At 33.1% G+C, this 72,089-nt stretch overlaps 2 protein-coding genes and 2 long non-coding RNA genes across 4 annotated transcripts; 1 reads left to right on the top strand and 3 right to left on the bottom strand.

The window, feature by feature from the left end:
- Positions 1 to 18,119: 18,119 nt before the first annotated feature.
- LOC146941069 (coumaroyl-CoA:anthocyanidin 3-O-glucoside-6''-O-coumaroyltransferase 2-like) lies at positions 18,120 to 19,712 on the top strand. The gene has a single exon (XM_085754859.1). The coding sequence runs from the start codon at positions 18,173 to 18,175 to the stop codon at positions 19,586 to 19,588; it is 1,416 nt and encodes a 471-aa protein (XP_085610985.1). The 5' UTR covers positions 18,120 to 18,172; the 3' UTR covers positions 19,589 to 19,712.
- Positions 19,713 to 26,939: 7,227 nt separating this feature from the next.
- LOC146941068 (inositol-3-phosphate synthase) lies at positions 26,940 to 30,717 on the bottom strand. Its single transcript, XM_085754860.1, has 10 exons — positions 30,422 to 30,717; positions 30,259 to 30,327; positions 30,036 to 30,171; positions 29,323 to 29,570; positions 28,997 to 29,223; positions 28,794 to 28,909; positions 28,450 to 28,626; positions 28,175 to 28,363; positions 27,367 to 27,429; positions 26,940 to 27,264 (listed from the first exon to the last, which is right to left on the bottom strand). The coding sequence occupies exons 1-10, from the start codon at positions 30,607 to 30,609 to the stop codon at positions 27,145 to 27,147; spliced, it is 1,533 nt and encodes a 510-aa protein (XP_085610986.1). The 5' UTR covers positions 30,610 to 30,717; the 3' UTR covers positions 26,940 to 27,144.
- An 8,941-nt stretch (positions 30,718 to 39,658) lies between these two features.
- Positions 39,659 to 41,283, bottom strand: LOC146941067 (uncharacterized). The gene is made up of 3 exons (XR_015032244.1): positions 40,552 to 41,283; positions 40,380 to 40,478; positions 39,659 to 40,092 (listed from the first exon to the last, which is right to left on the bottom strand). It is a non-coding gene; the product is annotated as an uncharacterized LOC146941067 (long non-coding RNA).
- Positions 41,284 to 41,396: 113 nt separating this feature from the next.
- LOC146941066 (uncharacterized) lies at positions 41,397 to 43,444 on the bottom strand. The gene is made up of 4 exons (XR_015032245.1): positions 42,953 to 43,444; positions 42,174 to 42,426; positions 41,976 to 42,062; positions 41,397 to 41,868 (listed from the first exon to the last, which is right to left on the bottom strand). It is a non-coding gene; the product is annotated as an uncharacterized LOC146941066 (long non-coding RNA).
- Between the last annotated feature and the right edge of the window lie 28,645 nt (positions 43,445 to 72,089).

Raw genomic sequence — 72,089 nt, 5'->3', positions numbered from 1 at the left:
CATCAAATGGCATAAATCATGAAGTTACTGCACCCTATACACCTCAACACAATGGAATCTCAGAGAGGAAGAATAGAACACTGGTAAACATGATAAGAAGCATGCTGAAGCAAAAGCAGATGCCTCATTATCTGTGGGGAGAAGCATCTGCTACTGCAGCATATCTCATCAACAGAAGCCCCACAAAGAAGTTGAAAGATAAGACACCAGAGGAAGCATGGTGTGGAGTAAAACCAAGTGTTCAACATCTGAGAGTGTTTGGTTCATTGTGTTTCAGACATGTACCTGATCAGCTGAGAAAGAAACTTGATGACAAGTCTCAGGCAATGATCATGGTTGGATATCACTCAACTGGTGCCTACAAACTTTATGATCCAAGCAGTAAGAAATTTGTATTCAGCAAGGATGTTAAGTTTGATGAATCAAAGGGCTGGAACTGGAAAAACAAGGCATCAAATAACTTTGACAGTCAGTATCATTTGTCTGATTCAGAAACAGAAGATGCTGGGACTGAAGAACCAGAAGAGATAGTTGGTGATACAGATGAAGGAGGTGCAGGCGTTGTCAATAGGCTAACAAGGAATACTCAACCACCAGCCAGGTTGAGAGATTATGAGAGGTTTCCAGATCAAGCAATCACAGATGAGGGTGATATGATACAGTCAGCAATGCTTGTTGAATCTGAACCAGTATCATTTGAGGAAGCTCTTAAGCAGAGTCATTGGAAGAAAGCAATGATTGAAGAACTAGAATCCATAGAAAAGAATGAAACTTGGAGATTGGTTCAATTACCTACTGGTAAGAAGTGTATTGATGTTAACTGGGTTTTCAAGACAAAACTGAAGCCAGATGGTCAGATTGCAAAGTACAAGGCCAGGCTAGTTGCAAGAGGATTCCTGCAGAAGTATGGTCAAGACTATTATGAAGTATATGCTCCAATGGCAAGGATGGAAACAATAAGATTGATTGTTGCTATAGCAGTGAAGAACAACTGGTCAATGTACCAGTTGGATGTGAAATCTGCCTTTCTCAATGGTGAGCTTGAAGAAGAAGTATATGTAAGTCAACCACCAGGATTTGAGATAAAAGGAAAGAAGGAGTATGTATATAAGCTTGATAAAGCTCTGTATGATTTGAAGCAAGCTCCAAGAGCTTGGAATAAGAAAATAGACAGTTTTCTTGTTCAGCAAGGCTTCCTGAAATGTGTGACTGAACATGAAATTTACTGCAGGAACACCACTAATAAGCTCATTGTATGCTTATATGTGGATGACATGATTGTTACTGGAAACAATGAAGAGGAAATGAAGGTTTTTAAGAAGAATATGATGAAGGAGTTTCAGATGTCTGATCTGGGCAATCTCACATATTTTCTAGGAATTGAGTTTGAAATGAATTCACAGGGAATTCTGATACATCAAAGAAAATATGCACAAGACATTTTGAAGAGGTTCAATATGCTGAATTGTAAACCAGTTTCAACTCCAGTTGACACAGGAGTGAAACTGTCTCTGGAAAATGATGAGAAAGAGGTGAATCCCACTTTGTTCAAGCAGATTGTGGGCTCATTGAGGTATCTGTGCCACACAAGACCTGATATTGCATATGGTGTAGGTTTGATCAGCAGGTATATGGTGAAACCTACCACTTCACACTTAGTTGCAGCCAAGAGGATTTTGAGATATGTGAAGGGCACTAGCAGCTATGGTATTCAATACTCTAAGAATCAGAATGGTGAACTAGTTGGCTATTCAGACACTGATTGGAGTGGAGACAAAGATGATAGGAAGAGCACAGCTGCATATGTGTTCTTTATTGGAAATGCAGCCTTCTCATGGAGTTCTAAGAAGGAACCAGTGGTTGCACTATCTTCTTGTGAAGCAGAGTACATTGCAGCATCCATGACAGCATGTCAAGCTCAATGGATCAACATGTTATGTGGGTAGACTGATGATCACATCTCACAGATCATGGATAAAGAGTTATCAAGTCTTCACATAGATATAATTATTAGGAGTAATATTTATATTGGATTGACCCGCCGTGAGAATACTACATAGTAAGTTATGCAATTGTCATAAGATATTCTCACAATGATAATAGTGTATATCGCTCTTAGACCTGAAACCACTATGATCCCTAGATGTGGACTCAAGTGCTTTGTTGCCATTCTAACGTTGTCTGTAAAAGGATAACCATAACGTTGGTTGATGGGTACTTGATGAAGCTTGCTGAGGGACATGAGTGTCCTAGATGGAATTTGTCCCTCCTCATAAACAGGAGATATATCTTTAGGCCTCTTGATGAAATATGACTGTAAAATTGCATGGCCATGCCGAACTAAGTCAATATAAGATATTGGACTTATTCGTTATTCAGTATATTTCGGAATCAAGAAATATAAACATTGATCTATACAAAAGTGACAATATCTATGCCTTGGGATCAATAAAGATATCGAGACAAAGGAGTAATTGTACACATGAATATTATCATGGAAAGGTTTCGTCAGATCACTTGACATTCTTGTCACTTGGGTAGTAATGATGTGTTGCTAGATACCGCTCATTGTTTATAATATTAAATATTAGATTTAATATTATTGTCAACGTGACTAGAACCTATAGGGTCACACACAAAGAACAGTCAAAAGAGAAATATATAATGTATGACTTATATAAGGGGTGTGTTTAGTAAATAGCGCTAATTAGTTAGCAAAATTACTAAATTCGTTGTTGGGCTTACTGAAGCCCAATAGTGACTTCTGACTTGCAGAGCACACTAGAAGTTCTATAAATAGAATTCTAGTTCTATAAATAGAATTCTAGTGCTGAAGTTTTGGTTACAGGTTTTTGGAGCAACCCTTTTTCTCTGCACTTCTGATTCCTTGGCTAGCACCGAGTTTTGGAGAAGCACTGTTCGTGTGGACTAACTAGAGGCATCGCTGCTTTGCTTTGCTCGTGATCAGAAACAATTCTACTACAAAGGTTCTGCTCTTCAAGAGGTAAACACATGAATCCTTAAATTGTTTAAGTATGTGTTTGATTTGTGATTAATGATTTAATCAATATCCGTTTCAATGGGATTTCTTCCGCAAAGAGGATTAAAATTTTGAAAACTCCTCTTAAAATCCCTTCAGTGGTATCAGAGCATCTGGTTTTGATTAAATCATATATTCGAATCTGATTTATGCACCATCGATGTGTATATGATGATATATTCTCCGTTGTGTGTTTTGATAACATATGATTCAATCTTTGATTTGTTATCTTCTGCGTTAAGAGCTTGCGTGATATTTTATTATATTTTGCGATGGAATTTTAATTAAATTTAAGAGTTTAACTATGTGTTGTAATTTGGTTGCCATCGTAATTTCAGGAAGGATATGCAAGAGCTACGTTGACAATGAATTTGATTCAAAGGAGTTATTTGCTTTTATTTTATTGAGAATAAAATAAAATCAATTTGATGATTTGAATTAAAATCAGTCACATGTGTTTTGGTATATGAGATACCCATTGCATATCTTTATATAATACAAAAGTTTACTTCTAAGGGCAATAGTACACGTGGCGTCTCATGTTTCTTCTAGCATTTAATGCTTCTCACACATAAATTGTTGCAATGCATTTTACCTTTGATCAAGAAAGTTGTCTTAATTACATTTTGGTTATATTACATTCATTCCATTTATTTAAAATGAAATAACTATATAACTATATGTATTATGTACGTTTAAATCGAACTTTATTGCTTTATCACCGTAAACTGAATTATTATAAAGATTAGAACAAAAAGAAAAAACCACCTTTACATGTGATCAGACCAAACTAAAGTTTTTATTTCTTTTCCACTCTAATTTTGACTCTAAAATTTTACATATTAGTTAGCCGATGTTTTTTATAATTACTCAGAAATAACTTAATTATTGTATTATCTTTGTGAATTTTTTTAATCTCCGAAAATAATATTGTACGTATATAGGAAAAATCGTTTTTAAGTTGTAAACCAAACTGACAAATAAATTAGTTTCTTTTTCTACTAAATTTTCAACCATATTTTAATATCCTACCTATCTTAAAAGAAATAATTTTCTAATTTTTCTTGGAGAAGAAGAGATAAATATCATCTACGGATACACTATTTTGAATCAGAAAAAAATAGCAATTAGTGGTGTCATTTTATATTTTAGCAATTACACTCTTTGGACTCTAATGTTTTTTTTTGTAACCAAAAAATGTTTTTTGTTTTTATCATATTTTTATTTTTATTTCCGTTTTTTGTACACCATCATGGTATTGCGGTAATCAAGTCATAATTAATTTGGTCAACAAATGATCAATATAGTAACTTATTTTTTATTTTATTTCCGTTATTTTGTACACCATCATGGTATTGCCGCACTCAAGGCATAATTAAGTTGGTCAAATGAGTGGAAATAGTAACTTTTTTTTTTGTTTGTAGTATGAGGTTGTAGTACCATTTTTTTTAGAGAGAGGTTTTAGTACCATGTATAAAAGGAATCTGTATTCTTGATTGGAAATAGTTAATTAATATGAGGTTGTAGTAGTAGTACAATGTATAAAAGGAAATAGTTAATTAATAGTTAATTTGCAATCAAATGCTACATTAACGTATTAACGTATACAGGTCCATCCGTTTTTTTATATAATTGACGTATTATTTTGTTGGCCGATCCAATTGTTGTATGACAAGTGTCCATTTTACTTTGGCGGCCAATCGAATTGCAACATACATTTTATTTTTTGTTTATTCTTTTAGTTTCTTCACATAATAATTAATTTATTAGTTACCGCCTATAAAAAGTCCATGTTTCATTTGATCATTTTATATACCATTTTCTTTCTTTTTCACATATTGTTGTTGGTATTAACAAAAGGAAGTGTTGCAATGGCTCTGAGATTGTCTGATAACATCTCTGAGATCAACCCGGTGAAGGAATCATGAACCATAAAAGGCGCTAATCAATTTCATATTATTTAGTGCTTCAATTTGTTAAAAAAAATGTTTAGTGCTTAAAAAAAAGTCACATATTATTCATCGAAAAAAAAAGTTAAAACAATTGTGATAAAAATAAATTTTTTTTTTCCAAAGAAAGTGATAAGAATGAACTTTTTTTGAAGGATATTAAAATGAACTTAATTACTTTTAATTTACTCATATACTTTCTTAAAATGTTGTCATTACTTACACATTTTTATATTTATATTTATTTTGCACAAGAAGTAATAAATTAAAAATTATACTTAATTTTTCAATCTTTACATTAATAGTGGTGATTTGCTTGAATTGTTTTTCTATAAATATCGGTTCCCATTTAACCATACCTCACACCACTTCTTTGACATTCAGTCAAAGAATTCAAAGTTCTTTCAAAATTTTCTATTTTTTTGTGTTTCAACAATTTTCATTTTTTTCTCATTTTTTTCAAAGGCTCCAAAACCAAAAATTGGTTTAATTTACGAGATTAATTCGTTGACAGAATCATAGAGTGTGGTTTGTATTGTTCACCTTTGGGTTGTTCTTGATGTATCAAACTTCAAGCTTCCATTCTCACTAGCTAGACACGATGATGACAAATGCATTTTTATGCATTTGTAATATTTCTTTATTATTATAGTTAATTTTTAATTATAAATAATATATCTATATTTATTTATATCTTTTTGATTGATCAATAAACATAAATTTTCAAACATTGAGTTTGATTTGTGTAATTTGATAGTATCAGTTTGATTTTATCATTTGTTACATTTTATTTTTTAAGATGTGATGGAAATGCTTCACGTGCGACAATATTATAAAAGAAAAAAAAGGTTAATAAAAATCGATTTGAATTAAACTTGATCATGATGGGTGTGTTCATTCTCGAATTGTTTCTCTTAGTGAAATTTCATTCTTTTAATGACGAGCTATGGGTACTCAAGTCCAAACCGAGCTATGGGTACTCAAATTCCACAGATTGTTTCACTAATGACGAGTTATGGGGTACTCAAATCCAAACCAATCTAGAATAAAACCACACATGTGATAAAAAAAACAGAAAACCACACAAAATCTACACAAAACGATCTAAACTGCATGTAATTTTAATTTTAAATCGATGGGTTGTTGCCTCAAAACTAATTTAAAACACACAACAAGCAGCCTATTGACGAGCCACTTTTTTATTTTCTTACATAGAAATGTATGTTGTAAATTTGACTATGTTGGTGGGTTCAATTTTCAATTGAAGTGGAATTTGTGGATCAAGAAGTAGAATTTTCATTTATTTTTACCTTCTTTTTCTCTTGATTATTTTTCCTTTTTGCTTTACACTTGCACAATATATTAAACGAAAATGATTATTGGACACCCAAACCTCAACCAACCACTAAAGAGAGAAAGAAATAAAGAGTGAAGTGATAGATATTGATAAGTTGGTGATTTACAAAAAGACAGATATAAAGATAAAATAAGATGTTAAATAAGTGTAAAAAAGTTTAGCATAATTATTTGCGTTCCTTTAAAAATATATTATTTTATATAATTTTAATAATTTTTCAATTTTTTTGTCAAGTAATAATATCTCAAAATTATAATTTGCTTTAAAATAATTTTGAAATATTAATATTATTTTAAAAAGTGAATATAAAATTAGTTAACATTGTTGAAATTGATTTCTCTCATGTGAAATCAATTTTTTTATATGATTTTGTTTTTTGCTAGCAAAAATTTAGGGTAGGTGGTAGGTGTCCATGTCTAAAGTTTCTATATGATTTAGTAAATTTGTTTGCCAATAATTGTATTGGCTTTTTGTTATTCTATAATTTGAATCTTAAATATTGATAGCTTAAATAATATTACATTAGTGATGTTAAAAAAAAATTCCATTTCGATTGGAAGCTTTCTATTTTGTCAAACAGTTTCGACCGAAAACTATTCATTATTAATGTAACATTAATTTTTTAAAATATAATTATGATTTCATTAGTTACTCAACAACAACAACTAATCATAATTATATTTTCACAACTTCAAAGACTTAACTGTTCATTTTTTGTTTTTGTTTTGACAAAAGTTCCAATTACTTTTTATAATTGAATAAAGTTTTTGTGTTTGGGATTAAATTGGATAGCCCAGTTTTTTTATGGGCTAAAATAGATCTTCACTCTCTTTTATTATGTATTATTATTCTTATTATCAAAAAGATAATAGTAATCGTGATGGTAATCATCACGGGTTGGATTGCTCATTAGCCTACAATGGGTTGGATCGCACATTAGACTAAGAGCAACCACACAAGTGAAATTGACGCCAAATCATCATCCAAAACACTACAACATTCTGTATATTGGTCACTTCACTTACATATTTCTCAACACCTATTCTTGGATCATATGTGGAAATGTAAGCCATAATTGACACATTAACATAGTCATAATTGACACATTAACATATCTCTTTTAAATTTGAGACACTCTGCGTCTGTGATCTGGTGACATAGCCAAATAAGGTGAGACGAAGAAACAATATAGTAAAAATTATGGGTTGATGGTAGTTTCACACATGGCACATTAACATACATCACTCTGTAACTGTGAGACTTTATGTGTCTATGATCTGGTGAGATAGTCAAATAAGGCGAGAGACACAATATTGTAGAAAATATGGGTTAGTAGTGGTTTCATAGAGATACATTTTTGTTCCTTTCTTTCACGAGAAGAGAGACAACAAATTAGAAAAAGAAAGAAGATGAAAAAGGAATTTGAGCATGAGAGAAATGATAAGGGAAAAAAACTAATAAGTGTGTTTTATAAACATGTATTTTATAAAAATGTCACATCAATTAAAAATGTCTAACAAACATGTATTTGATAAACACATCAGAACACATCAAAAAAATTTCATTGTCACATCTAGGGGTGTTCGCGGTGCGGTTTGGTTCGGTTTTGAGGCTAAAAGTCATCCGAACCGCAAGATAAAAATGCATGCTGTTTGGTTTGGTTCGGTTGACTTTTAAAATACAATCCGAACCAAACCAAACCAAACCAAATCAATGCGGTTTGGGTTGGATCGGCTGGTGCGGTTTTTTCGAGACAATTCAATTTTTTTCTGATATTAAAATCAAGTTAAAAAGTTAAAACACAACATATTTTCGTTAATGTTACCAACAATGTTTTAAATTTCATCTAACATTACAATTTTATTTTATTCAACAATGTTCACAACTGCATAAATCAAATTAAAAATGTGGACAAAAGTAATCTTATTTTGAAAGAAATAAAAAAAACGAAGATTTTATCGTTTTTTAAAAGTTCAAATAGGACATAAATACATTTTTGAAATAAAAAGCAAAGAATTAACTTAACAAGAGAAAATATATGTCATTTTATAAATTTGTCCATTGAGTTTATTTGAGTATTGGTTTAGGTAACATATATTTAATTAGTGTTTTTCATATGTTGCGGTTTGATTTGGATTGGTTCGGTTGGTAAGATAAAAACCGCAAACCAAACCAAACCATGCGGTTGAGTAGAAAAATGATCCAAATACATCTGAACCAAATGCGGTTTTTTGCGGTTTCGGTTTGGGTTGGTTCCGTTTGTGGTTTTTCTATTGGATTTGTTCGGTTTTGAACACCCTCACATCCCACCAAATAACAAAAGTGTAGAAATTTTGTCAAAAAAAAAAGTTGGTTAAATTTAAAATAATAAAGGTCGAATAAAAAACTACATGAAAGCGAATGACATTCAAAAATTAAAATTTAAGATAAAAATATAAACAAATAACAAACAAACAAATCATCATAATGTTAGAACTTTCGTGGGAGCCTGCATTGTGATGTACCATCACATTAGACTAAGAACAACCACCCAAGTGAGATTGATATTACATCTCCCACCAAAGCCTTAAGACATTAGGTATATGTGTCATCTCATTTATATGTTTCTTCAACATCTACTATCTATGTACATGATCCACCCCCAAGACCCACTCCCGCTCCCCCACAATGTTGACTCGGGATATGATACCATCATTAGACCTTTTGTAGAAGCCAACACTGATGTGGATCAACACATTAAAGAAAGAGAAACCACACAAGTGATAACCTCGCATTTTCATCCAAAATTTTAAGGCTTGAGCATATGAATTTTTTCACTTATTTGTTGATGGACTTTCACTCTGTTATTCAAGGTTCGTCTTTAATTGACACTTGATACATCACAATATTATTTCTCTCAAATATGGCGAAATTCTAACCCGTGCTTGGCACGGGTGTCCAAACTAGTTGATTCTAAATAAAGATCTTTAATTGTTAAAGGCTATTTAATTCAAAACCTTTGTTTATGCATGATTGTTTCGGTTTGGTACTGTAACACCCACGTCGTGGCTTTCGATATCCCGCTAGGTGGATACGTAAGGTTCCCGACCTAAGGGGAACGGTTTAAGCCGCAAGGGACCCCCACGACAATAGTAGGAACCGAAACACATCGGAATGAGAGGGATCCGGAGGCCGTGTAGGTATGGGACTACATGGTTGAAGGAAGGCTTATAAGAATTGTTAGGTACTACCCATATCAACAAGATGCATCTTCTTTTCGGGAGCTCAATCCATAGGAACTCCACAGTTAAGCGTGCTTGGCTTGGAGTAGTACTAGGATGGGTGACATACCGGGAAGTTTCCCGGTAAGCATGTGAGTGAGGACAAAGCATGCTGAAAAGACTCGTGTTGGTTTGTGGGGTTAGTCGGCAATCTTGTAAGCAGTCTGGGATGTTACACTTGGTATCAGAGCAGACCTCTCCCAGTACGGTGTGGTTCGGAGATGAACCAGGCGGAAGCTGGTGGGCATGTAACACCCACGTCGTGGCTTTCGATATCCCGCTAGGTGGATACGAAAGGTTCCCGACCTAAGGGGAACGGTTTAAGCCGCAAGGGACCCCCACGACAATAGTAGGAACCGAAACACATCGGAATGAGAGGGATCCGGAGGCCGTGTAGGTATGGGACTACATGGTTGAAGGAAGGCTTATAAGAATTGTTAGGTACTACCCATATCAACAAGATGCATCTTCTTTTCGGGAGCTCAATCCATAGGAACTCCACAGTTAAGCGTGCTTGGCTTGGAGTAGTACTAGGATGGGTGACCTACCGGGAAGTTTCCCGGTAAGCATGTGAGTGAGGACAAAGCATGCTGAAAAGACTCGTGTTGGTTTGTGGGGTTAGTCGGCAATCCTGTAAGCAGTCTGGGATGTTACAGTATATCATTGGCGTTACTGTTTAGTACAAACAAGTATGATTCACATTTCCAAAATTCGTGGATATAAACTATTGGACTCATTTGATTTTATATCATTTGAAGGATGTGAGTCCCACCTTTCAAAATATATTAGTATACCGATCACCAACAAAGGTGAAAGAACACATAATCTATTTGAGTTGATATACATATCAGATGTATATGAAGCACTAAACATATTTGTTAGATATTTTGTTTCTCTTACTTCATCTAACATTACTAATTAATAGTAGATGAGCAAAGTGTATTTGACACGATGCAAGAAATCTTTGAAATTGTTCAAAGAGTTTAACAATGAAGTAAAAGGAATAAGTTTAAAAAGTATAAAGACCATATAAGTAAGCGTGATGGTAAATACTTAATTAAGGAGTATAATGGTTATTTATATGTCATCATGTTTGACATGACTCGATCTAAAATAAGATTATAACTCCGTGACTCTTGTAATTTCCTTATTTACAGTTATTCTTTACCCACAACAAGTTCCAATTGAGGTAATCATAAAGACACCATATTTGATATGGAGGTAAAGTACCTAGTTTGACTTTATGATAATTTGGGTTATAAGGTTTATTAGATAAACTAAACTTCAAATTAAATGAATGTATACTTGTGGAGGTTCCATTAGGAAACTAGAGGATACTATATCTACATCTTCTTCCTTTTGACAAAAGTTGTTTGTCGCTAGAACTGGAGTATTCCTTTTCAAGGAGTATAGCTCTGCAAGAACTAGTGGGAGTGATGTAGAACTTGAATTAAGTCAAGTACCACAAAATACATGTTTCTCTAAGAATGGAACATGAACTGAATCAACAAAGGGTTGTTGGTAAATCGGTAGTTCGAGTAGCACATGATCTAGATGAGTCTGATATGTCATAACACTAGGATGAGAAACATGATTTTGTCATGACTCAACAAGGTGATATGATCCTCATGGAAGATGAGCACCTGACTTACTAGAAGGTCGCAAATGACCTGATTTTTGAGAAGTGGCTAGATGCCATGGGATCTTATAAAGAATCCATGTACACAAACCATATATGGATATTGGTTATATCATCCAAATTAGTATGACTCATAAGATGAATGTGAGTTTTCTTATAGAAAACTGACATGGATGGTATTATGAATACCTTTAAGATATGATTGATTGTAGAAGGTTTCATGCAATTCATGACGCATATCATGACGAAACCATTCCATCATCATAATGCTTAAATCTAACGATCCTAATTCCCATTGTTGTATAATACATGTTCTAGAAGATGGATAACGAGGTTGTATTCCTTAATTGGAATAACATATACATGTATTTGATATATGTAGGATTTCGTTAATCCAAAGGATACTACAAAGGTAGATGTATTATAAAATTCATTTATGAATTAGAGAAAACTTCTCAAAGTTGAATTTTTTATTTTATTAATGAAGTTTTATGAAAACTTTTATTAATAAAGAAATCTTGTGCACATAAGGAGATTAGTGAGAGCATTGGTATTAGTTTGGTGGAGTATGTGGATGACATACAAGCCACCAAAATAATTTATCTACACATGTAAGACATGGTTAGAAAATTATTTTCAATATGTACCAAAATTGATTACAGTGTTCGACACTAAAATACCTTCAAGAATATTCTTGGATGTCTTAAAGGACTATGAATTGTTTCTTGAAAATGGATGAAAGAAACTTTGTAAATGAGTTACAATGATGTTGACTTTCATATCAGTGTACAGTATATGCTAGGATATAACCTATGAAATTTGTAAAAGTACAAGCTTCAGATAGTTGTTGTTTCTATTACAGATGTCAAATACATATGATTTGGATTGTTTAGCTCATAATTGAGTGAAAGCATGTGTTTCTTGTGTTGCGGATTCCATTGATCTCGTCTGAGGTAAAATTAGTTTAAATCTTGCCAGCAATGAAAACTTGATCTCACCAATGATCCAAATGTATACTTTGACACTTCAATTTCTTTTCGATAGAAGATCGAAAGTGGAAATTGAAAGAAGTATGACCTACCAACATAGGAAAGAGTTCCTTATCTGCTAGTAGAGTATCTTGTCCATAGTGTGCTTGATGCTAACACTTGACCAATAGATATTGAGTTAATATTTGATTGGCTTTTAGTGCTAGTGGGAGATTGTTGGAGTAAGCCCTAATAGCCAATCTATATTGATTGGGTTTGGCTTTGTATCATGATATTGATATAAATATATATATTGTGAAGATGTAAATTATAAGGCGTTTCTTTATTGATTTTGTTTTGTTTCAAAATAATGAAGTCCCTAGAATAGTTAGTCCGTTTAATGGAACATTAAGTATAACTTAATTGTGAGACCCCGTTAAACATAAGGAAACTATTCTAAAAGTATCCGTAGTCAAGCTTTATTGAGAAGTGGGATATCATTAAAGCATAGAGACTATTATGTGGGTAGACTGATGATCACATCTCACAGATCATGGATAAAGAGTTATCAAGTCTTCACATAGATATAAATATTAGGAGTAATATTTATATTGGATTGACCCGCCGTGAGAATACTACATAGTAAGTTATGCAATTGTCATAAGATATTCTCACAATGATAATAGTGTATATCGCTCTTAGACCTGAAACCACTATGATCCCTAGATGTAGACTCAAGTACTTTGTTGCCATTCTAACGTTGTCTGTAAAAGGATAACCATAACGTTGGTTGATGGGTACTTGATGAAGCATGCTGAGGGACATGAGTGTCCTAGATGGGATTTGTCCCTCCTCATAAACAGAAGATATATCTTTAGGCCTCTTGATGAAATATGACTGTAAAACTGCATGGCCATGCCGAACTAAGTCAATATAAGATATTGGACTTATTCGTTATTCAGTATATTTCGGAATCAAGAAATATAAACATTGATCTATACAAAGGTGACAATATCTATGCCTTGGGATCAATAAAGATATCGAGACAAAGGAGTAATTTTACACATGAGTATTATCATGGAAAGGTTTCGTCAGATCACTTGACATTCTTGTCACTTGGGTAGCAATGATGTGTCGCTAGATACCGCTCATTGTTTATAATATTAAATATTAGATTTAATATTATTGCCAACGTGACTAGAACCTATAGGGTCACACACAAAGAACAGTCAAAAGAGAAATATATAATGTATGACTTATATAAGGGGTGTGTTTAGTAAATAGCGCTAATTAGTTAGCAAAATTACTAAACTCGTTGTTGGGCTTACTGAAGCCTAATAGTGACTTCTGACTTGCAGAGCACACTAGAAGTTCTATAAATAGAATTCTAGTGCTGAAGTTTTGGTTACAGGTTTTTGGAGCAACCCTTTTTCTCTGCACTTCTGATTCCTTGGCTAGCACCGAGTTTTGGAGGAGCACTGTTCGTGTGGACTAACTAGAGGCATCGCTGCTTTGCTTTGCTCGTGATCAGAAACAATTCTACTACAAAGGTTCTGCTCTTCAAGAGGTAAACACATGAATCCTTAAATTGTTTAAGTATGTGTTTGATTTGTGATTAATGATTTAATCAAGATCCGTTTCAATGAGATTTCTTCCGCAAAGAGGATTAAAATTTTGAAAACCCTTCTTAAAATCCCTTCATATATAGCTTCTTAGCCTTTGTACATATTATGAGTTCATTCAATCAATAAATTTTACAAGTTTATCTCTCTCTCTCTTCCTTCTACAACAAGCAACCCTAGAAACCATAACCCTAATTTCTCATCAAATCTGCGCATAGTTTTGCTGTTTTCCTCAATCTTATGCGGTGTTCCATCAAATGCCACCTCCTCGACTTATATTTTTATGTGTTTTTATTTTTCCAAACAGAACATAAAAAAAACATAAATGAACATAATCTTAACTTATTTATGTGACTTTTCAATGTGATGTACTTCATCATTATTTTATTTTTTAAAACAAAGTACTTCACCATTATTATGATCCGATGGAGGGGGAATCTCGAGACTATGTTGTCTCTTCACATCCTGATCAGTGAGCACATGCTATAGTACTAATAATAGCAGTTTTTTTACAAACTATAGTACTCCCTCCGTTCCATAATACTTGACATAATTGATTTTATTACGCATGTCAATGCATAATTGTGAGTTTAAATATCTTGAATAATATATTAGAAAAAATTATGAAATATTTAATATTTTAAAAATACTAATCCAGACAAATCTAACAACATCTTATATAATATTATTTATCTTTGTATATTAGTAGAAAATATGGTCAAAATAAATTAGGTTAAAATTACACATTTTCAAATAGGTCATCTATTACCGGACGGAGGGAGTACTAATAATAGTAGTTGAGATACTAATTATAGTAGTTGAGATATGCTTGTTAAAAAATTGAGATATGGATACAGCTGGGACACTAACCGAATAATAATTGAGATATGCTTGTTAATTAATATTAATAATATTATTAAAAAAGAAGAATGCTAACTACCGAATAATAATTGAGATATGCTTGTTAATTAATATTAATAATATTATTAAAAAAGAAGAATGCTAACTGGTGCTCCAAGGACATTAGTTAAGAATCTAAAATAAGTAAATTTTTACTATGAAAAAGTTATGTAATCATTACATAATCAAAAGTAATATATATATATATATATATATATATATATATATATATATATATATATATATATATATATATATCCAAAACAAAATTTTTATTTGTAGATTCCTTGACCATTGTCCTAAGGGCACTAGTTAGCGAAACCCATTAAAATAGGAAAATGTTAACGAATGCCCCCGGGGCACTCTTTAAGCACCTAAAGTGGTAATATTTTATGAAAGTTTGTGCATTTATTGCATTGAAAATTGTAGTCTTTACTTTTTTTTAAAGAATAATTTCTTCATTAGAAATGCTTAAAGAGTGTCCCGGAGACACTCGTTAACAAGCCCATTAAAATATAATAATAATTGAGATATGAATGCAGCGGCTCACTAACATATTTATGTTCAGGTTGCGGACAACATATTTATGTTCAGGTTGCTCAAACACATCTGTTTCTTTGTTTTTACTCACGGTTTTTTTTTTGGGTCATGTTAACTTGTGCCCTTAAGCACATGCTAAGGAATCCAAAAAAAGAAACTTTGCATTAGAAAACATGATATTTTAACTTTCTAAAAGTTGACTACACGACTTTTGATGCGCATATTTCCTTAATGAGTTTCTTAACATGTGCCCTTAAGGCACAAGTTAACATTTGCCTTTTTTTTTTGGTATGGGTCGGAGTTCATGTTATTGCCTGAAATTAGATTCTGTCTTGCCTTTTTTATTCGGTCATCCCTCCTTTTTTAATTGGGTTAAATATGTTTTTGGTCCCTATAAAATTGCGACCTTCTAAGTTTAGTCATTACTTAATTTTAATAGCTTTTTTAATCCCTACAAAAAAAATTTACTTATAATTTTAGTCCCTGCTAAAATAAATTTTGTTTAATTATCCTTAAACTCTTAAATTTTTTAACGATTCTTTTTATACAAGTTTAGAACACTATGACAGGTTCATTTACTAAAATCTATAATTTTTTAACATGAAATAAATTAAATATGAATTTTTTAAAACGACAAAAGTTTAAGATATAAGTAACAAAAATATGGACGTAGAAATCAAATTTTTGCGATATTTTTTCGGAGGACCTTTTAATAACGTTCTTAGCACGCCTGTAAAAAATTGTTGAAAAACTTAAGAGTTTAAGCATAAATTAAACAAATTTGGATTGAGTAAGGACTAATATTGAGTGCAAAAATTTTTTGTAGGGATTAAAAATGCTATTAAAATTAAGTAAGGACTAAACTTACAAAGTCACAATTTTGTAGGGACCAAAAACATAATTAACCCTTTTTAATTCAATGATTTATTAACTTAGAAAGGAAAAAATAAAATGAAAGAGAGAAAAAACACATGGGTTAAATGGTTGATATTGGTGGACCACCAACAACATGAGAGAAATGACGAGAGGATCCAAATCCATTATTATCCAGCCCTACCAATTATTGCCAAAAAAAGAATAGGACATGACGAGAAAAGTGAAAAATTCCTTCATTTCTTAGCTACCTTCCGTCGGTCATGCATTCATGTCGTTGATGTTGTACTAATCTCAACCATTCATCCCATCTGTTTTTTCAATCTCCGTTGAATTAGAAAAAAGAGGGATGACTGGACAAAAAGGACATGAGAGGATCCAATTCTATTATTGTCCGCCCCTAACAGTTATTACTAAAAAAAGGTTAGGACATGACAAGAAAAGTTAAAAAAATCTTGCATTTCTTAGCTAGCTTCCGTCAATCCTGCATTTCCTCTAAAACATTTTTTTCTCTCTTTCATTTATACATTTTTTTATACTCTATCAAATCATTTTACTACATGAACAAAATGTCGGTTATTTTGAGACAGGGGAAGTAAAATTAAAATTTAAATAAGAAGATGAGAATGATTTTTTTAAAATTATCTTTATTAAATTTTGATGCAGTTTTATTATCATAAACCCAAAATGAAGAATAGTAATTTAAAATTGATTCACAAAATTTTAATTATTTGGCACAATTGAAAAAAAATTAAAAACCAAAAGTCACAATTTTTTTCATACAACTTTTTGTGAACATGATAATTTTATGATACTCTGTCAAATCCCGCTACTAATTAAATAAATTATTTTAATTAGTCACGAAGAAAATTAAAAATTACACTAACAACATACTCAATCATTTTCATTAAGCTCTTTTTGGATACTCTTTTTTTTTTTTTTTGACAAAAGCTCTTTTTGGATACTCCTTTCGACCTCGAATATTAGTAGAAAAAAAATTTGAAAATCTCAAATGTAAACAAAATTTTATTTTAACTTTTTTTTTTGAGGGAAAATTTTTATTTTAACTATTATGTTTAATATAATAATTCAAATTCTAATCTTAAATAATTATTTTTTTAGAGATACTTTTTTTTACAAGAGGTAAATTAATTCATATCATTAATAAGAATTTTTTTAATATAAGTAAGAGCAATCTCAAAAATATAGTAACTAACCCAAGAACATGTAATCCTAAATAAAGTATGAATAACCATATTTACTTACCGTCTAATAAACTTTCCCTCAAAGTTGTAATTAAAAGACAAATGGTTCTTAATAATCGAAACTATTAGATAAAACTCAGAGACTATGCTACGCGGAGACAAATGGTATTTTAGAGATACCTTTAAATTACATAAAACTTCATTTTCCACATTCGTTAATATATCTATCTATTATTCTACACTGCCTAGACAAGAGGGAGTATCTTTTGTGAGATATGCTATATAGGGCAATACACGTGATTACAAACGAATGCTCATAAAAAGAAAATCAAAGACTATAATGGTCAAAACCCAAAACTCTCTAACCCCATTGAGTATTGGATTGTCGGTATTTATCATAATCAAATGCTAAAGCAGTACTAGTTACTAACTTCTTCTCCTCTTTTTCCTTATAAAAAAAAAAACTTATTATTATTATAAGACAATCCTCCCTTTTGTCAAAAAAAAAGAAAAAAAAAAGACAAGAAAATACACGAACATGATTGAAAGAGAAGTAGATTGGTAATGCGTACAATTTTTTTTGTTCAAGAATCTAAATTGACACAGAAATAATCGAACTTGAAATCTTAAAACGAGCATGTTGTAAGGTCTCAAGCCAACATTACCAAACCAACTCAATTGGGTTAGTGTAGTACAATTATAACAAAAAAGATCGTCGGTATTTTCCATGTTTTATACGTGATATTACATCTTGTAAAGGTGTATAAATTGCTTCTTCCCAATAGCATTTCATCTCATCCAATCCATCAAATTTAAGAAATGGCAAAACCTATAGGAGCAGAACATAAACTTATTGAGCAAACTCTTGTGTTTCCTGCAACAAGAACAACAACAACTTCTCTTCCTCTCACATTCCTCGACTTGCATTTTGCTGGTCCAATCTACGCCAAACGCTTATTCTTCTATCCTTTTCCTCATTCAACCAACCATTTTTGCAAAACAACACTTCCATCTCTCAAACAATCTCTTTCTTGTGTTCTTCATCATTTCTTCCCTCTCGCTGGAAATCTCATTTCTCCACCACCACCACAAAAACCTTTCATTCGCTGCACCGAAGAAGACTCCGTCACCTTTACCATCATCGAATCATCGCAAGATTTCAACCATCTCTCCAACAAACACCACCTGAAAAATCTCAAAGAAAATAATAACCTTGTTCCAATATTAACACACAAAACCAGGATTGAAGATATTAATGACATTGAAAAGGACACATTCACCCTTCCATTGTTGGCTTTGCAAGTCTCAATATTTCCCAACCATGGTGTTTGCGTTGGCATTACATATTGTCACGTGATGGATGGTAACAGTTGCAATCATTTCATGAAATCTTGGTCTTTTATCCATCAAGGAGGTGATGTAGCTGAATTGAAGTCACCACCTTGTTTTGATAGAGAAGTTTTGAGGGACCCAAGAGGACTTGAGAATCTTATTTTAAGAGATTATTTTTTTACAAGAAAATCTTGGAAGTTTAGACTCGTTGCTCAAAGTCAAAGCACTGGAGAACATGAAGATTCTTTTAAGGTAATTATTGTTTTTGGAAAAGAAGAAATTGAGGGGATGAAAAAATGGGTGCTGAATCAATGGAAGAAAAATGATAATGAAATCAACGTGCCAAAATTTCTATCTAAATTTGTTGTAACTAGTGCTTTTATTTGGGCTAGTATGGTTAAAGCAATGCATAGAAATGATGACGGTGATGAAAAAGATGAGTACTTTTGTTTCACATGTGATTGCAGAGATAGACTTGGCTACTCAATACCAGAGGGGTATTTTGGAAACACTGTAGTGTCTAAAAGTGCAACGATGAAGAGAAAGGACATGAAGGGAAAAAATAGTTTTGTTGATGTTGTTAAGGTAATTGAAAAGGCTGTTAATGAGATAAAAAATGAACCTCTTAAAGATGTAGAAGACTGGTTTGAATTAAGTAAAACTATGTATATGTCTGGAAATCAATTGTTTCTGCATGGATCACCTAAGTTTAATGTTTATGAGACCGATTTTGGATTTGGAAGACCTGTTAAAGTTGAGATGGTGCATGCGTTTAAGGGTGTGTCTCTTGCTGAAAGTGGAGATGGAGAAGGTGGACTTGAGTTTGGGTTGGTGCTTAAAAGTGAGGAATTTGAATATTTCTCTTCTCTCATTCAACAAGGACTTGAAGTTTTTAAACATTAACAAATATGCTGCCATTGTCATTTAATTAGTTTTTGCTTGTTTTTGTGCTTTTCATTTAAATAAAAAGTGTGTGGCTTGTGAGTGTTTTTCTCTCATTATTAATAATTCGATCATTGTAGTATAATGTGTTTGTTCAAAAATATTACTTTTGATAATGCTTGCAAATAAAATACACATGCTTATACTTCGGTTGCACTTCCGGTGCACCAAATCAAATGCTTTTGATATTACTTCTTGCAGATAAAATATTTCATGTAAACTCATCCACCATACCAAATCAAATGCATTTGATATTACTTACAAATAAATAATAATATAATGTAAACTGCTAAAAAAAAATGCTTGTGGCTCATTAATGTTTTTCTCTCGATTATTTTTCGTATGGAAAATAGATTATAGTTTTTCATTAGAAATCAAAGTATTAATACAATAAAGTACATCATTATAATGATGAAGACTAGCTAAAAATGTGGCCTATCGTGAGAAGGTATGAACGGCCTCATTAGTTTGTTTCTGACTAAGCACAACCTTAGAGTTTTGGAACAATGAGTTGCATCGTCTCTTACAATCATCAAGGATATCTCCGAACTCCGAAATATCATTGCTGCCACTTTCAAATAATCTACAACTCTCTTGACATTAAATTAAAAAGGCAAATGTTAACTTGTGCCCTCACATGTTAAGGAATTGATTATAAAAATATACGCATTAAAAGTCGTGTATTCAACTTTTTAGAAGTTGGAATATTATGTTTTCCAATGCAAAATTGTTTTTTTTAGGTTCCTTAACATATGCCCTTAGGGCACAAGTTAACATGACCCAATTAAAAATCAATGTTTGTGAGTTGTAATTCTTGAACCCAGTGTATTGCATATGAGTTATGACAGCCCCAATGCTTCCCCTACAACCGTATCACAATATATGAGACTAGTCCACATCGTCTTGGCTTTCACAAAATTCCCGGTGTCATCCCGAAGACACATACGAAACCCAACACGGTTCAGAGAGTCCGAAAACGACTTATCACATTGCACATTTGCACTTAATTCTTCCATGACTCGGTTTTTGCCACCGGGGTTGAGATTGCAGCGTTATAGCACTTCTGCCATCTGCTATATTTCCCGCAATCTGCACATCCGTAACAGTGGCATCCATCCCATGCTTACTTCTGCTAGCTGTTTCGCATGCTCAATCACTGCCTGACTGTTTTCAGAAACATTTTGGCAAATTTTTATGTTTCAACTTTTCCACAAACTCCACACAACTGTTGGGAATAATTCAAACTCCGCGTGTGACAAGTTCTGCGCTAAAGCAAATATAATCTCTGTTACTGTGTTGTTTTCTTGGATTGCTGCTGTCACATCATTCAAAAGATGGCTATTTTCCTCTCATTATTATTAATTCCATTAATGTAGTATAATGTGTTTGTTAAGAAAAACAGTGCAATATTCTAAGGCCACTATGGAATACAAATATATAGAGATGGTGGGGAGGTTATACAAAGGTACCGCGTAATTTGTAGAGACTAAAACGTCACTGTTAATATTAGTGATAAAATGATACTATAAGTTTTGTAAATGACATTTGTCTATATTATTAATATTAATAGATAGAACGAGATGTATCATCGTGAGCTTGACTCAATTGGTAAAAACATTGAATTATATATATATATATATATATATATATATATATATGTAAAGATCGGAGTTCGAATTTCAGACACCCACTTATTTATCATCTTAAAAAGGTGAATTTATAAAGTTTAGAGTATGAGAAATAATATTACAGGTCCCACATAGGCATAATTATAGCTTATTATGAATAATGAATCATAAATTAGCAAGTGTATTATGTAGAAGCTCCCTATGAATAATGAATCATAGATTTGTCTAGGAATATAGACAGGTGTACCAACCCTAGATTCTTGCTAGATTGCTTTTTGCTATTCCCACGTATGGACGTGGCAACACACATAACGTCGTTTGTCCAATTGGCGCTTTTGTTCAATCAGTGACCTTGAAGATTCAATGATAATCAGTGCACTTGAACTCTTGAAGGTGAAAAGGAAAAGGAGCTGAAGAGAAATCTAAAGAAAAGTAAAATGAAAATGAAAGTGAAAAATGAAATGAAAAAAATAAAGTATGTGATTGAAATGCACTAGTGGGTAATAAACGGGGTTGATCAATTTTGATTTCAGTTTTAGACATATAGATCGGTAGAACTATCTTAAGTTCAACGTACTATGTTGTTCATATTATCCAATCTAATTATCTTGCTTCTTGGAGAAGAATCTAATTATCTTGCTATTGCAAGGTAAAAGAAGATTTTACGAGAATCCAATTAAGTTTTGCATGTGATTCAAATGGAAATGGAAAAAAAGTGTTTGATGTTTCGTGTCGCTTATTGACATCAACAATTTAGATGATTTATCAGTGGGAATAGCAAGAACATGTTCTTTCTTGAAGAGGTAATTATTTACAACAAGCTGCCATCAATGAATATAAGCAAGCTGTTCTTGTTTAGTGGTGATAATTATACAAAACATAGTGTTGGTTCTTGTTTATCATGTGTAAAATGATGTTACGGTCATCCTATTTTTCTGGTAAAGCCGTGTAGCAAACTCCTTTATTTCTGTGTTCAGTGTTAGATTATGTACACTTTTAAGAAATATTATTTGAGCACATTAGTTTTAATAATAAAATTTGTTTAATTTACTAAAACATCTTTATTCATGGCCGTCTTTATTAATGGTCGTCAGTGATACATGCACCTCAAGCCCGTAACATAATTAGATTAAATGATTTGGAACAAATATTGCACGAGAGATACAATAAATATATTGTGTAGCTCAAATGACTTTGTTACCCAATGTACCAAAATATAGAGCAATTCTTCTTATCTCTCGCACAATGTTTGCCAAAATAGTTAAACCATATTATAAATTGGGCAAGAGTTACATGTATGAGATATGAAAGAGGTACATGTAGGTTACATGGTCAATCTTGTGCATGTCACGTCGGTAACATAACATGATATGCATGTGTATTTTTGTAATATAATTCGGAAATGCTTAAATGCACCACAGGCTTTGTCGTGTGATTTGCACGACTTTGTATTCCACTTATTGCTATTTCATATATTTTTATTTGTTTTAATTAAAACTTAATTATAAAAAAGGGAGTGAAGCCACGTATTGGTCGTGTGGTTTCGTGGACAGCAAATTGTCGTGCCCTTTAGCACTGCTCAATATAATTATATTTTTATTCCATTAAAATCTCTCTCCCTCCACCAACAACTGATTAGTTCAAATGGTAAGAGATTTTGAGATTCTTAAGCATGTGGTTAGGGGTTCAATTACTTGCTTATGCGTATGATTTTTTTTTTTTTGATTGGGAGCAATGAATCCACCTTGTGTACCCCACATATGCCTCGACGAAGATTAGTCACTAGTAAACAACGGTGAAAACTTCGTACCAATATCATCATAACCTAAAAAGAAATATCTCCTCCTTGTCGAATCAACCACAATTTTTTAAAATCTATCCCCTTTTCCTCCACCTAGTTGAACCAAAAAAAAAATCCAAACAAAAAACCTGAGTATGTTTGGATGGGGGAATGTTTTGAGGGAATGTAATGTTATGAGGGAATTCAAATACTTTGAGGTGAATTCCATTGTTTGGATAATAATTTGAAGAATTTTCAAAATGATGGGAATTTATTAAGTATTTTGTTCAAGTTAAATTTAGAGAATTTCAAATGACACCTAAAAGGTAAGAATTTCAAAATTCTTCATTGTTATAATCTTTCAAATTTTTCAATTTGACCCCAATAAATTTCCAAAAAATTATAAATTGACCCCTCAATTTTTTAAAAAATTATAATTTGACCCCTCAAATTTTTTGAAATTTACAAATTGACCCCTAATTTCAATTTTCAAATTTGGCCAAAAAAAATTAAAATTTATAAAAGTTCTCCAAAAATGATGACATTGAATTTTTTATTACTCCACCCACACAAAAGTATTGAGAAATGAAAGGAATTTAATTGAATCATTTAAATTGCCTAGAATTTTAAATTCTTTAAAATTTCTCAATTACCTCATCCAAACACACTCTAAAGGACTAATATTGTATATAATTAAACAATTTGAAGACCGCAAGATGAATTTTGCTCAAATGTGTTACCATATTTCGTTATGCTTGAATGTTTCTCATACGGTTGTTCTTATGTCATTCTCTTCATTGTGAAACCCATCAACTAGAGGAATATTTTTTCATTTCAAGCAACTTCTATCTTGACACATCTTTTGTCCAAGGCAAGTTCCAACGCTAGAGATTCATCTTTAATGCTTGTTAAGATAGATTTGTGTTGTATTCTGATTGTTAGCAATTTTTAATTATGAATTTTATTTTTGTTGTTTGATGAAATGTCTGATAGGCTTTGATGGTGAGATAAGTGGAGCTCGTGAGATAATTTTATATATTGAAGTTAAAATGATAGAGGAAGAACATATATTTATTATGTTGAAGAAATCATAAGAGACACATGTGTAATTTTTCTAACATAATGTGTGAAAAAGGAGTAATATCTCTTAGTTGGGTTTCATATTTTCTCCTTTTAATCCTTGTTTTGGGTTTCTTTTGTACATGATGTATATAAAATGGCAACTACTACTAACAAGAAAACTATTGCGGATTCCCCTTCAACTAAAGATAAGGTGCAAAGATCCAAAACTTTATAGGATAATAAACCAACTGAATGCTTTGTTCAAGCATGATCTGATCAATATGGAGGGATCACACATTGGTAGTAGACTACTACTAGCTTACAATTAGTTTGTGTTTATAACGTTGTTGTTTTCCAAAGGTTCACAAAAGAGAACATGCTAAAACTCAAAATTCTCAGCTCTATCAAACCTTATTGCATGTTTGGATGTTGTAATTGCAAATTCTAAGGAATTTACAATCCTAGCAATTTCCTTTATTTGTATTTCTCTTCTGTCTGGACATATTATTATTTTTTGGCATAATCCGGGTATTCTCCGCCATCTCATATAAGCGCTCTTGAATTGTCTGAACATACTATTAAATAATATAATTATATAAGAGGGGAGCCTATTTATAGTTTGGTCATAATTATAAATTTCAAAAGTTTTTTAGTAAAATTGAAAATATCAAAAGAAGTGGGGTCAAGATAAACATATTAAAAATTACACATAATATCATTTTTATTTCCATTTTGACCTGCTTAAATTTTTCATTTTTCACCCCAAACAGTGACCATCTTCTGTCTTTTATTCATCTGTGAAAACTCAGTGGTTGCAACAGTAGAAAACATGCAATGTTTTAATGTTGACATAGCTGCACATTAGGTTGTCCTAACTTGGAGCATTTGGAAGCAAAGGAAGAGTAAATTGGAGAAGGGCGAAATTGATGCTCCCTCAACAAGCTACTGTGATGCTAGAGCAAGCTGTCACGGGATGGAGCAGACCACCAACAGAGATGGCTTTCTACTCATCAAATCCATGTTGGGATTGGTATTTGCATTCGCGATGAGGAAGACCAATTTGTTCTCACCAAAACAGAATGGATTTCGCCTATATGTAATGTGAATATAGGGGAACCATTGGGTCTTTTCCATGCCCTCACTTGGATACACGGGTTGCAGTTAGGACTTAGGACCGGTTGATTTTGCACTCGATGTTAAGAAAGTGGTGTATCGTTTTAATTGTGATAGGCATGATGTCAATAAATTCGGAGACATTATAGACAAGTGTTGACGCTTTTTCTTTTCTCATTTTGTGTTTACTCGGAGACAACTGAATGAAGTTGTCCGTGTTCTTGCAAGGGAATCCACTTCTAGCTCCAATATTTCACACTGATGTTTCAAGAATGCCTTGTTATAAGTGAAATGCTATGAGTATTTTTAGTAAAATATACACTCCTCAATTATCTCCCACTGTAGATAAATGATTAAAGAAACAAAACCAAAAAAGTGTCCGTAAGCTAACATGATTGAAGCTTGATGTCCATTCACATAAACGGGCCATGGTCCAATTCTGGACTGGTACGGGTCAACAAAGGTCAACGATAAATTATGGTTCAAAAATACTTAATGGTTGTTCAATAGACGCATCAAAATTGTTCATTTGTTTGGAGGAAAAAAAAAATGATCACAAGTTATAAGTTATGATCTGATCAGATTTTACACACAAAAACAGCCAATTGAAGATTACGGCTTAATCGGGAGCGAAATTGAGATACATATTGAGCAACTTTTAAAATATTTCAATATGAGGAATGACTAATGAAGTGAAACAATGGAAGACCCGTTGTAGAGTCTTATAACTAATTATTGTACCGGTCACACAAAAAAATAAACTATTTATTTGTCGTTGGTACGACGTGGCTAAATTTCACTAATAATAACTCAGCTTTTATGTATGGCTTATTGTATGATATCGTTGATTCCTCTTTTTCTTTTATTAAAAAACCACAAAATATGTTGATAGCTTGGTAAGTATTAAATCCCACAAAATTTGTAACAATTTTAGTGCAGCTAATTTGAGTAGCACTAATCAAGGGTTAAATAATACCAGCATGTTTGAAGCGCTAAATAAAATACCAGCATGTTAACTGCTTTACTGCTTTACACCGCTACTTATAGGAAGACATTTCTGGTGTCCGACAAGTATCAATGTTTGACACCGACACATGTGATTACACTGAATCATGTCATTTTCTCAAATATTCGACATGTCAGTGTCTATTGTTAACAATGTTCCACCATTGGATTAGATTCTCAAAGGTATCTTCAATAGTCAGTTAGTCACGGTATTAAACATTTTCTGCAAAAATGGAAGTTTTTTAAAAGGAAGGCATGGGATACCCGTGAATACTTGGTGGTCGGTTGTGTTGTAGTGTAGTCTGTTTAGTTAATGAGAACCAAAATCTTATTTCTTGATAGTTAGCAGATTGTAGTGCGTTTATGGCAAAGGTAAAGCTGGTGTCTAGAAATTAGTTCATAGGAAGAATCCAAGAACTAGTGAAAAAGTTGGGTTAACTTTGTCTGATTGGTGTGTAGTTGTTCTTCAGAATATATGCTGTTTTGACTGTTTATAAATTATAATGTGATCTTTGTTTTTTTTTTGAAGGATAATGTGATCTTTGTTGGTATCTTGTGTTGGGATACCCTTTGTACTTCTTCACAATAATATTTAAGTTGATTTTAAAATAAAGTGAACAGTTTTTTTTTCATGGAAGTAAACATGTTAAATTAAAGGTTCTATACCATATTATATTGGTCTTGCCTCTTAAAACTACCATAAGGTAAAGCAATAAACACCAACTGAGCACAAATAGATAAATATTTATATTTTCATGTGCCCAAAAACAAGCTAAGCCCTGCTCTAAAGTACTTGGGAGCAAAGACTATCAAATATTAGACTTGTGAAAACATCAGCAAACCAAAAGGAAAATAAAATAAAAAGGACAGTAGCAAGTTCTGATTCAGCTAGAAACTAGAAAGTTCTAACTATGGTTCTATCCCCTGCTTCACTTGTACTCTAGGATCATGTTGTTCTCTGGAGCCAATCCAACACAAGCTCTCATGATGTTTTCCAGCATTGCTCGCTGCTTTGACAATGCATTCACCACTGGTGTGCCCGGTGGAACCTGCACGTATAATAATATAATATAATAACCGGATTTGTCTCTTGAAACTGAATTTGTATGTGTATATGTACTCAATCACTGAATCAAGTAGAATTAACGCACCAGAGGAGCCTTGGTCAGATAACTGAGGATGGTAGCAACGGGGTGAAAGGTGTGAAACTTGTTCTGCAAGAACCACAACATAGTTAACTTCAGAAATAATACAAGGACTAGTAACAATCAAAGAATGAAATTAATTAGCATTGCATACAAAATGACACGAAATGCAAATGGATTAAGAAGAATGTTTTTTCTTTTCAAATCTGAATTGAAACAAAATGACACGAAATGCAAATGGATTAAGAAGAATGTTTTTTCTTTTCAAATCTGAATTGAAACTTGAGAATAACATATTGGTGATATAATTAATATTAAGTAAACCAAAGACATGAAACAAAAGTCATATACACAATTAGCCTAAACATTAATTCAGAGCAACATAATCATGCAGCTTTAGGAAGGTTAATGAACTTATGTTGTGAAGGAAACTAAACTCGTGATTATGAACAATAACAAATGGTTAAACAGTAGTAATTCCAAAAAAAGCTTTAATGCTTTAGATGTTATTTGCATGTCATTGTGTAACTTGGTGATAAATAATCGTTGCAAGTATCAACACCATACTCTTCAGAAGCAGATGGAATTATAGTATTAAGGAGACGGCCTTTGGTCCATAACCATTGAGCAAGTTGCACAGTTTTAAGTCATTTGATACAAAGATTGTAATGGAGAAAGAATCAAAGAACTCTCGTTTCAGGTGTCAGAAGGTTTGTGATAGAAACAAAAATTCATTGATAACAATCTCTGGACTGTAATCTCAGAACAGAGAATGAGTTCTTTTGCAACATAAACTAGGGAATGAGTTCTTTACCTCAGCTTCAGATTTAAACTGAATTCTAGTGCTAAGCTCAGCAAGAAGAACCAAGTCCAAGATAATAGGAGCAGCCAAAAGGGAGTCCTCACATGTGTTGTGCAACACAATAGTGTTTTTCCCACCCATGAAAATTTCCGAAGTGTACTCATCCATAGCTCTCTTGCTGTCACCAACATAAGGCACATACTGCAAAGGCGCCAAAGTGAAGAGTAAAAGACCTGAAAAGGTTACAGTATATAAAATCATAGAAAAGTTTGTGAAATAAAATTTACCTTAATGACTACAACATGATCAGGATGTTCGCCAGGTGCATAGAGGATGGCATTGCTGTTGACCATATCGTCAACAACGTTGCTCTTGGAAATTTCCTTGGAGCGGAAGGTTTGTGGGGCTGAGAGGTTCATACCATCATTGTTTCCAAGATGATTGTAACTCACTATTGATGTTGGCTGTCAATTATTCACAAAACTCTTAAAATCCTTTTCTTGTTGTAAAATTAAATTAGCATAATTCATACATTAAAAATACAGAAAAACATAACATATTGTCTTACATGCATTAAAGTAAAACTGAAAACACATGATAAAACATTAATAATATGAAGAATATAATGTACCTTGATACCAGCTCCTACAAGGAAATCCACCAAAACAGATTTCATTTTGGTCTGACCACTCTTGAAATCATCACCACCAATCAAACAGTTGTTCTTGATGGCAAGATCAATAAGCCCTGATGATAATAAAAGAAAAGTTAACGACTATGAACAAGAATAATCAAGTGACAGATTTAGAGGGAAAATAAAGAGAAGAAACAAACCTGGAACAAAAGTGTTCTGAGGACTTCCATTGATGAAAGGAACATTCTCCATAACACAAGCAATGGCAAACAGGGTGGAAGGTGAAATCTCAGACTCATTTCTGTCCACAGCAGCAAAAAGGTTCTCCATGGTGTCATTGAGTCCTACAACTAAGTTACTGTACCTCTCTGTGTTGGCAGTCCAGAGTACAACAACCCTGTCCACTTTGTTTGCTTCCTTAAATTCCCTGAATGCATGTCAACATAGGAACATATTCAGCAAATTTTAAGCTGGTTAAAAGCACAAGTATATCAACATAAACCATGTAGATTAATATGAAACATACTTAATGTCTTTGATGATTTGGTTGATTTGTTCTCTCTTTGTACCCTTGATAACGTTATTTGCACGTTCTCCTTGATTAGCAGCAATGAAATCCGGGTCATAGATACCAGGAAGTGGAACCATGGATTCCATGTAAGGCCTCAATTGCTTTTGCAAATCAATGTCAAAAACCCTGGCCCTAGCCATGGCATCAGCAAGGTTCATGTCACTGATATCCCATCCACCAAAAACAATGTCATCAGGGTTGACCTGAATATAGTTTTTCAACGAATTTTCAGTCAATTTCATCAATCCTTAACTCAAACCATCTTGGACTCCATTTTATTTTTAAAAAATAAAAATGTCACATATCAAAAGCTTATAATACAGTATATATCATCACTCCTTATAGCATGCTTAAACTGATAATAACGTACTAAGTAAAATAATATGAAAAACAACACTAAAATTTATCATTTTTTACACCTCAAATTAGACCTGTTGAAATCCTATTAGTCATATTCAATTTAATATGTGACATGCAATGGTTCGTTCAATTCTTATTTGATTTCATCATATCATTATCATCATATACTAGTATAATTAAACAATAATATAACCTTGAACCAAAAAAATAGAAAAACTACTTTATTTTATTTTAATCATCACATACAAAAATTATAACTTTCAATTAAAAAAATCAATTAAAACAAAAGGGGTTTAAGAGATATTTACCATTGGAAGAAGGCTCTTGAAAGGAGCATGAATTTCCTCTCCTTGGAAAGATCCAACTCGAATAGCTGAAGCTTGAGTCAAGGATCCAAAGTAATTGGCTTGTTGAATCTTATCTTTGGTGGCCCATGAAATACCCCTGAAAATCATAATCAAAATTAATTAACCATAAAATTTCCCATTAATCACAATTAATAAAAACAAATCAAGAATTAAGAAAACTAACTCTCTGTTAGCAATAACACCACCGGTAAGGGTTGAACCGTTGTTTCCACCCCAGCCCACAAGCATTACCCTAACAAATCAAACCAATAAATAATAAATAAATCAGAAAATTAAAAAATTAACAAAAAATTAAGAAAGATTATGAATGAAATTAGGATACTAACCCCAATTTAGGGACATGAATATCGGTTTTAAATTCATATTTAACAGTTTTAGGTTTAACAATCCACTGATAAGTGCCATTACGATTTTCATGAACAAGTTCGGTGGTTTCGTAATTGTAAACGGAGTGAATCTCAGATTCAGTGTACTTAACATTGGGACTCTCGACTTTGAAATTCTCGATAAACATTTTTGTGAAGAGGAAAGAAAAGAATGAAGGATTTTAGAGAAGAAGAAAGAAATGAAAAGGCAGATTCTGTTTCTTTCTTTCTCTAAGAATTGTGAATTTGTGATCGATGATCCGAAATGGAGATGAAGATGCTCCTATATATAGAAAAACAGAACTCAAGTTGCCACTGTGCTAGTCACGTGGCTTATATTGAGCGAGTATTTCAGAGGCTCTCTGTTATTAGGGTTGTTATAATTTTTTGTCAGGAAAAAAAAAATAAATCATTTTTTAAAAATAAATTTTAGAGTGTTGTATTTGTTTGTTAGCGTTTTAATAAAAATTGACAATGTCTTCGAACTGAAAAAGCAGTCACCAAAAAAGGAGTAACATTTTTAATTTTTAAAAGAAAATTGTTGTTGACACATTGCATAAGGTTGTGTCACACATGTAAAATACGTTTTTGTCCCTTCGGCAGTTAACTGCCGAATTATGAAACCGGCTGCAGTTAACTCCCGATAAAAACTTCGGCAGTTAACTACCGAGGAAAATTGAAAACTTCGGCAGTTAACTGCCGAGGAATCCTCAAACCCCCTTTTTTTTTTTACAAACCATTAATTTTTTTTATTCTTTAAACCTAAATTTTCCTTAATTAAATTTAATTCTTTAATCTTTTAAGTAATTAAACACAATTTTTTTATGATTTCATTCATGTGATTTTGTTGTCATAAATGAAGAAATATGAGAGATGAATAATATCTGCAATCAGTAGTTAATGGACCTAAAATGATAATTCAATAAAAAAAAATGCAACAACAAAAAACGTTACAAATGATAGAATAATTATATTTGTAATTATTAGTAATTAATTATAATATTTAAGATATTTTTTTGTTGTTCACAGATTATAATATTTCAGATATTATTCATCTCTCTTTCAAATAATTATATTTGTAATTATTCTATCAATAATACCTTTTTTTTTTGTACAAATAAAACCACTTTTCTATTCTTAAAAAAAAACATTTTTTTAATTAATAAACGTGATTGAATATGTAGTAATTCTAGGATCTCATATTTTTTTATTTATGGCAACAAAATCATATGAATGAAATCAACAACTTTATAAAAAGAATCGTATATTTAATGGCAACAAAATCCATATTTCTTCATTTATGGCAACAAAATCACATGAATGAAATCATGAAAAGAATTATGTTTAATTCCTTAAAAGGATTAAAGAATTAAATTTAATTAAGGAAAATTTAGGTTTAAAGAATAAAAAGAATTAATGGTTTTTGTAAAAAAAAAAAGGGGTTTGAGGATTCCTCGGCAGTTAACTGCCGAAGTTTTCAATTTTCCTCGGTAGTTAACTGCCGAAGTTTTCCTCGGTAGTTAACTGCAACCGGTTTCATAATTCGGCAGTTAACTGTCGAGGGAGCAAAAACGTATTTTACATGTGTGACACAACCTTATGCAATGTGTCAACAGCAATTTTCTTTTTAAAAAAGAGAGCAGTTCAAAGGGGAGAGAAAATAAGCATTAAATGATGGAGAGAATTTTGTAACAACAAATACATTTTCAAATGAAGTAAATTATATTTTTTTAAGTTATTTTTATTACAATAAATTATACTTTTTAAAAAATCTCTAAATTATAAAATGTCAAAATTCTTTTTTTTTAATCTGTAATAACATGTTCATAACTTTTTTTAGTGAAACAATAGATTTTTTTTAATGAGAGAAAATTTAACTATCAAAAAATAATAATTTTATATAGTTGTATAGAACAAACTAAATGATTTTTATTACGATCAATGAACACAAAATTGATTTTTTTTTATATAAAATCTATAAAATATTGAATTTAAAAATCACAAATTTTTTTATACGTAACAAACAAACACTAAAAGTATATTTTCAAAAAATAATTTTTAGATGAGAGAGAAAAATAAGTATAAAAAATGTAAGTAATATTGGAACAGAAATCCCTTTTATATAGTGGAATCCAAACAAATTAAAGCCTCATTTCTTACTAATCGCCTCCGGCCTCTGATTAACAAATGAATTTATCCTGAACAGGCAGCCTTGTCCACTCACGCTCCATCATGGACAATGCATTAATGAATTTCAAAACCCTCCACAATATGTGATGTAAACACAACGGAAAAATAGTTGAAGTTGCTATGAAACTCGATATATCAAAAGCTTTTGATAATGCCAGGTAGTTTTTGGAATCTATACTTGTTACGATGGGTTTTGCACTCACTTCTGTAGAATGTCATGTCATTTCGACGACCGCATTAGCCTTATTACTCCGAAAATAGGCCTCTTTCAAGCCAACCAACTTTCTTTTCCCTCAACGCAAATTTGTTATTGCTTTTACCGTTAACACTTCATCAGGTGCCATAACCACCACATCAACTTCTCTTGGTGTCTGAGATACGATCAGAAACGATAAATAATCAAGCCTCCCTTATATGGTAGCTCCCAACAAGAAAATAGTTTTCTCATATTCCAATAATATAATTTGGAAAAGATGTCAATCTTGGAGTGCTCGATCACTTTCTCATGATAGAAAGGAAGTTTTGATCAAATCAGTAGTTCAAGCAATTTCCTCATACTGCATGGGCGCATTTCTCCTCCCTATCTCTCTTTGTGAGGAGATTCAAAGAATAATAAACTCTTATTATTGGAACTCTAAAAAGAACGGTCGTTGTGGAATCAATTAGATGTGATGGGATAAACGCACTCTTCACAAATATGTTGGAGACCTAGGTTGTCGTGATATGCAAGCTTTCGACTTATCTATGTTTGATAAGCAAAGTTGGAAACTCTTGTCAGACTCTTCCCCGTTACTTACTCATGTACTCAAAGCCAAATACTTTCAGGGAAGGGATTTATCCGATGCCACTCTTGGTCATATCCAATCTACACGTGGAGGAGTCTTTGGAGTACTCAACAATGACTTATTTTGGGTCATATATGGAAGATTGGTGACGAGTCTAAAATTAATGTGTGAAACATGCCTTGGTTGCAAAACCTCCTTTTGATACTTATTTTTTGTTTCATAGAAGAAAAAAAAAAACTATTTTTTTTAGAAGTTAATCTTAATAGTTTTTAATTTGAAGTTTTTTTTTTATAAATTTTTTGTAAAAAAATTGTAATAAATCGGTGCAATACTTTTAAAAATGATTAATTTTTTTTAGAAAAGGAATGATTTTTTTTCTTAAAAATCCTATAACAAATGATCTCTAAATTATTATTTTTTTAAAAAAATAATTTTCATTACGATAGAAAAACACAAAATAGATTATGTTTTTATTTATTTATAAAATCTCTAAATTATTAAATGTCAATTTTTTTTAATTTGCAACAAACTGACTCATGACTGAATTTGAACTTAACTTGGTTAAGCTGTCAGCTCATTCAAATGTATTTCGATTTATTTTAAGCGATTTGTAAATGTATAACTTTTCACATTTGATCTTTTTTTTTTTGTCAAGTAGTCTAGTGGCTAGAGCTCACACATTTTAAATGTGGAGAAGTGGGTGTCCGGGGTTCGAACCCCAACTTCTACATATATTATGCAATGTCCCTACCAATTGTGTTAAACTCACGAAGACTGTTTTCTATTAGTCTCTTCAGAATTGTTTTGTGCAACACAAGGGGAAATTAATGAAAATCTAACGAACTAAACTTAAATTATCTATGAAGTCATTATTGACTAATTGGATGGTTTAAGAATGTTACATGAGGGGGGCATGTATGGTGAAGAGGTGAAGGATTGAGAATATACTGAGATGTTGTTGATTGAGAATGTTAATGATATTCTCTTTTTAACACTTTCTTCAACATCTTATTTTATTATTAGATATCAATGTATGATATATTATTTTAAATAAAACTCGTTTCTAAAATGTGAGAACACATGATACAAGTGAATAAAAAGGTGAATATTAAAAAACGGTTGAAAAAAAGAGTGTTGTTAAGACTATGATTTAACACTACTCTTATATAATGTATAGAGTAAATTACACTCCTTTCTCCTTAAAGATATTTGAATTACACTCCCCTCCCATCTTATGTTAAAATATACACTCCCCTCCCCTCTTATTCAAAACATATTAGAAATTTTTTCACCCCCTCCCCTAAGAGAAGCTTGAATTACATTCCCCTCCCCTCTTATGTTAAAATCTACATTTTACTCCCTCAATATTTTTTATTTTATTTCTAATAATCTAGCAAAAAAATAATAATCTAATCAAAAAATAATATTTTTGAAAAAAAATAGTATTGCGGGTCTATTTTAATCAATGTTTTTAAAACCGGACCGGAGGTCGAACCGGTGTGCCCTCCGGGTCATGGTTCAACCGGTCCAACCTTTTAAACCGCTATAGAACCGTTTGAACCGGAACTAAATATATAAATAAATAAATAATACATTTAGTCCTAATTTGTATGAGTAATTCATTTCAAATCATGACTAATAAAGTTAAAATGCATAAATATACCAAATACACAAAACATAGTTGACAAATACATTCAAAAGAATCATATCTGTAGCAAATACATGAAATAAAATCAACATTTAAAAGAGTCAGATCTTATTTACATCAAGTTAAAATAACAGCAAATTCAATTTCAATGCAAAAGTTATGTTTTTTTTTGAGGGAGTGCAAAAGTTATGTTATGATTCATGTCTTACTCAAGTGTATGTAAAAATTTCTCATTTAAAAGAGTCTAATAATTATATTGACAAAAATGACCAAATCAATATTGACATCATTGACATGATCAATTAAGCCGTAAATTTGGTGATCTCAACTAATAACAATTTTTTGTTTTTGGTATCCAATTTATAGCAAATTATATCTTATAGTTAATAGTAGAAAATGAGGAATGGTGCACACACTATATAAGGCAACTATTCCACAGGTTTAACAATTCATCATGGTAAATTATTGTGTTTTCCCTTTATACATGCACAAATTCAAACGTGAGTTATAGTCATTAAGTACAAAATTAATTTGAGGAGCTGAAAAGTAGAAGAAAAAAATGGAATTCTAGTGGTTTAAAAAGGAAAATGTAGACTGTCCGGCATAAATAACCCGGCCTGGTTCAACGGTCATACCGGTTTTTACCGTTTTAGACCGGTTTTCCCAGTTTTTTTGGACGGTTTTAATGACTTCCGGTTCTATATGACTGTCCGGACCGGTGTTTGGTCCGGTTCCCGGTTGAACCGGTCGAACCGGCCGGTCCGGTCCGGTTTTAACAACATTGATTTCAATATAATCAAAATTTGAATATATATTTTTTGCTATTTTTTATTCACAATTTCATTAACATGTAGTTTTAAACCCTATTATAAAATATGAAACAATGGAAAATAAAATTAAAATATTTGAAAAATTACTAAAGACAATAAAACATGGTTATTTAAAAGTTAATTTTATACTCTAAATTACAAAATTAATAGAAAAATATATAAATTTAATTATCATTGACATTTAAATTATAAAGAAATGATTTTTTTTTAAATGGTGGTTCAAAATTAGTATATATCATAAAAATATTTATTTATTTTAAAATAGATTAAAGTGTAGTGTATATTTCATTATTAAGGGAGATAGTTGTAATTCAAACATCTTATAAGGGAGAGAGTATAAATTTTACTTTTCAAAGGAGTGAAGTGTATATTTTAACATAAGAGAGGATGAGAGTGTAATTTAAGCATATTTGAAGGGAGGGGAGTGTAATTTGCTGTAATGTATATTGGTGGCAATAACATGAGAAGCGAAGTGCTTGTGCTGGAATGGTGTGTGGAGTTCATTTGTTTGTGAGTGAGGAAGAAGAAAAGGACAATGTTGAATGGGACCAAACAGTAGCATGCGTGGGACTTGTAACACAGATTCGGGAAAATTCGATGTGAGTTCTGGAATCTTGAGCACTGGCGCGTATGTGCACGCTCAAATGTTACTGGTTACTAGTTATTCAGTGTGGACAATTGTCACGTACGTGCCACGTGGTATGATTTTGATGATGAAGTTGTGAAGATGACTCGGTCTAGGTGAAAAGAACGACCAGATGAAATGCCAAGTAGGACCTTCACCATGGGACCACTTATATTATTGGTCCAAAATACACCGTAAGTGGTGTGATTTATACTCTCATTCACATACAAATAAGTTTCATTTTAGTTACTCCAAAAAAAAAAAAAAACGGGTTCATTCTAGTGTCCCTAAAAAAAAGGTTTCATTTTAGTGAAAAAATATAATAATTTTTGTTTTACCGTTCAATATTGTATGTATTATTCTAAAACCGTTGGGATCCATGAAACACAATGAATGTTAGTGACTTGTAATCTTCAACTTGGAATGTGGAATTAGATCCTCTTCTGTTGGGCAGTAGCATTGCTGAGACTCTAAACGAATAATGTATAAATATAAAAATACTCAGATTAAGTTAGCAGGTTGATTTGAGTGAGTAATGAAATAATGTATATTGCTTCTATCTGGATGAAGAAAACTCTATTATTCTTTGAAATCATTAACAAGAAATAACAAAAAATGTTGAAGAGGATGTTTATCAAATGTATGAATCTTCTCTTCAACGTTTGATCATGATCATGTGATCGTTGATGAATGTCTTATGTGAAGTGTTGGGTCTTCAATAAGAAATATAATTTAAGAATACGTTCGTAAATTAATAATTAATATAGTTACAACTTTAAAGTGATCTTGAACAAAAAACATCTAAATGTTTTTTTTTTTACATTACCCATAATAAATTGGAAGTAATTTATCCTTATAAAAAAAAGTCTCTTTTCTACATCTTTATTCTTATAATTAATTACAATTTTCATCTCAAGAACAACAAATTTCTTCTTCTCTGTCACTCAACATGTTATCTCAATCTCGTTCCTTCTATAATCGAATCCTAGTTGCCATTAGGGGTAAATTACACCCAATCAATCAAAGGGTAATGTTGGTCTTATCGATAGTATTTTTTCTTTACAATCAAGAACATCAAACTTCTTCACATTTTTTTCGTTCAACATGTGATCTCCATATTCTTTATTTCAAAATCAAATTCTATTTATCATTAATTAGGGATAAATTATCTCTAATTCATCAAGAGGTAATGTAAGGCTTACTCTAAAAAAAATCATATTTATGGAATAAGTTAAGAAACAAATTGAAGTAAATGGTATACTTGTAACAATCTTCTCTTCAAAAAAAAAATATTTAAACAATTACTACTTTGTTCTACCAAAAAAAAATACTACTTTGTGAAATCAGCATGTGTATTACGCAACTAATACTTGTAAAAAAGAACCCCGATTGGTGCGTCCAGCCATGCAAATCAAAAGAGCTAAATAAATTCGCTGGCCCTCCTATAACCACCCTTTTTCCTTCATGATACTTAAGGAATATAATCACTCTTTTATAATAAAGTTAACTGCAATTTGGTCATTTATTAGTGAATTAATTAATGGATATAACTAATAAGGACATGGCGTTCAGAATCATGTGATATGCATAATGCAATGGCTATGAAAAAATGACAAGTTAGTGACTAGATAATGGTTTTGTGGTGTTATGGCTTTTTGGATGGTCAAATTAAGTAAGAGACATACAAGTGTCAAATAAAAATTGCCATTTATGTCCAGTAACAGTAAATCATGCATGTTCCTCTTCATAGGTGGTCCCCACTCCCTTCCCCACCCTTTGGATCTTCTCTATCTGGAATTACTCAGCATTCGAATCTCCAAACTTTTACCCTTTTTTGATTTGTCAAATACCATTACCACTGAAATGTTATTGGGTCTTGTTAACGAGTGTCCCGGGACACTCTTTAAGCATTCCAAAAGAAGAAATTATTCCATCAAAAAAGTCAAAAATTTCAATTTTCAATGCATTGATTACATTAATTTTCAAAAAAAGTTACCTTTTAAAGGTCTTAAAGAGTGCCCAGGGGGCACTCGTTAACATTTCCCAATGTTATTTAACCGTTCAAATGCCCTAATCAGATGTATACTTAGAATTTTTTCAATAAAAATACATTTTCTTCATGTTTGGCCACTAACGTATGGATCAATCTTTCTTCTTATTTGGATCAATTTAGCTCAGAACAATAATCTCAACTTGTTGATTTCTCTTCAATATTTTGTAGTTTGCCTTCTTGTAGTATATCTAGCCATAGTAGTAATAATTTAATTTGGTGGAATGTTTGGATTTATTTTGAAATAGCAAAGCAATATATAAATAGATTATAATGAGAAATCTAAGTTCGTCAAGTAAACTGTCCTCATTATAAATAAAATATAATGGATAATGATGTATAATTTAGCAAGTGTATTAAATTGTCCTTAAGTAATAAAATATAAGTTTGTATCCAAAGGGATTGATTCAATTTCAACTCAACAATCCAATTGTATTTGTAAAATTGAGGAGGTATGTTTGACATATATTGATTCAACAAAAAAGAAATAACTTTGATTCAAAATAAGTAGTTAAAAGATTATTAAGTCATTTTTTAATCGTTTCTTATTCGATACTTGATAATCGCGTTTAGCGGTGGCGGAGCTCCTAGGGCTTGTGTGGGCCACAAACCACTACAAGAATTTTGGTTATTACTGGTGGAAATAATCCCCCAGTAATGCAAAAAATCCCTCAGTAATACGCATTACTGGCGGATTTGAGTCCCTCAGTAATATGAGCGTCAGAAATGTTACTGGCAGAATTTTCCCTCAGTAATGGAGTGGGAGTTCTGACAAAGCATTACTGAGGGATTATTCCGCCAGTAATTACTGACGGAACAATTCAGTCAGTAATTACTGACGGAATAATCCCTCAGTAATGCACCATCAACTTCCTTCTAGTATTACTGACGGATTTATCAGCCAGTAATGTTTTGCAGATCTGCATTAGTGACAGAATTTTCCGCCAGTAATGCACTTTCCACCTTTTTTATTTTGTTACATCACTTTTTTATTTTAATTAAAGATATAAAATTAATTAAACGCAAATAAATTAAAGGAAAAAAATTAAACATAATAAGACACAAATTAATTAAACTAAAAGAATAAACTAATTATTATAAATAGTTTTTGTACAAAATCATAAATATTTCAATAATATTCATACATGTGAATTTTGCAGCAACTACTATTTCAATTAATCAAGTGGTGAAGAACTTTGGTATGATAGACAACACCTAATATATTTGTCTACGTGAATGATGGCTTGTTGAAATATCCCGTGAAATATCCATACGCATAACGCAAATATCCATACGCGTAACGCCCCAGACCAAACAGGAAGCTAAGAACAGAACAGCCCTTCTCAAGACAACAAGGGGAAAAAAACAGCACCAGCCAAAAACAATTGAGTATCCTATCCTAACTTCAGCATAGTTTCTGCCACACACTGCTAAATGAACCTTATTTGCAAACTTGTAGCAAAGCTGAAGAATACTCCCCCGCGCTTTGAGCCACCAATATAACCTATAAATAAAACACTCTATTTAATCAATCAACATTCATCATATGTAACATCAACTAATTTGAAACACACTGAATGTATTGCACAAAGACAGAGAAATCTTATAAATAGTCACACTGAATGTATTGCACAAAGACAGAGAAATCTTATAAATAGTCACACATGTAAGAATCCACAATTTCATTTGTTGGTTTTCAGTTTGCAGTATCCACACAGTCTTATAGTTTGTGTTCCATTTGAAAGAACAGAGATTAAAAGATAGGAATCTAATTCACAAAACAGAACCTACCTTTGGTTCCAAATTGCAATGTATTAAGCTTTTCTTTTATTACTTGCTTTCACCAGAAACAATGTAGAAAGCTTTTCTTTTTAACTTGTTTTCCCCAATCTGAAACAATAACCGCAGTTATTAGAATAAATTTTTAGCAAATATTGAAAGGAAATAAGATCAGAAGGATGACCTATGGACCACTGAAACCCGATAACCTCCGCTTAATTTTTATAATAACCTCGGCAAAAAGTGGAAAAAGAGAGGACATAACTAGAATTAAAATATGTGTATTGTAAGATACTAATAACCATGTTTACAATTTGTTTCTTTTCCTAACTTTCTATCTTCTAGCCATGAGAGAACAAATCACACTTTCTCTCCATAAGTATTAGTTAAACTTAAAAATTCAGCACTACTACTCTTATATCAATATATAGATTAACTGTGCCACGTAGAGAAAAAAGACATCATAAGTACTACTCCATAAGTATTACTTTCATGACCTTAAAAAGACATCATACATTTAGCATAAAAAAAAATCACTAGCATATTTTAATTCATCAGGACATTGAAAGGCAATAAGATCTAAAGGAAGACCTGTAGGCTTGCTTCTTATCATTCTGAGGCTTGCTTCTTAATGCATTGTCCACACATCCACGTTTCATATACATATCTATAAGTGTCGTGCCAAGAATGACGTTGACATACAAATTATTTTGGCCTATAAATGCATAAACTCGTTTGCTCAAGTCTATAGCTGACACTCAGTAAAGTAGTCTCATCAGGTCAAATTCCAAGGATATGCATTTACTGAAACAAAGCCACAGCCTCTGAGAAACATCAATGTTGAGCATAACCCAATATCATAGCACTCCAAGATAAAGTATCCTTCTCAAGTAACCAAAAATCTGCATTCACCATTCTACAAAATATACAAATCAAGGTTAATAGGATAAGTTAACTAGTCAAAAAACAAAAGTTCTTGTAAACTTTATACCAGCAGAAATTTAAAAAATCATAAATTAGAATCATAAATCACCAGAAAAAGTACTCCATTTCATTATAGATTTCAATACATATAAAACTGAACTAACATAACAGGTCAAAATACTAGGTGGATTATGGCAGGCTAATAGTATTTAATACACAATTCTATTTGGTTAAGTTTCAGAATTCATTTTGTCGAAAGCTACAAAATAGAAGTTTCAGAACTGCGGTGCTGATAGACATAAATTTGCATCAAAAGCATCATTTGGGTGAGAAGCCTCACCCACATTGCAAATCCTAGATATATGAATGGTTCACTCAAAAGCCAAACATTCAACTGAATATAAAACCAAAGAACAAAACAACTCATGGACATTTTAACCAAGGTAATTTAGATATGATCACCAAAGAATCTACAATACGAACAAATGACAAACGAAAAAATATCTACAACACCAAAGAATGATGAACTGTACTTGAAGCTGATGAATAGCTTCTCCTTGACAGAACCTGTGAATTTCTGTTGAAGGGCATGGTGGAATGAAAATGAGTTAAGTTACGGGTAATCCCATCTTAAAGCAAAAAATGAAAAAAAGAAAAAAAGAAATTGACATGAAAACAACTTACTGTGAAATCTCTATTCAACAACGACTCCCTCATGTAACCCCTTTTCATGGTGGACATGTTTCTCTTATGTACACCAAATGAAAGTTTCTACGAAAAAGAGAATACGGGTCAGTCTAGAATGTTAGCTCACGAGGGGAGGGTGTAAAAAAAGCAAGAAATAGCCTGATTAGAATTGTCAAGTAAATGATATCTACTCACAGTAAAGTTTGGGGATGATTCAGAGACATGGTTTCTTGCTGAAGGTTCCTATGCAATATTACCATTCACCAAAAGGTGTTTTCTCCCACATCACCTCTAATGTTATGCTCTTGCTCGTACAGATAGAGTGTTTAGAAGTTAAAAACACAAATTCTTAATTTGATTACTATCATTGTACCTATAGCAAATTACAACAACAAGCCTTTTCCCACTAAGTTGGGTCAGCTACATGGCCAGTGGTGGTTGTCCTTTTCTGTGTTAGAAACATAGCAGACATGAACAACACAAGCAGGAAAATGCAGAAAACCAAAGATATGTGAGAGTAACCTTTAGTCACACAAATAAAACATAAACTAAGAACAAATACTTATGTACTTAGAAGAAGCAACTGATCATTGACAACATGTGTATCTGTCAAACAAAATACAGGCTTATTAACAAAAAACCATTGTCACAGACACCAAAAGTGATAGCATAACAGCTCCAACATGCTCTAATGATTTAGCTAAATCAACCACTGTCCTAACAGAGCATTCTAGCAACAAATAATTTGGATATAGAAAATTCCAAAGGCATTAATCCTATTCCTCCATACCATGAAATGAGCCTCGACACAATAGCTTCAGAATTCTATATAGAAAATTCCAAAGGCATTATTCTATCTTCTTCTCTCCTACTTGTGTGAATTGAAAAATTAACAAAATCAAAGAAATTAACAAAACAAACCAATAAAATCAACAAAAAACTCAGAATTCTATAAAAAAAACAGAGAGATTAACCTGCAAAGATTGGGTCACAGTTGGATGGTGAAACGAACAGCTGGTTGCAGTTGGGTCGCAGCTGGGTAAAGAAAAGCACGATTCAAGGTGAACCACCGACTTGGGAGAGAAATGCGAACCACCGTGTTGGGAGAGAAGTGAGAAAAAGAAAAACACGATTCTAAGGTGATATTAAAAGGATTTAGGGTGAGATTGAAGAAACCCTTTCTTCACTATTGAAGAAACACGATTAAGGTGAGAAAAAATGATTCAGGGAACAATTATTGAATGCAAGTGAGAAGGCATGGTGATGAAATTGGAGGTTAGGTTTCAAGAAACTGGATGTTTGAGAGTGAGATTGAAGATTAGAAATTAGAAATTTGGGAAAGTGAGATTAGAATTTGAGTTTTAGGGTTTTGGTGAAGTGAGAGAGAAAGCGGGAGTCTCTGAAAAAATTTGGGCCAAAAGGGACTTAGAGAGATGATCAAACTGCATTACATTACTCGCGGATTTGGTTTCAATACTGGCGGATTGTTTGCTTTAGGGGGGTGTATTGGATTAGGATTTTGAAGGATAATTTTTGCTTAAAAAAGTCTCAAAGATTTTAAAAGATTTTGTAGGATTTTAATGACTATCATGATTTTAAAAGACAATCAGGATTTTCAATTTGGATTTCAATGGATTTACATCATAAGATTTTAAAGGATTTTAATGGATTTATAAGATTTCAAAAGATTTTATGAATTTTAAGGACTCATTGAAAAGAAATGATTACAACACACTCTCTATCATAATATTTTGAATACATACTCTTATTTTTTATTTTATTTTTATGAGAGATAGAGAGGGGGGAAAGGAGGAAGAGAAGGGAGAAAAGAGAGAGAGAGAGAGAGAGAGAGAGAGAGAGAGAGAGAGAGAGAGGGAGAGAGAGGGGGGAGAGAGAGAGAGACGAAGAGAGAAGGGAGAGAGAGAGGAGGGAGAAAAGAGAGGAGAGAGGGAAGGGAGAAGAGAGAAGGAAGAAGGGATAAGAAAGAGATAGTAAAAACTTTTAAAAAAACAATCCCAAGAAATCTTATGTCTTCATGAAAGACTTTTTTTTGTTAAAATTTCACTAGACAATCTCACAAAATCCACCAAAATCTAATTTATTAAACAATCCTTTGAAATTTGAATGATTTTGAATACCATGAGACTTTTTTTAAGTGATGAAAAGTCTTGATTGAATACCTCAAGAATTTTTTAAAATGACAAAGAATCTTGATTGAATACCACAAGACTTTTTTTAAATTGCAAAGAGTCTTGATTGAATACCACAAGACTTTTTCATAATTAAAAAGTCTTTTAAAATCCCTTAGAATCCTAATCCAATACATCCCCCTTAATTATTGTCGGATTGGAAGCGTTATTGACGGATTCTTAAATAACAACATTACTGGCGGATCTTTTGAATTACCGACGGATTATATAATTCCGTTATACTATTACTGACGGATTATATCCCTCAGTAAATGTGTGTTTACATTATTGGCGGATTATATCCCTCAGTAATAATTCGTAGGTTCTTTATTATTAATACTGACGGATTTATCCGTCAGAAGTGTAACTCACTGAATTATTGTGGGATTTTTCCGTCAGTAACGTTATTGAGGGTTTTTTGGATGTTACTAAAGGTTTATTCCGCCAGTAATTACTGAGGGCCTAAATCCCCCAGTAATGCAATTTTGAATTGGTTAGTAAATTGGGGAATTCTTGTAGTGAACCACCTCACCAAAAAAAGTTAATTTTTTTTATAGGAAAAATGACTAAAATATCATTTATATTTAAATAAAATTAACTTGCGGTTCACCTTATAATGCACTTTACCATCACAATTTTAAGTCACTCAAAACATGTAGATAATTATTTTAAAATTTTAAGGTATATAATTTAATTTTTTGATGATTTATTTTGTTCTTAATGCTTATTTAAAAAAATTTATATGTGCATTATAGTTTATTTTGGTGGCTTACTAGACTTTTTTTTTTTTTTTATTCAGCTAGCGGCGTCATAGTTACTACTACAATTGTTCACTTACATTTACGATAATTTAACAAAATGGTTAAGACTAATGTCTTGACTTAAAACCCTCTTGATTGATCAATACACTCTAATGATGTGCATGCATGTGAGAGTCATAATCCCAGGGACATGCAGCTCTTGAAATGGGAGGTGCCTCAGAGTGGACGAATGAAGTGCAACATCGATGCTGGTTTCCAAGGTAAGGTAGGCCGAACTAGTATGGGATAGTGTATCCGCGACAAAGCACGCCCTTTTGGATTAAAATAAAATGTAAAACCATCTTACATCTTCAATGCATAGCCGTTAAACATATACTCCCTCCGTTCTACTCCTTCCGTCCCGCAATAGATGACCCATTTAAAAATATGTAATTTTGACCTAACTTACTTTGACCGTATTTTTTCACTAATATAAATAATATCATATAAGATGTCGTTAGATTCATCTCGATGGATATTTTCAAAATATCAAATTTTCATAATTTTTTCTAATATATTATTCAAGATATTTAAGCTCAAAATTATGCATTGGTATGCGTAATAAGGTCAACTGTGTCAAGTATTATGGGACGGAGGGAGTATAATACTTGACTGAAAATGAAGGAAAATATGTTATATGTGAAGGTGAGAAAAACACAAGAAGGGGGGTTGAATTGTGTTTTAGAAAAATTCTTCGTTTCTCCTAAAAACTGAACACACTGATCAGAAGCTAAGCGAGACAGCTTCTGAAGTGATAATCAGAATCTAAATGCAGCGGAATAAAACAGAGAGAGAGAGAGAGAGAAGAAGAACGACACAAAGCAATTATACTGGTTCCTTCCACAATCCGGAAGTAGTCCAGTCCCCCTTGCACTTCCAAGGAGATTTCACTATGAGTAATATCTGATTACAAATGCTCAAGCACACAAGCAAGAGACTTCCAATGCTCAAGCACACAAGCAAGAGACTTCCTTTGCTCAAGAACACAATCAAGAGACTTCCTGCTCAAGCACAACTGCAAGAGACTTCCTAACTAAACAAAATTACACAGAAAATTGTTTAAGGTTGAACACTTGATATACAATCAGAGGTGCTCACAATACAAATCAGATACAGACTCAATGGACTTAAGAATTTCTAAGATATGACTTTGAGACACAGAAATTCTAAGTGAATGCAGAACAATTTCAGCAGAGGTTTGGTACTTGTGAAAATCTTTGTGAGTCTTTCGTTCAGAGTTCATGCATTACCAATTCTCTAGGTCTTCACTCCTTTATATAGTGGTGTGAAAGAGACGTTGTGAAATTGCCAGCACACCAAAGAGTCGTTGTTGAAGCTTGATCTTTCACCAATAATCTTTTGCCTGATTTGGCTGTTGTCCTATGAAGAACAAATTTGAAATCCATTCCTTATCCAAAGGAACATCTATGCAGGCGAAACCGTATTCTGGAGCTGTTTTCTTGTCCTGTAGCGCGGACACAAAACAGAGTAGTGGAGAACGTGGTTGTACAATTCGTACAAAGTACAATGTCAACGCTTTCGTCCAAATTGCAAACACACGCCTTCAAACACCTTTGAAATGACCGTTGCAAACTCCACTAATCCTTTGTTTGTGTTTTCGAATCCAATAGACAGCTTTTGCATTGATAATTCTTCAATTCTTGATTCTTTGCAAATCCAGTTGATATTCAGCTTCTGGTGAAATGGCTTCTGATGAGGCAGCTTCTAATGATGCAGCTTCTGATGATATGACTTCTGCAGCTTCTGATGACGCAGCTTCTGATGATGTGGCTTCTGGACCTCTTGTCTTCAGAAGCACTATTCTTCAGGAGCAGCTTACTTCAGGAGCGCTATTTCTTCAGGAGCAGCTTGACTTCAGAAGCGCTTTTTCTCTTCAGTAGCAAGTTGCCTTCGGGAGCGTCCAAGCTTCAAATTTTTGTTGTTTCCATAGCTCTTTATTTGCTCATTCAGAACCAATGATGATGTAACTTTATAATTATGGTCCTGTACACTTGAACAAATATTAGCTAGTCCAATTTACAATTTTTAATACCTTGTTATCATCAAAACCCTTTAAGGTTCATTGTTAAACACATTTTGTTCCAACAATCTCCCCCTTTTTGATGATGACAAACAAAAGTATTTAAAATTGATCAATTGTTGTTAATCTAATTAACAAGTTGACTTTGGGGTTCTGAGGTTTGTAAGCTCAGAATCTGAGGTTTGTAAGCTCAAACTCCCCCTGAGTCTGATAGTCTTTAAGGTGAGGTTGGTAAGCTCCCCCTAAGTTCTATCCAGGTTAATTAAATTCATTTTTCGCGCAATAATATTATCAGAGCTTAAAAACAAAATTGAATCATTGAAAGAATTAACTTATAGATAAGAAGAATGGTTCAATTAATTTTACTTGAATTTTGATACTCCTTCGTTCGTTCATAGCTTATACCAATAAGGTAAAAAAAATGATAGAAGGTTTTCAAAAATTTCAAATGCCATTAATGGGGCTCAGAGCCTTTAAATACTTGTCACATATACTCCCCCTTTTGTCATTATCAAAAAAAATTGAAATATATAGGCATAAAAGACAAAGAGATATGAGAAAAACTCAAACATGAGAGAGTATACTAAGCAATGAACTAAATAAATCAGAGCAAAATATATGAACATGTATATTCAATTGTCAGAAGCAGCTAAACAGTCAGAATCAGCAAGCATTCAGAAGCAAGAGAAATAAGACAAGATGGTTTCAGAAGCAAGGACTAAGAAATTTTAAAACAGACAACAAACAAAGAAAAACACAAGGGTGTGCAACTAAGGGTTGGTTTGTTGTTGTTTCTTCATCTCTTCCATTTCTTCAATCTTCTTCTTCAACAGTTCTTCAAGTTGTTGTTGCCTCTGAAGAAGAGCTTGTTCCCTTTCTCTAGCTTCTTGCTGCTGCTGTGCCATCTGTTTCTTCAGAAGCTTACACAACCTTGCTTCTCTGGTCAAGTAATCCGTTTCAAAGAAGAAAGGCTGGTTTGCCAGGAGCAGTGTAGAACTTCTTACTCTGAGACTCTGATTCAGATGCTCCATTAACTTCCTGACAGTAGCTTCCTTGCTTCTGATGCACTTAGCCCTTATGCTTTCAATTAGCTCAGTTGCCCGGTTCTGAAGAGATGCCCAGGAGTCTTCATATGCACCTGTGAGATCAATTGTCCCTCTTTGATCCACCAGATTATGCAATTGACTCAGAATTGTCAGAAGCTCAGAATTAATATATCCAGATTCCAGGATGTCTGTGGGTGGTTGTTCAAGGATTTCAAGATCAGAATCATTGATTTCCAAATCTTGAATAGAGTTAGGAACTGGAATGGTAAAGTGTGTTTGTGTGTTTGAAGATGAAGGCTGGTCAGAACCAATGTGTGTGGTGGAGGTTGAGGCTTGAACATTGACTAGAGAGATGTCAACATCCATGGGAGTTGGTTCAGGGGAGTGTTCAGGTAAAGGTTGAAATTCAGTTTCAGTTGATGGTTGTTGTGGTGAAGATGATGTTTGATTGTTGAGTTGGGGGTCAATGATGGCTATTGGTGATTGTGGGGGTGTTGTGGGTTTTTGTGGTTCAGGTGTTTGTTGATGGGGGTTTTCTGAAACAACATTTTCAGAAGCAGCTGCTTCTGGAGTTGCTTCAGAGGCCTTTTCTGAAGTTTTGTCTATGGGTAATTCACCTGAGTAGTGGAGAGCAAGATTGTCTAAGACAGAAGTGTCTTCTATTTGTTCAGGTGCTGATGGTGAAGAGGGTGAAATGGGGATAGAGGTGACTGGAATCTGGATTACCTGATCTGCAGGGTCAGCTTCAGAAGTGATCTTCTGTGGATCAGCAGATTGAGAAACTGCTTCTGAAGTTCCCTCTTCTGGAGCATTTTCAAAGACGAGCATCATATCGTCTTCCTCATTGTCTTCAGTAGGTTTACTAGCAATGGCTCTTACTTCAGCCAGTTTATCTTTGTAGAACCTATCACAGTCCTCCAATCCCAAAGCCTTGAGCTTTTCATCTCTTTGATGAATGTATTGAGCTTTTTGATCCTTTCTTTCTGATATAAGATCAGCAGCACGTTCATCTGCCATCCTTTTCCTTATTCGAGTCATCTCAACCATAGGACTCACAAGTTGAAGGGGAGCCTTCTTCTTCTTCAGCTTGGGATCAGCCTCCTCTCTCTCTATTTCTTCAAGAGCTTCATCCAGCTGCTCTTGAGTGATTACCAAGTCTGCCTTACCTTTTCTCCTCTTCTGTGGAATAGAAGCAGCACCAACCTTCTGCATCTTTCCTTTTTCCTTGATAAAAACAGGTTTAGCAGCTTCTGACTCAGTACTAGTTCTGGCCTTCTTTCCTTTAGTATGATCAGCTTCTGATTCAGAACTAGTTCTGGCCCTTTTCCCTTCAGGTGCATCAGAAACAGCAGCTTCTGACACGGCAACTGCCTTGGCCTTCTTGCCTTTCCCTTTAGCAAGAGCAGCTTCCTCCTGAGACCTCGCATCTTCCTCCAAGACGTACTCAGCTACTGATTGAACTAGGAAATCAGAGTCACTTTCCTTAAAGATGGGAGGAAAGTCCCTGATTATCTCAGTTTCAGCAGTTGTCATCTCTAACCACTTTTCATCTTTAGGGGCTTCTTTGATGAACTTCATAGAGCATAAGCTCCTGCTACTGATAGTCCTTTCAGCAGTAGAGACTTCGAAACATTTATCAGAAGCACTCCTTGTCCTTTTTAAGAACTCCAGCACCCTTCCTTGATGAAAGATTTCAGACAGCAATCTTCCATAGGGTACTTGTTTTCTTCCTCTTGTAGTGCTTTCGTTTATGGCCCAGCAGAGATGATCCATTACATATCTGGGGAAGTTTATCTTTTCAAGATTGGTCATGAAATAAATTGCTAGCTTCTGTTGGTTGTTGGGTTGGTCAGACCCTCCTGCTCTTTGAAAGAAGCAATCATTACTGAATTTCACCAACATTCTGTTGTGAATCTCCATCTCTGAAGGCTTGGCATCTTTCTTCCCACCCAGAAGAGAGTTGTAGTAACCTTTTAGCAGGACATCTTCCTTCCTGACTATTTCTTGGAATCTTCCCTCTGCATGCATCCTACAAGCTTTAGCTATAACGTCCTCAGTGATGGTTATAGGAATGCCCATCACTTCAGACCTTATTTCTAAGCTATCAAATGATGTAGGATTCATATCCATGACCATTTTCCCTTTCTTTGACCCCGCTTGTTTGCTTACGACTTTTGCAGGCTTTTCATTGTACACTTCAGCTTTTAACCAAAAGTCCTTGACCAAGTTCACATATGTTGGCCCATTTAGCATCTTGAAATACTCAGACATCATCTGAGTTTCTATCAAACCTTCCATGTTTACTTCATACTTCTTGAGTGAAGCAAAATCCACCGGTGACTCTACTTGAACTATTAAGGATTCCCATGGAATATCCATAGTCTTCTCTTTGTAGATGGACCCAGATTCTGATACGCTTTGCTTGTTTGATGTAGATTCTGAAACTTTTGAGCTTGATGATGCCATTTGATGATTGACGAAGATTTGAAGAAGATGAAGATTTTAGGGTTCTAAGGTTGAGAGAATGCGCTTACTTCGCAAGAGGTTTGAGAGCAAATGTGTTTGTTGTGAGTGAGTAGTGTGTGAATTGACAAAGTGTTAAAAGTAAAACGATTGCAATTCAAAAGAGACAAACAAACATAACATTAATGACAAAATTGGGGGCGCGTGAAAAGTACTTTCAAAGCTATTAAATCATCATTGCCCTTTTAGTTATACACCAACACATACAGGCCACGTAAGAAGTTCACAGAGTAACTACCAAGTTAGTGGGTCAGAAGTTACTTTTTAAAAGGTAACTTCCAACGTTTCCACTAATTCAACTATTCAGAAGCAACAAATCCAGCTTCTGGACTTCAGATGCTGACGTCATCATCAGAAGCGAGTTTTCCTCAGAACCTCAATAAAGAGCTTCTGATGGACTACTGCTTCTGAACTAACTTCAGAACCTAAAATCCTATTCAGGAGCAAGCAGGCATTTAATCAGATACAAAGTGCATGTTCAAATTTTTCTTTATAAAATCAAATCTTTCAACAGTTAAAGGCTTAGTAAATATATCAGCCCATTGATTTTCAGTATCAATGAATTGTATATCTAAAATTCCTTTTTGAACATAATCTCTGATAAAATGGTGTTTGATTTCAATGTGCTTAGCTCTTGAATGCAAAATTGGATTTTTAGACAAACAAATAACAGCAGTATTATCACAATAAATGGGAATACTGTTAGCAGTTATCTGATAATCTTCCAACTGATGTTTCATCCAAAGTAGTTGTGTACAACAACTTGCAGCTGAAATGTATTCTGCTTCTGCTGTAGACATAGCAATAGTTGTTTGTCTTTTGCTAGCCCAGGATATAAGATTATCACCCAGAAATTGACAATTGCCACTGGTTGACTTTCTTTCAATCCTATCACCAGCATAATCAGCATCACAAAATCCAATTAGCTTATAATCTAAGGATTTCCTATAAAGGAGTCCAAGATTAGTTGTTCCTTTCAAATACCTGAAGATTCTCTTGACAGCAGTCATATGAGATTCTCTAGGATCTGATTGGAATCTTGCACACAAGCATACACTGAATAAAATATCTGGCCTAGATGCAGTGAGGTATAACAAAGAACCAATCATACCTCTATACAGCTTCTGATCTACTTTAGCTCCATCATCTTCTTTGCTCAAGTTGCACGTAGGGTGCATTGGAGTGTTCATCACTTTACAATCTTCAAGTTTGAACTTCTTCAGAAGCTCCTTTGTGTACTTTGATTGATGAACATAGACTCCATCATTGCATTGATTGATTTGAATGCCCAGGAAGAACTTCAGCTCTCCCATCATGCTCATTTCAAATTCATCCTGCATTAACTCAGAAAATTCCTTGCAAAGAGATGCATTAGTAGAACCAAATATTATATCATCAACATATATTTGCACAACAAGAATATCTTTCCCAAGGGTCCTTCTGAAGAGTGTAGTGTCAACCTGTCCTCTCTTAAAATCATTTTTGATTAAGAAATTACTTAGTCTATCATACCAAGCTCTGGGAGCTTGTTTCAAGCCATATAGTGATTTCTTCAATTTAAAAACATGGTCAGGATATTTAATATCCTCAAATCCAGGAGGTTGCTTAACATACACTTCTTCTTCTATGACACCATTGAGAAATGCACTCTTGACATCCATCTGATATAATATTATGCCATGATTAACTGCATAGGAAAGAAGTAACCTGATTGCTTCCAATCTTGCAACTGGAGCAAACGTTTCAGTGTAATCAATGCCTTCTTGTTGACTATACCCTTGTGCAACAAGTCTGGCTTTGTTTCTTGTTACTTCACCTTGCTCATTCAGCTTGTTTCTGAATACCCATTTTGTTCCAATAATGTTCTTGTGCTGAGGTTTGGGTACCAGATCCCACACATCATTTCTTTGAAATTGATTCAACTCTTCTTGCATAGCTAGGATCCATCCATCATCTGAAAGTGCTTCATCAACTGTTGTAGGTTCAATCATTGAGATTAGTCCAATCATTGACTCTTCTTGTCTGAAATGTGATCTTGTTCTTCTTGGACTATCTTTGTTTCCAATGATTAGCTCCTCAGGATGTGAAGACTTGTGTTTGAATGTGTTTCTGGGAGGATCTTCTTGATGTGAGTCATCTTGTGCTTCATCAGAAGCAGCTTCATCTTGTGCTTCTGATGTGGGTTCAGCTTCTGGACTATCTTCAGACTCAGCTATCTGATCAGGTTCTGGAGTAGCTTCAGGAACCTGTATCTCTGCAAAACTTTCACCTTGCTTTGAAGTTTTATCTTCAAGCTCTTTGTCATCAAATTTAACGTGCATAGATTCTTCAACACAGAGTGTTTCTGAATTATACACCCTGTATGCCTTTGACCTTTCAGAGTAACCTAAAAAGATTCCTCTTTGGGCCTTGGCATCAAATTTCTTTAGGTAGAGCTTGTTGTTCAGAATGTAACATGTACATCCAAATTGATGAAAGTAAGAGATATTGGGTTTTCTTCCTTTAAAGAGTTCATATGCTGTTTTCTCCAAAATAGGTCTAATATAGATCCTGTTTTGAACATAGCATGCTGTATTCACTGCTTCTGCCCAAAAATGTTTTGGTAAATTGTTTTCATGAATCATGGTTCTGGCCATTTCTTGTAAAGTTCTATTCTTTCTCTCTACAACCCCATTTTGTTGTGGTGTTCTAGGAGAAGAGAATTCATGGAAAATTCCATGTTTTTCACAAAAAGCTTCAAATGGCTCATTTTCAAATTCTCCACCATGATCACTTCTGACTTTCAAAATTTTTGATTCTTTTTCAGATTGAATTTGAGTGCAGAAGCTACTGAATACATCACACGCAACATCTTTACTCTTTATGAATTTCACCCAAGTCCATCTGCTGTAATCATCAACAATGACTAATCCATATCTACTTCCATATAAGGATGCAGTACTTACTGGTCCAAATAAATCAATATGGAGTAATTCTAACGGTCTTGAGGTTGAAACAATGTCTTTGGATTTAAAAGATGATTTCACAATTTTCCCTCTCTGACATGCACCACAGAGTGCATCTGAATGATAGTCAATGTCTGGTAGCCCTTTCACAAGTTGTAACTTACTAAGCTTAGAGATTAACCTCCAGTTAGCATGTCCCAACCTTCTGTGCCACATCCATTTCTTATCATTCACTGATAGTAGGCACATCACCTTCTGATCAGCCAGTTCAGAAAAATTGATTTTATAGACATTGTCAACTCTCTTTCCTTTGAACACAATGGATTTGTCTTCCTTGTTGATTACTGTACAGTTGGGTCTTTCAAAAAGCACATCATAACCATTATCACAAAATTGACTAATGCTCAAAAGGTTATGTTCAAGACCATCTACCAACCATACATTATTAATTGAGGTAGAGGAGTTACCAATAGTTCCTGTACCTATGATCTTGCCTGACTGGTTGCCTCCAAATTTCACATTTCCTCCCTCTTTCATTGTTAGGCTGAGGAACATGGACTTGTCTCCTGTCATGTGTCTTGAGCAACCACTGTCTAGGTACCATGATCTTTGCTTTGGCACTGCTCTTAGACATACCTGCATCATTGACATTTTTAGATTTAGGTACCCATTGTTCTATGGGTCCTGGAAGGTTAGTACTTAAGGCTTTACTCTTCACTTCTTGTACCTTGTGCTGTGAGTTGGGTTGCTTCTGATTAACCATCACCTTAGGTTTTGGTACTTCAGAAGCAGTAACTGTCTTCTTCTGAAACTTAGACTTCAGAACCCCAGATTTTGGTTTCACCAGACTCTGAGGAATAGGTTCTGATCTTTTCAGGATCCTAACCTTTGAAGTCTTGGAATCAGATTTGATCATAGCCTTTGACTTAGAGTTCTTTGGCTTTGAAATAATCTTAGCCTTAGAACTAGAAGCTTCAGGTTCTGATTGAACAACAGTTTCCAACTCAGCCCCTTCTGGTACAAAGAATGTTTTCAGACCTTCCTTGATGCATTCACAACAAGACTTTAGATTGGTTTTCTCCAGTTTCACTTCTGGAAAACCAATTCCTCTGCCATTGTTCTTGTAAATGCTATAAATCATAGAAGCCACTCTGCTTCTGTCAATGCCAGATATAATAAAATCTTCAAGAGCAATTTCATGGTTACTTAAAGGTTTTTCATTACACTTTTCTTGTAGCTTCTGACATAAGAACCTGAGCTGATCTTCATATGTTTTACACATGAAGTCAAAGCCCCTAAGTCCTTGTTCAGAAGCTTTCAGATCCAATAAAGTTGATTTTTGCTGTTGTACCAAATCAGCATATTTTTCTTTTAAATCCTTCAACTCATTGGTTCTTACTTCAAAATGTGTAAAAAGTTCTTTAAGTGACTCAACAAGTTCATCTCTGGGAATTTTGGAATATACCTCGTTTTCATCTTCTGAGTCTGAATCTGACCCAGCTTCTGAAGTTGCTGTTGCTACCAACCCAACAGCTACCTTTGCATCTTCATCAGCTTCCTCTTTATCAGATCCAGATTCACTACCCAAATCATCCCAGGTTGCCATTAAACTCTGCTTAATCTGCTTCTTGAATTTGCTTGGTTTGAATGTAGACCTCTTTGACTTGTCCTTTGACTTTTCTCTTTGAAGATCAGGGCATTCAGCAATGAAGTGACCTGGCTTCTTACAGTTGAAGCATCCCTTCTGATCTTCTTTCCTTGAGCTTCTGGAGTTACCCCTTCTGGAGAGAAACTTTCTGTTCTTCTTGGCCAGATATTGAAGTCTGTTTGAGAGCATGGCCATTTCTGCAGCATCTGGTTCAGAGTCTGAACTTGACTGTTCTTCCTCTTCAGATTCAACCACTTTGAGAGCTTTTGATGACTTGCCTTTGGATGGAAGAGCTATTGATTTACTCTTCTTAGTAGACTCATGTTCATTAAGACTTAACTCATGAACTTTGAGGGAACTAACAAGATCTTCGACACTTAAAGTGTTTAAATCTTTAGCTTCCTCAATGGCAGTCACTTTTGGTCTCCATCTGGCAGGTAAGCTTCTGAGTATCTTGCTTACATGATCAGAAGCAACATAGCTCTTCTTTAGAATCTGTAGACCAGAAACTAAGGTTTGAAACCTTGAGTACATCTCCTCAATAGTTTCATCATCCTTCATTTTGAATAACTCATACTGATGTACAAGCAGGAGAGCCTTTGCTTCTTTGACCTTCTTGCTCCCTTCATAATTTGAACAGAGAGAAGCAAACATAGCTTTAGCAGTGGATTTGTCACTCATCTTCATGTATTCTGCTTTGGGTATGGCAGTGACAAGAGCTCCTCTGATAATATGATGCTTCTTGTAAAGTTTCCTCAGTTCTGGAGTATGTTTCTTTCTATCCACAACAGCTCCTTCTTCATCAAGGACTAAATCACCAACACCATCTTCCAGAATATCCCATAATTCTTCATCTAGGCTCATGATGTAACTGTAAAAGTTGGTCTTCCACCAAGAGAACTCTTCAGCATCTCCATTGAACTTTGGAACTTTTCCAATACTGGTTTTCTTACTATCACTATAATCATGTGAGACATGTTTATAGCTAGTATCACCAGGACCAGTAGGAGTAGGAGTAGACATGTTTTTCTCAGATCTTTGACTGTTGCACGGTTAAGTGATACACAACAGACCCAGGCTCTGATACCAATTGAAGGTGAGAAAAACACAAGAAGGGGGGTTGAATTGTGTTTTAGAAAAATTCTTCGTTTCTCCTAAAAACTGAACACACTGATCAGAAGCTAAGCGAGACAGCTTCTGAAGTGATAATCAGAATCTAAATGCAGCGGAATAAAACAGAGAGAGAGAGAAGAAGAACGACACAAAGCAATTATACTGGTTCCTTCCACAATCCGGAAGTAGTCCAGTCCCCCTTGCACTTCCAAGGAGATTTCACTATGAGTAATATCTGATTACAAATGCTCAAGCACACAAGCAAGAGACTTCCAATGCTCAAGCACACAAGCAAGAGACTTCCTTTGCTCAAGAACACAATCAAGAGACTTCCTGCTCAAGCACAACTGCAAGAGACTTCCTAACTAAACAAAATTACACAGAAAATTGTTTAAGGTTGAACACTTGATATACAATCAGAGGTGCTCACAATACAAATCAGATACAGACTCAATGGACTTAAGAATTTCTAAGATATGACTTTGAGACACAGAAATTCTAAGTGAATGCAGAACAATTTCAGCAGAGGTTTGGTACTTGTGAAAATCTTTGTGAGTCTTTCGTTCAGAGTTCATGCATTACCAATTCTCTAGGTCTTCACTCCTTTATATAGTGGTGTGAAAGAGACGTTGTGAAATTGCCAGCACACCAAAGAGTCGTTGTTGAAGCTTGATCTTTCACCAATAATCTTTTGCCTGATTTGGCTGTTGTCCTATGAAGAACAAATTTGAAATCCATTCCTTATCCAAAGGAACATCTATGCAGGCGAAACCGTATTCTGGAGCTGTTTTCTTGTCCTGTAGCGCGGACACAAAACAGAGTAGTGGAGAACGTGGTTGTACAATTCGTACAAAGTACAATGTCAACGCTTTCGTCCAAATTGCAAACACACGCCTTCAAACACCTTTGAAATGACCGTTGCAAACTCCACTAATCCTTTGTTTGTGTTTTCGAATCCAATAGACAGCTTTTGCATTGATAATTCTTCAATTCTTGATTCTTTGCAAATCCAGTTGATATTCAGCTTCTGGTGAAATGGCTTCTGATGAGGCAGCTTCTGATGATGCAGCTTCTGATGATATGACTTCTGCAGCTTCTGATGACGCAGCTTCTGATGATGTGGCTTCTGGACCTCTTGTCTTCAGAAGCACTATTCTTCAGGAGCAGCTTACTTCAGGAGCGCTATTTCTTCAGGAGCAGCTTGACTTCAGGAGCGCTTTTTCTCTTCAGTAGCAAGTTGCCTTCGGGAGCGTCCAAGCTTCAAATTTTTGTTGTTTCCATAGCTCTTTATTTGCTCATTCAGAACCAATGATGATGTAACTTTATAATTATGGTCCTGTACACTTGAACAAATATTAGCTAGTCCAATTTACAATTTTTAATACCTTGTTATCATCAAAACCCTGCACAAACACTACTTGAATTAATATCTCGAAAAATTACTGAATGCTCATTAAAAAAATGTTACTATAAAATTGTGAGAGAATACTATTACCAAAAAACCCTACTTCAAAAAAGTAGGGATCCACTTTTAGGCCATTTATTAAAGGTTCATATTAAACCAACTCTTACTTTAATCATATAAACTTATATGTGATAAATTATCTATTATTATAGTGTTTGGGTATTGTCAAATAGTTAAATAGACTCGTAGAACATAATATCACGTGTTTGTGTAAAATAGTAGAATTATCCCACATAAATTGAAGAGAACTAGTATAGTGACCCGTGCCAAGCACGGGAAATAAAAAACTTTTTTGATCAAATGAATAGATTTTATATTATGTTATCTTAAAATTATAAGTGTGGTTATAATTTAAATTTGATATGGAAAAAAAATATCATCTTAATATTGTATATATTTTGAAATATCTAAACATTGCACATAACGATTAAAGTATTTGGATTTATACTTATACTAATTATTTGTAGTATAAGATGTACTCATTGTTAAACTTAGCATATGTAATATTTTTGCAAAAATACGCCGACGTATTGTATATTATTATTTGCTGACATAATGTATTTTATTAATCATAAAAACTAAAAAATTTGTATTTTTTTTATATAATAGTCAGTGTCAGATGTATACACCTAGTCTGTGAATGCAAACGTTAATTTTTTTACGGGTGTGTATAAATATAGTTTGGGCTACAAAAACGCCGATTGTTATTTGTTTTTATTTTTTACAAAACAAATGGTCTAGTGTAAATATTGTATTTTAGAGTAACAACGATGTAAAAAAAAGTTTCGCGTATTGTTATACTTGAAAAGTGCATCAATTAAAAGTCAATGGCAGGAGGATCTGCTTATATAGAAATTGCATGTCCTGTAATGACCAGTACGCCTTACAAAGAAGTTAAAAAAAAACGACTTCCAAACAATACGCAACTTTAGTTTTCTAAATTATGGCAACAACAATTCTAAAACATAACCAATGATCATACTTTTTGAAAAACTTCACGATACACAACATTTGTGGTCTCCTTGCAAACATTATTATCTTCATCCAAGATGAGCAGCTTCAAACCTTTTTTAGAAGTAACTCGAGAGACAGAGACATAAAGTTGTCCATGCGTGAACATAGGCTTAGGAAGATAAATTCTCACTCGAGATAAAGATTGACCCTGACTTTTATTTATTGTCATTGCAAAACAAAGCGTCAATGGAAATTGCCTGCGCCTGAATTTGAAGGGTAGTCCTGGATCACTCGGAATAAGATTCATCCTGGGAATGAATATCTTGGTACCCGCCCTTTTTCCTGTAATTACGGTAGCAGAGATCGTGCTCTTCCCTAGATGTGTAACTTTTACCCTCGTACCATAACACAGTCCATTGGTCTGATCGATGTTTCTCATCAGCATAACTGGACATCCCACCCTTAGTTTCAACCGGTGATTTAAAATTCCAGAGCTCTTAATACCATTAAGAAATTCTGTTGTGAACCACTCGCTCTGGACATCAGAATTTTCGCCCGATCGAAAAACATAATCAGAGCTTAAACACTCTTTCTCTTCACCTGAAATAAGTGACATCATATATTCGTTAACATGTTCAACTGAATCAAGCGTTGGTGCGAGTATCCCCCATTCTTGGAAAAATAGCGGGTCACCAAGGTTATCATTCAAATTGGGATACATAAAGTCTATAAGTGACATCAACAGGTTTGTTGTGTCTGACATGAGCAAATGTTCAGGAATTTCTACCTTCATTTCACCATTCTCATCTGAAGTGTCGTTGTTGTCTCCAATTGAGAGTATCCACTTGCCAAAATTAGCAATTTCTTCATGATCTGCAGGTATCGAAGATGCACCCAATCTCATATTAACAGTAAGCCTCAACACATTACAATAAGCCCATATCTTTGATGAATTGACTGAGGCATCAACAATATCCTGCCTCGTTCCTTTTCGGACAACAGGCAATATCTGCCTGAAATCACCACCTAAAACTACTGTCATTCCACTAAAAGGTCTAAACTCGTTTAGGGGATCAATCTTGGACATGATATCACGCAATGATCGGTCAACTACCTCAAAACACCATCGGTGCATCATTGGAGCCTCATCCCAAATTATCAACTTTGCAGCACGCACCAGGTCTGCCCTAGGACTATCCTTTTCCATCGTAAGCGATGTTACCTCATTAATCTCAATAGGGACTGCCAGCGTCGAGTGTGTGGTTCTTCCACTGGTAATAGAAGAGCCGCTATACCGTTGGATGCAGCATGCAATACAAATAACCCTTTCGATCTAACAGCAACCGACAATGTTTTCCCCATAAAGGTTTTTCCAGTACCACCGTAACCATATAAGAAAAAGAATCCACCGTCGTCGGAACCAACGGACTCCATGATCTTGTCATGCACACATCTTTGTTCATGAGTAACATATCAGTGTGTGTCTGTAACATCCCAGACTGCTTTTTAGGATTGCCGACTAACCCCACAAACCAACACGAATCTTTTCAGCATGCTTTGTCCTCACTCACATGCTTATCGGGAAACTTCCCGGTAGGTCACCCATCCTAGTACTACTCCAAGCCAAGCACGCTTAACTGTGGAGTTCTTATGAAATGGGCTACCGAAAAGAAGATGCATCTTGTTGATATGGGTAGTACCTAACAATTCTTATAAGCCTTCCTTCAACCATGTAGTCCCATACCTACACGGCCTCCGGATCCCTCTCATCCCCATGTGATTCGGTTCCTCTTATTAACGTGGGGTCATCCTTACGGATAGTGCCCGTTCCAACTGGCGGGAACCTTTCGTATCCAACTGGCGGGATATCGAAAGCCACGTTGTGGGTGTTACATGCCCACCAGCTTCCGCCTGGTTCGTCCCCGAACCACACCGTACTGGGAGAGGTCTGCTCTGATACCATTTGTAACATCCCAGACTGCTTTTTAGGATTGCCGACTAACCCCACAAACCAACACGAATCTTTTCAGCATGCTTTGTCCTCACTCACATGCTTACCGGGAAACTTCCCGGTAGGTCACCCATCCTAGTACTACTCCAAGCCAAGCACGCTTAACTGTGGAGTTCTTATGAAATGGGCTACCGAAAAGAAGATGCATCTTGTTGATATGGGTAGTACCTAACAATTCCTATAAGCCTTCCTTCAACCATGTAGTCCCATACCTACACGGCCTCCGGATTCCCTCTCATCCCCATGTGATTCGGTTCCTCTTATTAACGTGGGGTCATCCTTACGGATAGTGCCCGTTCCAACTGGCGGGAACCTTTCGTATCCAACTGGCGGGATATCGAAAGCCACGTTGTGGGTGTTACAGTGTCTTTTCCAGTTCATCTTTGTTGTAATTTAGCTCATCAACGATAAGCTTGTTTGTGAAAGTTGGCATGTCTGCTGCATTTGGCCTGGGCATAGATTTGAAGTCAGTAAGCGACCATCCGTTTTCCTAAAGCAGCATTTCAATTTCAATCAAACACAGGTTCTTCAAGTCATCGTCACATATACGCAGATCTGCATATTAAATGTAAAGTCATGAAATTAATATTAACACCTGAAGAAAAATGATAGCAAGAGAATATAAGCAATGCAACCTTTTCAATGAAATATCAAGAAACTTTATATTATTTTCCTAGTGTGATACCCGTGCTAAGCACGGGAAATAAGCGTACTTATTTTTTTTTTACTCAAGAAATTAATTTATTGATTAATGTTTAATAAAATTTATTTTAAATTGAAAATTAATTTACTCAAAGTTGGTGAATATTTAAGTTGTTTGATATATAAATCAGTATAAATTATAAAGTTTTTTTGACAAAATATAACTTGTTATATTGTGTAGTTTTTAAAAAAAATATATATTATATAGTTGTATTAAGATATTTGTTTTTACAAGTATTTTTTATTTTTAATTAGTATTTTTATCCGAACTAATAAATTGTTTCGGGAGTTGAGTAGTTCAAATGATTTGAGTTAAGGAATAATGAGTTGGAAGTACTGGGTCAAACTCAAATGAAGGAGTAAATATTAATCTAACAACTAATTACTATTATTTGTCATCAAAAAAAGGCAATTGTTTTGATTTCTCCAACATAATATAATATTTTCCCCAAGAATATATTACATTGACATTAAAAAAAAACTTAGATTTACTATTGTCAAATTCACCTTTTGAAAATGGTTTTTCAATAATGTCTATGGTAGCCCACGTTCCTATTATGATTGGCAAGTCTCTAAAGATATAGATACCCACTTTGAACCTGTACCCAATGTAGAAATATATTGATATGTAATATGCAAGTCTCTAAATATTATCCACACTTTTGAGATATTCTTGAACTTTTAATCACTGTAATCTTACCCTAGTTTGAAATTGACTAATTACCTTATAGAGATGTTTGTTTGATATAAAATATGGTGTTGGGTGTTTTCCTAACTAAATGGATTAGATTAATAAAAAAATGGTGGATTTTAATTTCTAGTAATATGTTTGGGTTTGGGGAAAATTTTAAGTTTGGGGCGGGTTCAGGTTTGAGGACGAAATTTCCCAAAGAATTTTTCACACTTCAATAGGTATCTATATTCAAGCCCAACTGCCTTATTGTTACTCATCTGTTTCAACACTTCTTTTATCCCGTGTTTGAGTATGGTTATATATATATAACCTTCATTAAATACTACTTTTATTTAAATACGTTTTAAAAATACCACTTCTATTTACCTTTATATCTCTTTTCTGAACAATAAATGTACTATCTCCTTTTTAATACACTTCACTTGATCCATATATCTTTTCTTTCTTTCTTGTCCCTTAACAAAAATATATATAAACTTTCTCCCTCGTTGGTGTGTAAGGATTATTATAACCCATCAAAAGCTTGTGCTGCTGCATGCCTTCTTACCCCCTTTCTTAGCTCTCTTATAATTTTCGTAAATATGTATACTTTTACACCTATACCACACTTAAAAATATTCCCTTTTGAATCTCATTTTAATTTGAACATGTTAGTTTCACCAAGATTCTTTACTTCTACCTAGGTCCAAAATCAAGATTCTTTGTTGCTTTTCTAATCTCATATGTCATCTTGTTCCACATGTCATTTTCACTCCTATGTAGCTTCACGCAACCTTCCTTTAAAATATTTTGTAGGAAAACACTTTGTTTTTCATCCTTTAAATGTCACCGCTTGATCCTTGTATCCCAACTGGGGCATCTCCTCTTCACTCTTCTCTTAACTCTTGCATCCATAACCAATACTATATGTTGGATAGTCAAAATCTCTCTATGTAAAACTTTAAGTTCAAACAAATCTTTCTATCAGAATTACTAATAAGAAATAGATCTATTTGAAAACATGACATCTCACTCTTGTATGTAATAAGATTCCCTTTTGTTTTCTTAAAGTAAGATCAAAAGACAACAAAAAATCTATGATGGATTTACCCTTTGCATTTATCTCCCCGAGGCTATACCCTCATTCACGCCTTCAAAACTTATCAAACACTCCTTACATGCCCATTCAGATCCCCTCCTAAAAAAATATTTTCTTCTTGTGGTATATATTGAATTAAGCCTTTTAAATCCTTCCAAAATTTTACTTTAGGATATTCTTCCAACCCTACCTAAGGTGCGTAAACACTAATACCATTAAAGTTGTCTTACTCCCTCCATTCCTTAATATAAGCAACTTTTCAAAAAAATTGTTTGGTCCTTAATATAAGAAAAAGTACAATTTTGAGTATACATTTATTGACTAAATGACACTTTTACCCTTATTTAATTCCTACTATTAAATGCCATATTTATTGATTCAATTTGTTTTAAATTTTAGTGTGTTGCTCTAATTTACTCCTATAAGCGTGTTTTTTAAGTTGGAATATGAAAAGAACATGGTTAGCCACTGATAAATCAAATTTCTCTAGATTGTTCTGCAATTTAATTAAACTACGTACAATGTGTAGTTAATAGTGTTTATCCCTTTTTTAAGTGATGCTTATTTCGATTTGGTAACATTATATATTTAATGAGGACATATCTGGAAATTTGTTAACAAAATTACATTAGTTAATGTGCTTTTTGGTCTTGATGATTTTTGGTTTTCTTTCTTATATTAAGGACCGGGGGGAGTATTTCCTTTCAAAATTTTTTAAAGATGTCTTATTCAACTGCAAATTTGTAGGCTACAATCCAATCTCATATCATCATTACATCCACAATATCAGTTTTTCATTCTTTATCCACAATAATGTTTACACCATTTCTCGATTTAATTTTTCCAATGTACGAATGCTTAAATCTTGAATTATCTAATTCTTCCGTGTACCAATGGTGAGAGAGTGATAGTTTGGGGACTAATTTCACAGTTTATTCCTCGAAAAATGGTCATAGATAACTCGTTGAAAACCAAAATTGTGACTACATAGTGATTGATTATAAGATGTTTCTCAACATCAATATAATATTATAAAGCTAAGGTTTGTAATTTGTCATTAGATTTGCATGTTTGGTGAGTAAATCTCTTAGTTTGTCATTTGAAATCGTTAACACTTAACATTTTTTTGGTTACAAAAAAATATTAAGTGTTAACGATTTCAAATGACAAACTAAATATACTTAATATTGTATATTATGTATTTAATGTTTTGGAAAAGAAAAAAATAAATTATGGATCAAGGGTGAAGTGTCATGTCACTAAGCTCTTGTTGAAAGAATGTCACCAAGCTTTGTTGTGGTCGAAAGTTGAGAGAAAATACATTGAATGTTTTGCTTTGTTAAAAAAAATCTAATTTATTAATAGCTTAGATGATAGCAAATAGAGTTAACTTTTCACTATCAACAATTTCTCCACTTTTTCTTTTGCTATTATTAATAATAGCTTAGATGATAACAAATTGAGTTAACTTTTCGCTATCAACAATTTCTCCACTTTTTAGTTTGCTTTTGTTTCAAATATGATGGTAGAAAGAGAATATCAAATTACCAACAATTGCACTACATCAATGTTGTTACCTCCACATTGAAATTGTCATTAATGATTTTTATTCATTTAAAACATAATTAACATTTTTTTAATGACACACTTCTTAGTTCCTTTATAATGACATTATCAAGATGATACAATTGATGTACAATTAAGTGGAAAAATCATTTCATTACCCGTAATATGTAAAATAATATATTCTTTTTCCTATAAAAAAAAATACATTCTTTCCACTTTTTTTATTACTCTTTCTTTTCACCTTTTCTCTTTTATATGATAGAAAATAATGTTACAAGTTTCTCATGTTGAAGAGAGAAACTCTCTACCAAGTGACTTCTTGGGAGACAATATTAAAATTTAAAAATGATATTAATGAATTTAAAATGATATATTCTTTTCACTTTTAACTTTTTATCCATAAAAAAAATTGATGAAACTTTAAAATATCACCTTATGATTTGAATTTAAAATGATATATTCTTTTCACTTTTAACTTTTTATCCATAAAAAAAATTGATGAAACTTTAAAATATCACCTTATGATTTATTACAAAATTTTCATGAATGACTATTATACATTTAAAGTGAAAATAACGCAATTCTTGTTGCATTTTTCAACAAACAATTAATGTCAATTAATATTTAAATAAAAAAGTAACCATATTGATTTATGGGGTTTTCAACTTCAATATTTTGATTTGTGAGTTAATGGTAATAATTAACATTAATATGCTAATTAAAAAGAATTTAATGGTAATTTATCAATAATCATATATTTTGATTTTTTTTTCTTTGACAAAATGCAAATAAATATTTTTATATTTTCACGATTCAATGACAATTAAAAAATGAAAAATAGACATAAATCATGACAATTCATAATGGCTCCTAATCTATAAAAAAAATTGCATGGTTAAAAATCACGACAATAACAAAAAATTGTATAGGAATAGTTTATATCACAAAAGTAGCCATGAAATTCTTGTGTTTGTTAAAAAAATGACTTAATCGTAAAAAAAATATATATATAAATAGAAATAAATCATATACACTTTTTTTCTTCGAAAACATGACCTTAAAAAAATGATTTTTTTAAAAAAATAATGGAAAAAATATGACTAACGTTAAATCAATAAAAAAATAATGGAAAAAATATGACTAACGTTAAATCAAAAAATTAACATGTTGATAAATCATAAATTAACCTTGTTATCTGTCAAAAAACCATTACCAAAGAATAGGAAAGTTTGTCTTGTACATGTCTCTCACAACAATAAGCAAAAAAAAAAAAAATTGTTGAAGAAAAACGATTTGAACCATGATATTCCAATTTTCTTTAAAATGGAATACATTAGAACATAATCACACTTGATGTCATTTGGTTTTACACAGCAACAAACAACAAATAATGAAAAATAAAGAGGTGAAAAAAAGTAGGATAGAAGCATGTGATGTGCAATGTTGTTGATATGGATATCTAATTTATAGACATATTTTGTGGGGTAGTTTAGACATTATTATTTTTATTTTATGCATATTAGGTAATTCTGAACTAAAATAAAACTTTTGGACAAACATTAAAATGCGTTTAAAGTGCATTATTTTCTATTGAATGTATTGATGTGTTGACCTGCATTTTTTTGTAGACACGAAAAAAAAACTCATTTAAAGTACATATTAAAGTACAGATTCTCACAAACCAAAGACGAACGATTCGAACCCTGATATTCCAACTTTCTTTGGATCAGAAACCAAGTCGATCTTTGGGGCCATTTTGATTTGATAGAGAGATACGAAGTTGACACAAAGAAAAAGAAATAAAATAGAAAAACAACTGACGTTTTCTTGATAAACTAATTGTGGTATACTTTTTAGTCCAATAAAAATAATCAATATTAATTTACGTATCCGACATTAACAAAATAATCTTATTTTTTTTTAGGTGCCAATAAAAATGGTTCTATTTCCTTAAAAAAAATGGTTCTATTTGAAAGTAACTAATGCACCAATTCAATTTAGAAAAAAAAACATGGGCACAATTTCTTAGGTGCTTTTCGTATGGTTCTTAACTAAATTCACTTTGATTTTCTGAAATTCATAATTTTCTCAGAGTTTATTATATCCAAAAAATTTGTAGTTTTAGTTAAGAACCATGCCAAAAGCACCAAAAGAATTGTACCTAAGTTTTCCGCGGACTTCTTCGATTTGTAGTAAAAAAAATCATTTTTTTCTAAGAATGTCTAACAAACTTGTTGCCGTCACAAAAAATTAAAATATTCAATCCATTTAATGTCATTATTAATAATATCTTAAACAACCATTATAAGATGACTATTTATTCTCAATCTCCATTTATAATTGAATTAACATATTTTTTATAATATAAATTATAATATAAATGATATATATATGGTTACAAATATAAATATAGAAAGTTATTGAAATCCAAATGCTTGAGAATGCTTGGTTTCTCAAGAGTGTTTTTCAAGAATGCCACGTGTCAATGCCATATTGAAACTTGAAAAAAGGGTCGTAAATTTATATAATATAGATTGGACCCGAAAAAAATTAAGAGAGTGGCACGCAAGTGTGAAATTGGCTTTTTTGGATCAAATTAAAATTAAGAGAGAAAGTAATTGAATGACCAAGCATAATGGCAAGTTGGCAACACATTCGTACGTGAGGACAAAATATGTCGTGCACTTTAGCATGTTTCTTTCTTGTAATACACCTTTAATTTATTTATGGTAAAATCACACTTTGTTGGAAGTTATACATTTTCCATTAAAATTTTTGCTGAAATCGGAATAGCTCTTGCCTATTTATTTGATCACATAAAACACGAGATTGCTCTAGATTTATGTATGCGCCCAACATTTTCTTTGAAAAGGAATGTATGAAATGGTGTTGTATCATTATCCACCACAAATTTACTTATGATGCTGATGCATTTGATGCTCTCCTCTTCTTTTTTGACAATTTGTAGCAAACATAATTTTATGAACCACAGACTTAAAAAGGGCCATTTATGGGGCCAATAAAGCAAAAAGCTCAGCCTCCTTTAGAAATTGCATGTAATTTGATAGGGTGGAGAATGGAAGCGTTTTCTAGACGCAAATAGAAGAAGATTGTTCTTTTATGTATTTTTTTTTTTTGAAGGATTGTTCTTTTATGTATTTTTTTTTTACTAGAGTTCTTTTATGTATTTAGCAGTTGCTTATAGATATCTTGAATTATTGAAAATATTTTCGCCAATTGTTAACTATCACTCTATCACTTTTTATATGGGATAAACCAATTTTAAAAGTGTTACTACCAAAAAAAAATCAATTTACAAAGTGATAAATAATTTGTAACTACCATTGATCAGCAATGAACGATAGTTAACTACGGTTTTTTAAGTGTTTGTGAGCAATCCTAAATGCCAAGAGAAACCTTTCAAATATAATACTTCATTGCTATTATGAAAAGAAAAATACCCCAATGGTTTATCTAGCAAAATGTGTAATCATTTATTATTTATAATATGAATTTTTTTTTCACCTTCCATGATATTCAAAATCACTGTTGTCCATTTGGGTGAAAAAATTGTTTTTCTTCTTCATTAGGATTGATAAATCGGTTAGGATTGATAAATCGGTAAATATGTGGATTTTAAAAAAAAAATGTGGGATGTAAAAATAGTTCTCTTATAAAAATTTAACATCGGTGTAAGAAATAATATAGTTTAGACAGGGCGACGGTGACCTCACCTTGGGAAGAAAGTGAAGAAAGTGAAGAGATGTTAAGTTGGAAAGGCATCCATTTACTTCGAATATGTGCTTGTTAAATTTTATCACATTACACTATAATCATAGCTCAATTATGCACGACTTGGATCTGATGGTAATGGTGCATTGTCCGTACTTGTTTAGTTTTGAGAATAATTGGTGGTGAGAGCATGAAGTGGAAGATGTTGTGGTAGATTTGGGTTGTTGGTGGTAATAATGATTGTATGTACCGTTTGAGCCATTGTGCAAAATGCAAATACTCTTCAACAATGGGGTGATCCCAACACTTCTTTTGCTATTTTTCTAATCATTAAAATTTATGTTTGATTTCCTTTAAATAATTTGTATTCAATGTCTGCCAGAATTTTTAAGATTGGTAAAAAAAAATTGCATATGAATTATATTTACCTTAAAAGTCACATAAAATTAGAGAAATGATATTTAGACATCAAAATTTTGATGTCAAATACCGCTTCATTTGTTTTTATGTGTATTTTAAAACAAATATTATTTTGGACAACCACATTTCTATATATTCATTCAACACCTCATATTCTCTCCATCTCTCTTCTTATCAAATTATACTCTATATCTATTTCTCTTTCAATTGGGTGTATGTGTATCTACAAACATTTTCCTTGTTAAAAAGTATGTAAGTTGTAAAAGATAAAAAAATAAATGAGAGATCTTAATAAATGTAACAGCCCGACTTTTTGCTAGATTTATTTTATTATTTATTTATGTGTGTTTGTGTGTGCTCATATGTGATTATTTGCCTCTGTGTGTATTTTTGGTCGGGAATTGTAGAATTCAGTGTTAGAAGGATATTTTAGTCATTTTGGACTCAGGGGTATTTTGGTCATTTTGTGAGTAAGGGTAATTTGGTAATTTTGATGAGGATTATTTTTAGTGTTTAGTGAGAGCTAGTATTATTTTACTAAGTGCTAGGAAGTTGTAGTGAATTGTTTTATGACCGGTAGGTGACCGTTATTATTACATTTTACCGTTAAGTGAGTAGTAACATTTTGGAGTTAGATTAGTAATGGGTTAGGCCCATTAAGGCATTGTGAGTTGAGCCAAATTAGATAGAACCTATATAAACTCTAGTTAGTAGAGAAATAGGGTTTTACCAACATTTTCACAATTGAGAAGAGATAGAGATAGAGAGAAGATAAGGGTTTGAAGAGGAAGATCTAGAGGGGGCTAGAGGGAGCTAGAGATTCAAGTTTTGGGAGCTAAAGTGAAGCCCTAGTTGATTTTGTGAAAAATTAAGGTAAGGGGGTTAGACTTTAATCATAATCATTAGTTGTAGTTCTTCCCTAATTCTTTGTTTAAGTGGTTAATTCGAATTTTGTTGAAGAAATTCGTGCTTAATTTTGATGACATGATTATGTACATGAATTGGATGATAATTGTGTTGTTGTTAAATTTGTATGTCAAATGGGTTTATATGCATATGACATGTTCTTGGATGAAAATGATGATGAATGATGTTGTGGTTGTTAAATTGTGGATAAATTCATGATCATATGTTGTTGTTGTTGTTGTTAGATGTGTTGTTGATGAATTGATGCATTGGGTATCATGATTTGGTGAATTATGAGGAGATTTGTTGTTGTTGTTGAAAGTTGTGAGAGTTTTGGTGAATTGATGAATTTTGATGAATTGATGTTGTGACTGTAAGTTGTGTACATGTTTAAGTGTTTTGAAGTATATATGACCTATAAACATCTTTGGGATTAAGTTTTGGGGTTTGGAATGATCAAAATTGGGATTTTGGGGTGAAAAGGGGTTAAAACCCGAAAGTTATTTTTCTGAACTGTTGAAGCTTCGCTTAAGCGAGCTCCAAGCGAGATAGTCCAGTGCTTTCTGGAACTATTTCGCTTAAGCGAACCAGACCTCGCTTAAGCGAGATTTGCCCAGTTCAGCCATTTTGATTCTTTTGTTTCGTGTACTTGGTGTTATACCCTAATTTTGGACCTAAAAATACTTATTCAATTCTCTTTTTATTACATTCCAAAGTCATTTGATATGTCTCTGATCAATTGCATCTTTCTCTGCATTTTATTTCAATATTATTTGCAAAATTCATGAAAAAGGGCATTTTAGTCATTTCCTATGTCAAAGCTTCTTTCAGTCTTTTAAAAATTTGTTTGAGTCTTTTCAAGTAGTTTGAATAAGTCTCTGTTTCATTCTATGTCAAAATCCAGTTCAAAATTTGCATTTGAAGTCATTTTGAGTCAGTTTTGCCCCTAGGGGGCATTTTGGTCTTTTCATGTGTCAAAACTCTGTTTAAACTCTCAAAATTGTCTCTGAGTCTTTTAATTTGTCTGAATAAGCTCTTGCTTTAATTTCTTGTTAAAAATCCATTTTAAAATGTGTATCTGAGTCATTTTTAGTCGTTTCAGCCCCAGGGGCATTTTGGTCATTTCACACGAAATTTCGGCAGAGAGAGGTTACTTTAAAGTACCTCATTTAGGCCATTGGTTCGTTTTAGTCCGTTTTGTCAATTTTAGTCGTTTCACTTTACGTTTATTTCAGATTACGTTTTTTAATTCAATTTTATTATTTTTTTCGTTTTAAGTCCTAAATTTCCAAAAATTGCATTTTAGTCCCTTTCCTAGTCTCAAATATTTTTTTAGTCTTTCATTTCGAAATTTCTTGTTTTTTCTAAGTCTTTTAAAAAATTTGCAGAATATTTTTTAATTTGCAGATTGGCCCTTTAGTTTTAAGAATTTGCAGATTGGTCCTTTTGTCCAAATTTTGTCCAGGTCATCATTCCATAACACGTGTCAGCTCATTACTGGGTCTCAGGCACAGGTGTCAGCCTATAAAAGGCCTCAATCATTGCAGAACCACACACTTCACGCCAACTCATCAAAAATCACCAGAAACACCTTTCACATTTCTCTCTACAAGATTAAAGATCAAAATCCAGAAAACTCAAGAACAGCTTGAAGATTCAACGAATCTTCAAACCCTAACCGTCTCAAATCTCCAAATTCCAGAACAAAATCCACACCAAATCACCACAAGTCCTCATCAATTTCGTCACACAAGCCTCAATCCAATAATCACGCAACAAAAATCATTTCGAATTGGATTTTTTCTTTTTTGTTCGAAGTTCTCAGAGGTTCTTCGCAAGAACCTTCATCATCGAACTGGTCCCTGCAATTCAAGCACGAATCCGTCACTGGAGTGACGAACCATACGATCACAGGGACGAAAAGAGTGAGAAGAAGAAGGATCATAAATTTTCTCAAGGATTTTCGTTCGAATCTCCATTAAATCCAGGTATATTCAAAGGACCTTCTCGCCTTGCACTTTAAATCATCATCGAAGGCTTCGAATTGAAAATAAACGGTGAATCGAAGTGAAAACTTCGAAGAGATTCAAAGAAAGTTCGAAACGAAACCCTAAGTTGAAAAGTCATGAAGATTCACCGTTTACCTTTCGAATACGAGTTCAATTTCATAATCAATGAAGAGGATAGAAATATTAGGGTTTCGTTTCACAAGATTTGAAAAATTTTGGAGACAAAAAACCGAACGATTCAATCCTAGATCTACTCTGATCTAAGCTCT

This window comes from Medicago sativa, chromosome 3 (assembly GCF_051527215.1).
Source record: "Medicago sativa cultivar Bolivia chromosome 3, Bolivia_mono, whole genome shotgun sequence".
In the NCBI taxonomy this organism is placed as follows: Eukaryota; Viridiplantae; Streptophyta; class Magnoliopsida; order Fabales; family Fabaceae; genus Medicago; species Medicago sativa.
The sequence above is the reverse complement of the archived record's forward strand: the minus strand, read 5'-3'. Positions and strand labels throughout refer to the sequence as shown.

What these genes read in the sequence shown, in the direction of transcription:
- LOC146941069 (XM_085754859.1), top strand. Translation starts at nt 18,173, where the DNA reads ATGGCAAAACCTATAGGAGCAGAACATAAACTTATTGAGCAAACTCTT.
- LOC146941068 (XM_085754860.1), bottom strand. Translation starts at nt 30,609, where the DNA reads ATGTTTATCGAGAATTTCAAAGTCGAGAGTCCCAATGTTAAGTACACT. An exon ending in TTGTAGGAGCTGGTATCAAG is followed by an intron (nt 28,627 to 28,793) that starts GTACATTATATT and finishes AATAATTGACAG; the next exon opens with CCAACATCAATAGTGAGTTA. An exon ending in AGTTTAAATCTGAAGCTGAG is followed by an intron (nt 27,430 to 28,174) that starts GTAAAGAACTCA and finishes TGGTTCTTGCAG; the next exon opens with AACAAGTTTCACACCTTTCA.